At 53.2% G+C, this 69393-nt stretch overlaps 3 protein-coding genes across 3 annotated transcripts; 1 reads left to right on the top strand and 2 right to left on the bottom strand.

Annotated features, from left to right (window-relative positions):
• The first annotated feature begins 586 nt into the window (after positions 1–586).
• On the top strand, positions 587–16986 carry UBALD1 (UBA like domain containing 1). Its single transcript, XM_032781621.2, has 3 exons — positions 587–877; positions 9891–9950; positions 15736–16986. Exons 1-3 carry the CDS (start codon positions 758–760, stop codon positions 16057–16059), a joined length of 504 nt encoding a protein of 167 aa, XP_032637512.1. The 5' UTR covers positions 587–757; the 3' UTR covers positions 16060–16986.
• An 11849-nt stretch (positions 16987–28835) lies between these two features.
• LOC116825524 (uncharacterized protein C16orf96) lies at positions 28836–32506 on the bottom strand. The gene is made up of 4 exons (XM_032781623.2): positions 32379–32506; positions 31945–32044; positions 31218–31307; positions 28836–30027 (listed from the first exon to the last, which is right to left on the bottom strand). The coding sequence occupies exons 1-4, from the start codon at positions 32418–32420 to the stop codon at positions 29888–29890; spliced, it is 372 nt and encodes a 123-aa protein (XP_032637514.2). The 5' UTR covers positions 32421–32506; the 3' UTR covers positions 28836–29887.
• LOC142045746 (uncharacterized protein C16orf96-like) lies at positions 32435–62935 on the bottom strand. Its single transcript, XM_075069083.1, has 14 exons — positions 62320–62935; positions 53361–53465; positions 52081–52161; positions 50012–50098; positions 48844–48997; positions 46361–46446; positions 42956–43066; positions 41349–41423; positions 38722–38886; positions 34967–35085; positions 33799–33861; positions 33589–33684; positions 32485–32556; positions 32435–32438 (listed from the first exon to the last, which is right to left on the bottom strand). Exons 1-14 carry the CDS (start codon positions 62740–62742, stop codon positions 32435–32437), a joined length of 1641 nt encoding a protein of 546 aa, XP_074925184.1. The 5' UTR covers positions 62743–62935.
• Between the last annotated feature and the right edge of the window lie 6458 nt (positions 62936–69393).

Raw genomic sequence — 69393 nt, 5'->3', positions numbered from 1 at the left:
TGCCATTGGGTCTGAGAGCAGCTGGTACAGCAGCCGTGGGACAGAGGCATCCCTTGCCAGACAGGGCTGCTATGCTACTGCCCTGGTGCCCAGGCACATCTTCACGCGCTCCACGTGATGTCATAGTTCTCAGCTACAAGTGTGCGCAGGGTGAAGCCCCCATGGGTGTGGAATGGAGCCTACAGAGCAGCCCTGCGGGGCTCTCTGCTTTTAAAACTGGACCAAGCAAAGGAGACATGCTAGGAAGCAACGCTGCTATCACCTGGGTACCAGCGGTGGGCCTATCCCCACCTCCTTAGCCAACGTGAACAACTGCGGCCTTGACACAGCCTAGGAGAGCCTTGCATAGGCCCGGCTAGCCCATCAGTCCACGGTGCAGGGAGTTGAAGTCCTGCAAATAACCCATATTGCCTTGGGGTGCGCCGAGCGAGACTTGCTCTGCAAGCCTGTCTGGCTGCACTGGTGGGTACCTCCAAAGCTTCTCTCTCTCACCAACAGAGGCTGGTCCAATGTCAGCTGTTAACCCACCCGCCTGGCACCGTAGCTAGCCAGCCGAGCCTCTGGACTACAGCTCCCAGCCTGCCCGCCCAGCCCCGCCCTGGCTGTGCCGTCAGGGAGGCCAGGCTGGTTGAGTCAGTCCCCTGCCTCCAGTAAATATTTGTATTAGCAGGAGCCGGTTCTGTAATGGTGGCTGCGCTGTGAGCGCCACAGACCCAGGGACCCCAGGGCACAGCAGGCAGCGAGCGGCGGCGGCGGCATGTCGGTGAACATGGACGAGCTGAAGCACCAGGTCATGATCAACCAGTTCGTGCTGACCGCGGGCTGCGCCGCCGACCAGGCGAAGCAGCTGCTGCAGGCGGCGCACTGGCAGTTCGAGGTGAGCCCCCGGGGCGCGGCAGAGGTGGGCGGGGGGGCGTCCTGCCGGGGGCCCTGCGATCGCAGCCCATTTGCTGCACCGACGAGGTCACGGCTGGCCTGGCCCTGCAGCCAGGGGCGCCGTGGAAGGGATGGGGCGGCCCTGGGGCAGCTGGCGAGCAGACCCCGCCGAGCCGGAGGGCGCGGGTGGGGCCATGGGGGCTTCCTGGCGCTCTGCTACAGCCCACGACGGGGGAGGGGGGTCGCTCAGCCCGGCCAGTCCCGATCGGTGCCTCTGGCGCCCCAGTCTGGCACCTCGGGCGGGCCGGGGGCTCGAGCCTAAGGGGACGCTAGAGGCAGGAGCTCCTGGGCGTGGGGCTCCAGGGCCTGGGCAGTGCCGCTGGGGGGTCAGTCCAGGACAAGCCTTGTGCCCAGGGAATGAGCCTAGCCATCTGATCTGCCCGCCTGGCTGCTGTGTCCAGAGCAAGTTCACAGGGGTTCTCAGCAGGCTACCATGAAGTGAATCTGGGAAGCAGAGTGCCTCGGAGGCCCCAGTGCCATGTACCCCCATCCTGCCCATTAGGAGGCTAATCCCGGGCACATCCAACGGGCCTCAGCTTCCGCCCACTGCTGCAGGTGCCCCAGGGTATGGCAGAATGGCAGGCACCATGGCTGGGCGTTCCGCCACTGTTCAGGGAGCGGGTGGTGGAACTGGGAGTTGTTTGGAATACGGCTGCCTATGCCAGCATCTCTGTGCTACCCTGACAGACATACATGTGTGTGCTGTGTGCGTGTGCTCAGCACACCTACTGATGGGGAATGCTCCATGCTGTCATGGTGTTGCTGTTTGTCAGGCCCACACTGGTCAGCCGCCCTAGGCTGGGGGTGGCTTTTCTGTCTCTAACCCTTTTTGGGAATGGAGATGCCATCAGTACTGTCACTCCCGGTGCTGTTTTAGTGTTGGTGTGAATTGTGTGTGTGTGTGTGTGTGTGTGTGTGTATGTGGATGGGGTATATGTGTACAGCTCTGTGTGTATTAGATACGTGTGTAGGAGTGTATATATGTCGTGTGTGTTTGTATGGACAGCTGTCCATGCATGTGAGTACTATTTAGCAGGGGTGTATCCTGTATATGGGGTGTGCTTGTCTTCTGCCTGTGTTATTAAAGTGGGACTGGTTTTCATTGCTCTCCGATGGTCAAGGTTTCCCCGGGCTGGCTGTAGCAGATCCGCAGGGGCCACCACCCCTTTGTGGGCCCCGCTCAGGAGTGGATTTGCTTTTAAAGGGAGGTGGAAGGAACACAGGGCATACATGCAGTATTGGGGCGAGCTCTGGCACTGCTGGGGCGGTCTTTCCATGCTCACCTATACTTGGTGGGAGCATAGTAATAACTGACCTTATGTCACTCCCCCAACACCTTCCCATTCCCTGCAGGCAGAATGATGCCCCTTAGTGGCTATGGGTTGAAGAGCCTCAGTCTGGCCTTTCCTGTGTTCCTGTCTCCTGGGGTTTGATTCCTAAGGCAGCACCAGGAGAAGAGATTTTGTTGGTTAAAACTTAATTGGCTCCAGCTGCTTTTTCCTCTAGCCTGGAGTCAGGATCCTCTGTGACATCAGCAGTGATTGCTGGGGAAGTGACTGTGATGTCACACACGGGATTACAGCTTCAGGTGGGGAACATGCAGGCGGACTGTGCAGGCAGAGTAGTCCTGCAAAGCTCTCTGGTGGTAAAGAATGGGAGTGTGTGCATGCTCAGGGGATGTAGCAGGGAGGGCTGTGTCCAAACAAAATGTTTTCCATGTGGCACCAGCAGCTCTTTGCAGCTCAGTGTCATGGTTTTGTCACTAATGACACTGTTGTAATTAGCGTGTCTGTTCTGTGACGCAGAACGAGGTTTGAGTCAGTGTAGAGAGCAAGAGGTTTCTTTTACACACATTTGCGTGGCTGGGGCGTCCCTTGTTCCATATGCACTACAGCCCTGATGTATAAAAGAAACAATTCTGGGTGTATTTTATAGCATGGAGTCATTTGACTCCCTGCGCTGCTGGTTTGATTAGGTAGTTCAGACAGCCAGATACTGTAGTCACAGGTTTTCTGGGTGCAAAATCAGAGGCTGCTGGTCAAAATCAGACTGTATTTGTGTGTGTGCAAATCCAAACAAATGAATATCTCGCTCTCTCTCTGTGCACTGTCTATGCACACGGAGAGAGACACCCACAAGGCAAGCACACCTGCATATTTGCAGATTTTGCAAAAAGAAATATTGGCCACATTTACATGTGTAGCATGACCTTGATTCTGTTCACCAGTGTAAATCATGAGCAGCCCGACTGGACATTGTAAGACAGATGTGAGAGAAGGATCAGACCCTACCACCTTTTACAGGTGAAGCACCAGGAGTAGGAACTTGCGACAGAAAGTTATTGTTTCAATTACATTTTCCAGAAACTTGCCACTATTTGGCAAATTGCACAAGTGGAAACAGCAGTGTGCTGGCTGCGGGTCTCCCGTGCTGGTTTGGCACTCGCATGACTCAGAGGAAGCTTAGCTGTAAACAACCCAATGGGACAAGTTACCAGTCACTTTTGGTGCAAAATGGTCAGATAATTCCCTCTGCAAAATGGCTGCTGAGCATGCCCCCTTCTCAGAGCTCTGCTCTAGGAGTATTGTCTTCTGGGTACTCCAAATCCCCTCAATCTGCAGAGTATTGTTACTCCAGCCCCTTTCCCAGGTGCCCTTCTCCAGGCTGGACCAGCTCCTGGGCATGTATGACTCCGTGGAGTTCTGTGGAGCTGTGCTAATTTACACCTGCTGAGGACCTGGTCCACTGAGTGGTCTCCTTTGTTTCAGAAGCATTACTGCTGCAGCAAGGGATTGCTCAGTGTAAAGGTGGTAGAATCACACTCTGAGGGTATTGATGCATACAGGCTCTTTCACTTGGGGGACCACATTGCTCCTGTTACTCAGAACTCCGTAACCCATGATCCCATGAGCTGTGCGCCGAGAGCATTATTACCATGCCACTCCTACATCACACCATGGCCCAGGGACAGAGAGCGTGGCTCAGCCACCAGTGTTTCGCTGGCAGCTGATGCTCCCACTTTCTTTGGGCAGGATGGTCCATTCCCGTTTAACATTTCAACGTAATAAATTGCCTGACAACGAAGCTGAAATGAGCCGGAGGGTCTGGTGGCAAAGCAACAGGAGTTGGCTGTTCCTGCTGCATCTTTGGGCTTGTCTCGAGGAGAAATTTACCAGCATAACTCTACTCTTGTAATTCTACCAGTCTAGTTACAGCAGTATCACCTCTTGTGTGGACACTTTGATATCAGAATAAGGATATCCTTCTGGGGTTATATCGGTTTAACCAGAGTGGTATCATTACACTGGTAGAGTTATGCTGGTAAATTTCCCCACCTAGACAAAGCCCTTAAATACATACAATCTGCCCCATTTACAGCCCTTCCGGACTGCTCCATGCAGCAGGGTAGTGCTTTAACCTTTGAACACTGTGCTGTTTCCAAGCATGTGACACCTGGGCTGTGTTCATTTAAGGGCTGGAGGGAATGGATCTGGAGGTTGAGAAGTGTTTCCAGCTACTGGGAGGCAGATTGCACTGGATCACATGAACATACATTGCAAACTCTCTGGGGGCAAGGGCTGTCTGCATTTGTACAGTGCCTAGCACAATGGTGGTCCTGATCCGTGACTTGGTTTCTGGGCCCTGTGGTTAATGCACATCATACTAATGAGGGGGCATTTCCTTCTGCAGGGTTGGGGTGCACAGCAGGGAGGGGAACCAGCAGTGGTGGAGAGGCCAAGTTGGGCTGCTCTGCGGCAGGGAAACCGGAAGGTGATCTTGATGGGAGGGAGCAGGGATCAGCATTTGGGGGAGCTGTAGGAGGCATTTGTCTGAGGACAAGCACACTTATCTTTAGTTGCTTTGGGGTGAGCTTCACTTGTTCTCAGCATTGTAAGGGTTAGTAGTGAATTTCTGGGCTCCTGTCATTTTGCCACCCAGCCTCTCTGGGCTATTTGGGAATTTCCAAATCTGTGCATTCACATCAGAGGAGAATTCTGGTCCCATAAGAGCCCTGGTACCCGGTAACGCACGCAGGCTCACAGAAAAGCTGACAGACAAAACAAGGGGCTGGGTGCTCTTGATTCACTGGAGCTGGGGATTGTTGGTAATTTCCTCTGTAAAATGTTTGTTGACTTTGGCCTGATCAGAGGCTGGTCTCCGGAAGGGATTTATCCAGCATTTCCCAATGAGTGAAGCTTAATCTGTTGCCAGCAAAGATGATATTTCAGGGATCCCATGTGCTCAATCATAGTGGTGTACTTCAGGAGGAGACTCACTCAAGTCTATTGAATTGTTCCAGATTCATCCCAATGTACCTGAGAGTAGAACCTGGCCCTGCCTGTCGGTAACTGTTGGTAGGTGAAGCACGTTCAAACCGTGCATCCTCTGGGACAAACCCACCTGTTGACATCCTTGTGCAATGCAACATTACTGTGTTGTGATGCACTGCCATGGTGTCAGAACACTGCATGGTCCCCAGCCATATTACATGATGCTCTCAGTGTCCTGCAAGTCTCCATACAGCCCTGTCAGATCCAGCAGGCCAGGAGCTCCCAGTAGGTGTCTCATATCAGTGGGGAGGGAAACATCACCAAAGAGAACACACGCTTGTGGGGCGGGAGGTTGGGAAACAGTTAGATTGTATCCGTGTAAGAGGATCACAGCCTATAACACGTTAAAAAAGGCCTGAGAAGGAAACCATTCATTTTGAAGGAACATTTTTCTGTCTCTAGGGAATGGGGTGGTTCCGGGGAGTTGGGGGTATTTTGAGGATTCCATCACTGGCTCTTTCACTAGCCCTAAATTCGCTCCCATTTGAATACAGAAACCGGGGCAGATTTTTCTCTGTGTGCCTTTTTTTTCTTTTTTTTTTAAGTTTGCTGCTGTTGCAATGATGTCAACTTTGTTGCCACAGTTTAGGGGGTGGGATAGGGTGTGTGCCACCAGGGGATTGGCTGTTCCCAGTGCTCCTCCTCCTGGTGGAGGCCTTCTATCCTTGGATTAGACTGGTGGCTTTCCAGAGCTCAGGGAGGGGTACGTTCAGGAGCCGCTCTTGGTGGGTTACTCTCCTCATGGGCCAGGCTGTTGTCGAGGGGCCAGGATCAGTAACTCCACCCAGCCAGTGGAAGGACCAGAAAAAGGTTTTGCTGAGATATTTACAGAGCACACATGGGGCTGTTTGTGAAATATAAGAGCTCACAATAATTCCTAGGGCTCGATTCCCTTCTGCTGCTGTAAATTACCTGGGGGGAGAGGAAGAGGAGAGACACCGCTGAAGTCAGTGGGGCTGCACCAGGGTGAAACCAGAGTGAACGAGAAGAGGATTAGTTGCTTCATTTTGCATGTGTGCATGCACTTCTGTGTCGTGACTAGATTCATGTCTGGACCATCCACTTCACCCACTTACATTCCTTTGTTGCTGTAAGGCAGGGCAAACTGCAGTCCTGCCCAGTGGCCACATCCTGCTGCCCTTCTCCCCTAGACTCTGAAACTGCAGCCCGTGCTCGCCCTCCAACTGCTGAACTGACCTACTGCCTGTTCTGTTGCTGGGGAACACAGCTAACGAGCAATTATTAGGCCTCTCTGGTGAAAGGCAGGAAGACTAGTAACTCTGCCAGATGCATTTAGTAGCAGTGGGCACCAGGATCAAACAGTGCCTGGAGTCCTGTTTAAATTAACTAAAACCAGGGAGTCTCACCCTTCCAAGCTTCTGTGTCCGAGCTCCTTGCACACACCAGGCACTCCCTGTGGGCCACCCTCCCACCTCCCAAGTATTGCAGGGACTTGCTACAGACCCCCACCTCCTCCCTTATGCCAGGGCAACTGTGGCCCTCCATTGCCCCCATGGCCACATGCCAAGAGCTCTGGGCCCTCCAATCTCCCCATGCCAGGGACTGTCTCCTTTTTCTCTCCTGCTCCAAAGGATCTTTCATCCCCCTGGACAGAAGGGAGAGGTGGGCAGCTGGTGTCCGCTCCTCCCACCCCCAGCCTGGAGCAGACTTTAAGCAGGCTGTGAACGAAGCCTCCTTTACTCTCTTTGGCCCCGACTTCCCTGCTGGCTGAGCACTCACCCTGCTGCTGGGAGGCAGCTCAGCAGGGAGCACAAAGAGCCATTATTAACTGCTGAACACTTTTAGCCTTACTGGAGGGGTTTGGGGGGCCCCTCCACCCCACCAGGGGCTCTAGGGACTCCTCCTCATTCACTCTTCCCCCCATGCCAGGGTCTCTGGGAGCCTCTCCCCACTGACCCTTTCCACCGTGCCAGAGGCTCTTTGTGCCTTCCATTCTCCCCACCCCCCATTCTTATTTCCTTTCTGGGTGTCAGAATTTTAAAGTCCTTGGGAGGAGGGCAGAGATGAGATGGGTTATTGTTCTGCTAGAAGGTTTTAATGGCTCCATCCACCAGTTCTTTGATCCACTGACAATTTCAGACGTGATTACAGCTAAGAGGTCTGCCAACTAGATGCCAGGGGCTCCATATGTCTCCTATTTTCACCCTCTCAGTTTTCCACTTTTCCCCCAAATCAACAGGGTTCTACCCATTGAGGTCTAGAACGTTGCCTGGAATTTTGCAATTGATCAGATATAGCATTTAAAAATTGTCACTTTACATCCAAACAGCCAAATGCCAGCAACTTGAGTGTAGGGCCTCAGAAGCTCAGCCAACAGAGGGTGCCTGCCCTTAACGGAAACCATATTCCCCTCAAAGGTTTGGGACCAAAAAAACACCCTTAAACTCCCTAGTCTCCTTCAGCAGTAACTGCCTTTCCCTCTCTGAGTTTTGTTAACATTTACGAGAATGTAACAAGCCAGTTAAACGACTACTAGACCAACCAACTGGCTGGTAGCCAGCTCCCATAAAACCTGAGCTCCCAGCCTCACCTCAGCCGTCCACCCCAGCTCACGTGACTTCTCTCAACTGATAAGCTACCCTCTGCAGTTCCTCTTGACAGGGCCCCAGCCCCTGTTTTAAGGCATGTCTGCCATGTAATCACGGTATAATTACAGTTTGAATAGCCGTACCCAGACTAGGTGAGGTCCCAGCGCAACGAAACTGCAGCGATGTGTTCTCAGCATGGGCTGTACAAACCCACCTAGAACCTGCACAATTAGCCTTGGGCCGAGGCCATGCTAACACATTGCCACAACTTCACAGCCACAAAGACCTGAACTAGTGGGATTAAAGCTAGCTCAGGGCTATCATCACACCCAGTGATTACAGTATAGACAGACCCTCAGGCAAGCACCCAAAGCTTGGTCCTGGCTACCTACTTTGAGCCCATTTCCTCTATTAGGTAACCCCAGGTGTGTTCACATTCAGTTCCCCCTTCACATACCTGCCATCACACAATAAAGAGATCACAGTTGGGGAGTGTAGGGAAAGGCCAGACTGCTCAGTTTGGGGCATGCTATTGAACCCCCAGAGGTATAAGCAAACTATACCTGCCAGCAGGTATGGAGACCCTCAACTTTCCCAGTTTGCCTATAGGAGGAGCCAGAGAGCAGCATATGAATATTAGTCTGTTATCCGGTAGGAGCCCATCCTCTGTCCCCCCATATTACCTCTGGAGAGAGGCACACCTGTTACCCCACACCATGGGCTTAGACAAGCAGCTAGCCAAGCAGATGCCACTGTGGCCCTTAGTATTGCAAACATTGGCACCTCTGCACTAACTGGGCATGGCACACTGTTCACTTCTGTCCCTGAACTATTCTGCAGCGTTGCTGTCAACAGCTGCTGTGGTTTAGCCCAGAAGTGGCTGCATTTTGGAGGGTGGTTTAATTGATTCCTATAGGGATATTGTTTGAGACTCTGTAAAATGCTGCAAGGGTGGTAAAACTTGCTACAGAAATCAGTTAACAATACGATGAAAACACACTGCACCAGGGACATACAGTAAAACACCACAGACCTGATTCTTCTCTCATCTCTGTTTTTATACAGTGTGAACCACTGACGTACCTGGAGTTACTCCAGATTTACATAGTGGGAGAGGAGTGTCCAACCCCTTCCATCCAACCCTCTCCCTGGTCTGTTTGTTTAATTCTCCAGAGTCTCTCAAACTCCCAGCTAAATGGGGATTTCTACATCAGTGCCTCAGCCTGGTGTGAGGGGGTGCTGTGCTGCTGGAGGTGAGACTTAACAGCAAGGTCCTAACTGCTTGTGGTCATTATAAATCCCCTGGCACTTTCCGTGAGCGTAGGAGTGCTCACCCTGGTCTCCTTGTCTCATTCAAGCTTGGGTAATTACATTCCACTAATCTAAATTCTCCCTAGAGCCCCAGTTGGATTTGGTAGTCTTCTACACTTCTGTGCTAAACTGCTGCATAATTTAGTGCTGGGCTCCACCCCAGAAGTGGCTGCATTTCATCAGTGAGTGAAGTCTGTCCATATGTGCAGCATCTGTCTGTGAAACTAAACGGCAAACACTGTTTGCTCTGCAGGGGCCCTTGGAGCTGTTCCACATGCAGCGGTGTGCATGTGTTTTTAAGAAGAAGTGTCAGGCTGGTGGGGTTTCTCTGGAGCCATGGCATGTGCTGACTAAGGGGGCTGTGCGTGTGTTTGCACGGCATGGAGGCCAGTGCCCAAAGGGGCTATTTCAGGGTGGTTGCAGTGTTCTGATTGCATGAGTTGGGTTGGAAGTGAAGCAGAATCTGGAGTTTGGTGGCAAATGGAGGGATGATTTTGCTTTCACACACACCAGGTGGGCTTCTTCTCTGCTGCCCTGCTCACCCCCAGGAGCCCCACCCACCAACAGAGAGCAGGAGGCTGGCAGTCGAGAGCCACTCCTGCTGAGCCGAGAGTAGAGCTGTGCCCCAGGACCCCGATCCCAGAGCCCTACTCTGGGAATGAGGGAGCTAGACCAAAGCCTAGGCTTGCGCTCCAGAGGGCCAGGTGGGAGAGAGCGCCTTGTTCCCAGTCACATGATAAATCTCTTCCTTCCTCTTTTGCAGACTGCGCTCAGTGCTTTTTTCCAAGAAACAAACATCCCCTACAGCCATCACCATCAGATGGTAAGTGCTTCCCTGACCCTTCCCTCTGCTAAATCAGTGCAGCAGCAGCACCGGCATTGTACAGCTGGGCTGATGCTGCTAATGTCCAGGCCTCTGTTTCACCCCTCCGGGAGGGAGGGCAGAAATACACAGCAAAGCCCGGGGCAGGGGAAGCGGAGGGGCAGGACGCTTCCTGCCGAGAGAAGCTGGAGATGGGCTGTGTTCTGGAAACATCGCTTGGGGGGACCCAAAGGCCACAGGCAGTGTGGCTTATTTGGGGTAAGAGTAAACGAGGCCTGCAAGACAGGGTACATCAGCGTGCAGTGTGCCATGTAAGGTGGAGGGTGCTCTGTAGGGAAATGGGAGGAGAACAAAGCTGTAACTTTCACCTGTCGGATAATGCAAAGCAGAGACTGCAGTAGGAGGGAAGGATGGAGGGTGGGCAGGCGTAGCGGGTGGGAGGGAGCAGAGATGGGGGCAGGCATAGAGGAAGGGGCTGGGAGGGGGACACTCAGAGCAAAGCCAGGCTTGTCCAGAAGGCTGATCCTTGGTGGTCTGAGTGCAGGAGAAGCAGGCAGAGAAGCGATGGGAACAGGGCCTGCACCCAGCAGCTTGGAGCTGAACCAGAATCACTCCTGTTGGCCTCTCATCCCCATTAATGGGCTACCCTTCCCTTCCCCTCCTGGGTCTCCTGCTGTGAGAGCCTCCCTGAGAGCTAGAGAGCCGTGAGCTGGCTAGCTCCATCAAGTCCCCCAGCCCAGGAAGGTGCCTGACAGGAAACTGAACCCTGCTCTGCCCAGTGGGAAGCTTTCTCCCAAGAGTCCGTCTGTGGGTGGTGCTGGAGGTGAATGCATCCATGGAGTCCAGCATAGTTCAGTGCACTGGCCACAGGTGGGTGTTGGTGGCCCACTGCTGTTTGTGGTGGCACTGAATGTCCCATGAGCTACTGTGCTGGAATGAGCAGCCAGAGCAGGAATGTAGCTTTTTCCTGCCCCTCCTGCTGCGTGCTGGGGCTAATCCCATTGCCCTGCACTGCGGTTAACCAGCCAGGCCCTTTCTGCTGCTGGCTGGGGAAGTTTGGGTCCCAGGAGAGCCCACAGTGCAGCCCGCACCCCTGACACTAAAGTGGCTGCACAGAACCGCAGTATTACGGGAGCTCCCAGCGGTGCCTGGAAGAGCTGCCAGCTCCATGGAGGCAGCTGTGATGCTCTCTGGCCTGGAGACCCTGAAGGGGCCAGGTGGTCAAGGCTTCGCATCGCTCTGCTCTTTGCACTGCCGATGGCACCTGTCCTGTCTGCCCCACCACAGGAGGGCTCAGGTGAGTGGCCCAGCGGCAGGGACAGGGATTTGGGATGGCAAAGCCAGCTCAGCCATTTCCCCTGCTGGGTGCAAACAGTCCCGCCAGACAGCAGAGGCAGCTGCTGCCAAGTGGGCCCTGCTCCAGGCAGCACAGAGAGGGTGACTGGCTCTGGAGATGGGGCTGGAATGTATGTGGGCGGGGGGGCGGGAGGGCCTGTGAGAGCCCTGATGCCTTCAGCATCATCAGCTCCTCCCTTGGGCCAACGGCATGGGGACAGCAACTCCGCATGGGGACAGCAACTCGGGCGGCAACTCCTGGCCTGTCTCTTGGGTTGCTGCAGCAGAGCCGAGCCCCAATGAGCAGGCTCCAGGACAGGGGGAGGTTGCACTGCTCTTGGGTTCCGCCTGGAGGCCGATTGAGGAACAACAGAGCAGCCTGCAGGTGGTGGGGCTCTTGCAGCCTCCCACAGAACCCCGGGCCCTGACAGAGCCACCCCTGCCTCCCCTGCATGGGTCCAGCAGCACTTGGCCGCCATGTGCTGAGTGAGGTGAGGGGCAGGCAAGTGGCATCCCAGACAGAGGGGCAGTGGCTGGTTAATGCTCCCTGCCCCGCTGAGCAGGGCTCCTGGCTGCCTGGGCCTAACGTGCACCCAGCAGCGGGTCCGCACAACCCAGCAGTGCAAGATTGATGTCTTGGTTGGGCCACTCGGTTCCAGGGGAGCCCCTACCCCCAGCAGCGCCCCTGAGGCAGGTGGGCTGAATGGAGTCCAGGAGAAGGAACTGACCCCCCCGCCCCCGAGAGAAAAGGACCTTGTGGGTCCTGGCGTTGGTTCCACTGTGAGTCCACGGCAAACCAGTCTGCTCTGCACCTACCCTGCCCCTCCTTGGGAGCTGCAGCTGGGCTCTGCTGGCAGGACAGGCGAGAACAGAGGGACCCTGCACTTGTAACGTTGCAGATACATGGACATGTGCAAACACACAGAGACGTGCAGAAACGCATGTATGCTCTCCCAAATGCCTGCTTACACATGTGCTCACGGGCATAGACACACACTCACAGGCATACACACACACACTATTTCCCTTTAAATCTCTCTTCCCAGCAGCCCCTGGGCTGACCAGCACCCTGCCAATTTGCTTCTTAACAGCCTATGACCCCCCCCTTATCCTCTCCCCAATGCTTTTCCCTGTTAAATCTCCCCCCAGCAGCCCTTGGGGTCCCTGTGCTCTGCCCCTTTAACTCTCGTGCCTGGGCAGCCTGTAATCTGCCTTTGCAGATAGGTCCCTGGGATTTGCTGACTGCCGTGTCCTCATTTGACTCTGCCATTCTCTGGGGCAATCAGGGATTTGGAGCATGCAATGAGCATGCAGAGCGAGCACCCAGGAAGAGCCACGCTGCAAAGAGCCCCCAGTGCTGGCAGCCAAGGAGGTGGGGATGAGCTCACTGCTCCCTCCCATCCCCAGCAGGAAACAAAGCCCAGTCTTGCATGGGGCTGGACACCCTGGAGTTCGTTGAGCTGCAGACCATGAGCTCAGGGCAGGGGTGGCTGTGTGGAGATGGTGTCCTGGCCAGCTGATTTGTGGGGTGGCACAAGCTCGCAGGCTAGGGGGAGCCCTGGCTTTGGAGTCCAGTCCATCCCAGAGCAGGGACTCTCAGGCAGGGGGGCCACCTCCCCCGTCCTTCCCAAACTGAGTGATGTGTCCCCAGCTGGTTAGATGGGAGGGGGATCCTGCTATGAGCTGGGTGATAGGCAGCAGGGGCTGAGCATACGCCTGGGGGTCAGGGCATTTGGACTGGGGGAATGGAGTTGTATTGACAGTTCCTAAAGATCTTTCTGTGCAGCAGAAGGGCCCCTGGCATATGTCATAAACCACAGTGGGGCTGAGGCCCCAACTTACCCCTCATGGGCACCCCCGAAGGGTCTGTCCCCAGGAGGGATGAGGGTGCAGGGAGGGGCTGCATCTCAAGGGTACCATGTACAGCTCCTGTCTGGGACGTTTGACATAAGCTCTTGAAAGAGGATTAGTTCTTGGTGGCCTGAAATAACTGCTTCTTGCAGGGAGCAGCCTTGATAGGAACTGGCAGCCTGGTGGAGCCACCCAGATGTGCTGGCTCCATCACCCACCCCTGCCAAGCGCCTGCTCCAAGCCGCTTACCTGTCTGCACAAACCTGTGGGGAAGCTGCTGCCGTGGGCACTGCACCACCTGAGGAGGGGGCTGCAGGTGCAATCGCCCACCCCAGCCCCCACTACAGCCCCCGTGCCAGGACCTAGCAGAGTCTCAGCCCCTCCTGAGTGCAGCGTGTGGGGCACCTTGCAGCGCCTCGCCTGGCCACCCCCGGACACTGGTCAGAATGGCGAGTGATGTAATCTCTGCATTGGGGGCGTTCTGAGTCAGCACTGGCTCCTGTGCAGTGCTAGTGGACACTGTGCTGCTGGGACGGGGATGGGGGCTCAGTAGGGGGACTTCTCCTTATGCAGTCAGTGCTGTCCCAAGTGCAGAGCTAGGGGCCCTTTCCCTTCCTAGTGCGGATCCCAGGGCATTACAGGGTGCAGTGCTGCAGCAAGCAGCATGGTTCAGTAGGGGGCACTCTCTGCTGGCAGTGCTGAGTGCACTGCGGTGCTAGTGGGTGCTGTCCTGCATAGGGCTTTAGGATGAAACATAAAATGGCTGCCCTGCACCCTTGTGGAGTAAGGCTCTGAGACGGTTTTCTCAAATAATAACAGTGTAATGCTTAGTGCGAACCTAGCACAACTCACAAGCTGCGCACAGACGTGTGCGAGCTGCCATCTGGGTATTAATGTGAATGTTCATGTCAGCGTTTGGACAGAATTCCTCCCCAAATCCACCCCCTGCAGTTTCAATTAGGTACGGTGCTCTTCACTTCCCATCCCAGACTGTGGTGAGGTGCTGCTTTGCCGCTCAGGGCTATGCCCCAGGGGTGGATGCATTTGACTGCTGAGTGATGAGACCCCCGAATACCTCGACCTTGACAGGCTTTGTTAAAGCCCTGGAGGGGGAGGTGTTGTGGTAGCAATTACTGATTGCAGCTTGCCATGGAGTTCAGGGTTGGGTGCTGCCTGTGATGCCCAGGGGTTGGATGCTGGGATCCTCTCTGGCTCAGGTTGGGCTAACACAAATCAGTCGCACTCTTGCCCCAGTGGTAAGGGAAGACGACAGCTCCTGGCAAGTTTGTCAGGGACGCAGCGGCCCCAAGTTCTGCGAGTGCTCCTCGCACCCTGGACGGTCCCTGCCAGTGCCAGCTGTGGGGAGACAGAGGCCTGCAGTGTCTTCCCACTACTGCTGTGGATTGTGGAGGCCACATCTTCCCAAACGCAGTGACAGGGAAGCCACAGGGACCTGCCTGACCTTGCGGTGGCTCCTAGCCAGCTCCAGGTTCTGTCGAAGACCAGTGCTGCTGGGAAGGCAGAGCAGGAGAGGAGTGCAGAGCCTTGACTCCACAAGGCAGCAGTAGAGGCATAGCAGGCCTGTGTGACCTTGGCAGAGCTTTATGTGTGTCTGGGTGTGGGGGGAGCCCAGGACTGGAACTGCAGGGGGCTGTGGTAGGATAGAGCAGGGGTTCTCAAACTGGGGGTCGGGACCCCTCAGGGGTCATGAAGTTATTACATGGGGAGTCACGAGCTGTCAGCCTCCACCCCAAACCCCGCTTTGCCTCAGGGTTTATAATGTGTTAAATATATAAAAAAGTGTTTTGAATTTATAAGGGGGGTCGCACTCAGAGACTTGCTATGTGAAAGGGGGCACGAGTAATAAAGTTTGAGAGTCACTGGGATAGAGAGACCCCAGCAGAGCTTGCCCAGCAGAACCGTGCACCATGCCCAGCTCGAGCTAGGGCTACGAGCCCCTTGCTTCCACAGGCATCAAACTGACGCACAGATTCAGCAGTGGGCTGCACGAGGAATGCGCCAGCATGCCAGTACTGCCGTAGTTCTGCTAGCAGCACTCCCCGGGGGGCACTGTAGCTCCTGGAGTTACCCTGGTATAACTACTGGGGGCTCATTATGCTGATTAATTTCCCAGCATAGACAAGCCTCAGATAAATGTTCCATTCCTGGTGCCCTCTTCCAGCTGCTTGGCCTGCCCCAGCTCTCCCCCAGCCCTGCCTGCCTGGACCTGGCTAGCGCTTGGGTAGAGACCACCCAGGAAAGGCCCAGGTGTGGCAGGGAACTATTCTGGCAATCCAGCTGCTGGTGCTCTTGCCGAGTTAGCACTGATGCCCCTGTGTGGTGCTGGGGGTCCTGGGCTGCTGGCTTTTGGGGGAGACCCTGAGCCCTTGGGTCATTAACGGCCTCCTGCAGTCAGCCTCCCTAACCGCCTCTGCAGCCTCCCTTGGACGTAGTTCTCGCCCTCATGACTGTTGGGGTATTCCGTGCTGTTACACTGCGCCCACGCTCTGCTCCAGAACTGGCTGTGCACTGCACTGTCTGGCCCTGGGGGTGAAGGGCTGTGTCTCTGACTAGCTTCTGTCTCTTTGTTCCCCTGCAGATGTGCACTCCAGCCAACACGCCCGCCACGCCCCCCAACTTCCCCGACGCCCTCACCATGTTCTCCCGCCTCAAGGCCTCCGAGAGCTTCCACAGCAGCAGCCCTGTAGCATCTATGGCAACCTCCCCTCCTCCCCCACCCCCACCGCTCCCCCAGCCCGGAGGCTTCAACCCAGCCTGGCCTGCAGCTCTCCCCTCCAGCCAGCAACAGCAGAGCATGTGGACTTCGCCCCCGCCCTCGCAGCCATCGGGCTGGCCCGCCACAGTCTCCCAACAAGCCACGGCAGAACAGAAGGCCAATGTGACCATGGAGGCCGAGAGATGAGGGAGCGGGAACACAATGTGGGGAGGGCCCACATGGCCCCAGCATTCATTTCCCTTTCCCCTTTCTGAGGAGGAGAGGAACTTTGTTGCCTCGGAGACTGGCAACCACAGTCAGACAGTCAGACACATGAGCAAATAGCCACCTTGCATGGGTTTGGTTTGAAGTAGTTTTTACTTGTCCCAGAGCTGACCAGAGCTCCCCAGAGACCCCGGGGAGGCCACGCTGAATGCAAGAGCCATCTCTGGCTTCTGCTTCCTGGAGCCTGACTTTATAGGAATCTCTCAGTGAGGGGACCCTCCTCCGATCTTTCCTGCTGGGATTCTGGATTTTTGCATGCAAGTGACTTTTGGAGGGGAGTGGTAAATCCCTTCTTCATGATCCACTTCTCCCTCCTAACACCTGGAGGAGTCCCACTGGCAGGCAGAATGGGGCTGTGGGTAATACACATTTCCCCCTCCCTACACGGTTCCCCCAACCCCGCCGAAGGGAGTTTTTTTAAGGAAAAATTGAAAAAAACAATTTCTGCTCACTGTGGGCCTCGAACCCATGCACTGAGCTCGCATTGTACTGAGATGGAGGTAAACGGGGGCTCCTTTGGAGAAATATAGCCACTTGTTCTCTATGATCCCAGCTTTCTGCTTTCCCCAGGATGAGGACCTGCACCCCCTTTCAGAGCCTGGGGGATCAGATTCCCATTGAGATGTGTGGGTGAGGCTGGCTGGGCGCAACTGGGCAGTCTCCTCATGCTGCCGGGATGGGATCTGGCGCCCTTTGCATGACAGCGTATGCCCCACGGAGGCTGGGCTTGCTTTGACACCCTCTGTTCTTTGCTCCCTGTGGGGGGAAGGCCCTTCGGACGCGCTCTGGCGGCGCCAGGCCTGGGCATTCCGCAGTGGCTGCTTGCAATACATGCTCTTCTGCTTTGAACCCTAGTGTCTGTGCTTCGTTTTCAGCGACCTGGGGAGGTGGGAATGTCTTTTCTGGGATCAGGGACCTCACCTCAGCCGTGGCTCATGGCACATGCCCAGCCAGGCAGTCACACGCAGACAGGGCTCATGAGTTCTGCTTTATGATGCAGTGATGGGGGAGGGGAGTGGGGCTTCCTCCCACCTCACCCCCAGGCCTGGGCCATGGGGCAGCACTCACCTTGGCCTCACAACTGTATTGACTAAAGACCTGAGAGGGGAAGCTTGACAGGCCGGGAAACCCTGGGTCCCCAGAGGTGGTTGGGGGCTGCTGAACTCCTTACCTGGAGTCAGCAAGAGATTCCTCCCCCGCCCCACCCGACAGGGAGACCCAGGAGAGTTGGGATAAGGAGACATCTGCTGCCTCCATAAATCGCCCCTGCAGCTTGGCTGGAGTGCCCTTTCCCCTCGCTGCCTGTGTGGGCTTGCTGTAATGTTATACTGTGGCTGCGTTGTACCCCAGAGATGGCTGCATGGAGGGGTGTCTCTGGCCTGAGAGGCACTTCTGTTCAAGGGTGAGGTGCTATGTGTGGGGAATTGCACCAAGGGGGAGCAGGAAAGCAACTAGCCCTCAGGCTGCAGAGGTAACTGAAAGCGACATTTCCCAAGGACTTTGCTGCAACCATATCTGAGGAATCCAGAGTTGTGTGGCCCAGAGACAGACAGGCTCCATACAGGTGGCGGGAGAGGAGCCATCCAGAGGCCATGCCACTAAGAACTCCCCAAGCTCTCCTTAGCCTGAGTGACTGCTGGTGTCTAAGCAAAGCGTGCTAGGAAAGCTACCCCGCTCCTCACTATGGCAGGACCTCCCACTGGCATCAGGGGCAGCATCCTCTGCCTAGAGGCGGAGCATTAGCCAAAGCTGCTTGTGTGCCTCGAATGAGGGTGCTGCCCCGCCAGCGCTGAGCAGCACAGGCATTTGGCATCCCTCAATCAGTCAGTCAGGACATTGGCCGAGGCCCTGGATAGGAGCAATCAGTGGGGCGGAGAGGGGACAGGCTGGTGGTCAGAAGTGAAAGCTGGAGTGGCTGAAACAATGAACCCCATGGGATTGTGAGTGAGATGCAGATATCTGAGCTGCTTACTGCTCTGTCCTGTGGAAGCCAGGGGTGGTGGGTAACTGCTGGGACATAGCTTTGCATGGCCTGCTCAGTGCTGATGCCATGAGTCTGACGTGGGAGACAGGGTACGGGGTTGGGGGCAGCAGGACCTGGACTCTGGCTGTGGCAGTAGCCAGTGCACTGATCCTTCCAGGTGTCGTGGCTGCTGGAAGCCCAGGATAGGCTAAGCATATCCACAGGGACTGGAGCTGGCATGTTGGGGGGCTGATGGGCAAAAAAGCATGGCTGGGCTATGACACACCACAGCAGAGTGGGGCGTGCTGCTGGGTTTTCTCAGTGCTCCCCCCAGCAACAGGCTCAGCGTGAGGCATGTCCTGGCAGCAGGATGGGTTTCTGGGGAGCAGCCAGTGGCACAGACCAGCCTGGCACAGCTCCCTGGGCAGGACCAGAACTCCTCATGCCCAGCATGCCCCTTCCCCCCAACAATGGCCTGGAGTTAGCTCTCGAAACCAGGACTTCTCTACCCAAACTGCTGCAGCTTTCTTGGCCTGCCAGAGAGTCAAGGAACTTTAGCCCGTTCTAGCTGGCTGAGGGGCACTGCTGATTGGGGGCTCGGGGTCAGTGCTCTGGCCCAGAGGCTGCCCGTGTTACCTGGGTCGAGTGTATGGGAGGATCTGGAAAATGGCTTGGGAAGGAGAAGATGCTCTAGCCCAGACAGGCCTTGGGGCAGGGATGGGGAGAAGCCCAACCCAGCATCACCCATGGGACCGTTTGCAGGCTCCATACAGCCCTTGGGAGTTCAGTGCCTGTAGTCCAATGCATGGTTGTTTTGGTGGATCTCTGCACTGGCCCTTTGGCTGTGCCCATTGCTGTAGGGTCTGTCCTGCTGTGGACCCATGTGGCAGGGGATCTCAGAAGGGATTTCAGTAGATTTCACTCACAGGGCATTGGTGTGGGGAGGTGACAGTGTGTCTGCACATGGGCACAGAGGGCAGAGCCTGCAGTCAGCTCCGTGTGGGCCCTAGGGCTGGTAGTCAGGAGGAGAAGTGCTCATGTGCAGCAGGAGTGAGACGGTCCCTCATGCTGTCCCCTCATGTAAGGTCAGTCCGTGGCATGGGCCACATCTGTCCCGCCATCCTCTGGTGCTGCCCTGAGCAGCTGGCAGCTCTTCCAGGAAGGTCACCCTGCAGGATGCAGGGATGGGGAATCGACGGAGGGTCCGTGCTGGCATTTCCTACACAATCCTGGGACACGTCAGCAGGAGTGACCAACTTTGGTGTGTTGGGTGAGACCACCGCAAGTGCAGGCACATCCCTCTTCAATGCCTGATGCCTGGCACGAGCTGGCACTGCTAGCAGAGGAAGCTCTGTGCCCATGCAACATCTTTGAGCTCCATCCTTCCATGCCCAGCCCTTGGAAGAAGCTAGCTTTTCCCATGCCGTCCTTGTCTTTCTTCTGCTCCTAATGCCCTCAGAGCCCTGCTCCCTCTGTAGTGTGGCAGCTGGCTTGGGAAGCAGGTGCTTGTGCTCCCATTTTAGTTCTCTTAGTGACAGAAAATGGGCCCAGGCTAGGTGGGGCTTGCACAGTGCAGGAAACAGATGCCCAGCTGCACTGGAAACAGATTTGTAAGCTGGCAGCTCAATGCCAGCTGCTCTGAGCACCCCCAAGCCTCCTCTTTAGCCACTTTGTGGATCTCACTGGGTATCAGTGTATGTGGCGTAGCCCACTGGCTGGGCAGGACTGCCCATAGATCCATCCCACTGAGGGATGGTGTCCAGGCTCAGCAGCGGGCTGCCATATGCAGATGTGCTAGGATGGGACCTCTTTACATGCAGAGTCTCCAGGTTAGCAGGCTCCAGGTCCACCCTCATGGCCCAGGGCACGGTAATGCTTCCCAGGGCTGGCCACCAGAATGCCCCAACCCTCCCATGCTGGTCCCGCTGCCAGCAGCTGGCACAGTGAAACCCTAAGCCATGGCTTCTCTCGTGCTCAGGGGCAGCCGTGAGGTCTCCAAGGCAGAGGAGCAGTGTGAAAGGGACTGGCTTCCTGCCGGAGAAGGCACCTGCCCTGGGTGGCAGGGCATGGAGGAGGGCAAGAAAACAGGCTAGGGGGAGGGCCAGCTTCCTGCCCGTGCTGAACCCAACCTGCACCCCCCAGTTTCCATTTCCCCAGGGGAGGGCGCACAGCCAGGTCAGGGCCATGTTACTGGCGTGGGTAGTGCTGGGGTTCCCAGCACATCACCTATAGCACGGGGCTCCCTCTGAGCCAGGCCCAGGATGCACAGCTCCAGTCCAGCCTCCACTCCTGGCCGCAGAACCAGCGCTAGGCATGAGGAGACTTAGCAATGGCTTAGGGCCCCAAGCAGTTCAAGGGGGCCCCCTATTCTCTTTTTTAGTGTATGATGTGTGGGGGGAGGGACAAACATATTTCTTCTTGGGTTCTCCAATGAGCTAGCACTGTCTCTGCCCTGCCAGCAGCGCTAGGAGAATCTTCCGATTCCCCTTCTGTCTGGATTCACTTACTAGTTGCTTGCCCAGCCCCCTCCTTTCACACCTGTCCTGGGCCCTGGTTCTTCTGCTCCCAGGGGGTACTGTCACTCCAAGGGGCCCTGCCACGGCATCTCCCCGGGCTGTAACAATGCTGCTCCCACAATAGTTGTGGACTCTCATTAATAATTCAATCCCTTTTTTGTGTGTTGCTAAAATAAACGCCGGCCCTACCAACAATACCATCCATGCGGCCTACTGTCTTCCTTCTGCTGGTGAAAGGCCCTCCCCCCATAAGCCCATCAACTTTTAGGCTTAAAGCTCCCCAAAGCACTCTACAGATCAGAGTTGCTTCACCCACCACTGGGGGATGGCACAACAACTGTTAAAGAGAAACAGCAACACTGTCTTCTATCCAGTAGAGACTGCAGGGGAGTGTAGATAGCAGGATGCACTTGGAATCTGGGCAGAACCCAAGGGTTCCTGTTTCATTCATAACTTTGTGACACTGAATGCAGGTGAAGTTGAACAAGTGCAACTTTATTAATTCCAGGGGGAATTAATCTCTGGAATTCCATCCACCGAGATAGCCACTGACTGAAAACCGCAGGACACCTGGGAGGGGATCACATTCGTACAGGAACACATCTCTGTCCCCCCAGGACCTGCGAGAGTGGCGTTCTTCAACTGTGCCACAACTCCACCCTAGTGGGACACTTGGAGCAATATAAAACCCAACTGACATCCTGGTAGTTCTAGTGGCCCTAGATGAGCTCCACAATAGATACTTGTCACTTCCTGCCAGGTGTGTGCCCGCACCATAGCCCACACCAGAGACCCAGAATTTTCTTCCAACCTCTGGACACCCCCACCTTGGCCCTGGGAACCACTTCCTTGAATGTTGTGGTGGAACTACTGGAATCCAGTGGTTTCATGACCATCCTGGCAGCAGTAGATCACTTTTCTAAATGGCCCACTTCATTCCCTGCATGGGTTTACCCTCCACAGGAGAAACCCCCCGGCTCTGGCGAAACAATGTAGGCCGTCTTTATGACCTCCCAGATCATGTCACCTCTGAACAGGGGCCTCAGTTTACTAGGTGCTTCTGGCATGAGGCCATACATCTTTTAGGCATCTATGTACACCTGTCCTCTGCCTACCACCCTCAGTCTAATGGCCAAAGAGAAAGAAACAACCAGATCCTAGAGCAATGCATACAATGTTACACCAGCCATCATTAGAACTACTGGGCATCACTGTTACCATATGCCAAATTTTCATATAATAATGCAGACCATGCACCCACAGGCCACATACTCTTCTTTGTCAATTATCATTACCTCTCCCGATTTCACCCACAACAACCCACATCCTCCCACAACCCATTAGCCTCAGAGCTAGTACAACACATCCATCACATCCAAGAGGAGGTGAAGGGACACCTTGGGAGGGCAAAAGAGGGCTACAAAAAGCAAGCAGACAAGCAAAGACAACAAGGCCTTGCCTACTCTGTAAGACAAAAGTTATGGCTTTCTACAAAACACCCTCACATGGACACACCCTCTTATGAAATGAAACTGTCAATTTCTCAGCCTGTATCAGATTCGGCAACAAAACAACCCAATTAACTTCAAGCTCCAGCTCCCTCAGAGTCCACCTGTATTCCTCCTCTCACTTCTAAAGCCCTACACTGAGAACACATCCCTATAGAGTCCAACCACTGCAAGAACATGTTGTTCATGAAGTCCTTGATTCTAAGATCAGTCAAGGTACCTGATGTAAGGTCCTAGGGACTAGAACCCAGGTCTACAGAGCCTGGGACAACTGATGTTCCCACAGCGCTATCAGGGGTCCTTGTAAAGATACAACTGGGGCACTCTGGAGAGTAGACACTCCAGGACGTACCACTCAAGAAACCCAGAGTGATGGTACCCTGTGGCCCTCTGATTGGCCAACTGCCCTATTTAACCCCAGGGGATGCCCTGGGAAGTTGTCTGGGCAATCACAGACTAGAGTTTACTTGGTCTCCAACTCTGACCCTGATTCTAGGCTGGTACTGCCTCTGATCTCCAGTCTCCAATCCTGGCCTGACTCTGACCCTAACTCTTGCTTATGGGACCTGGCTCTTGCAATTCCTCCTACAACTACTATCCCTGGTGGGCAGATCTCACCCTAGCTGTGACCGCCAACTCAGACCGTCTATGCGCCAGTCCCTTACAGTTTGTCCAGACCCACTTTTCACCTACTCTGTGGGAGCCCCTTGACAGAGATATGGAAGGGGCAGGTCTGCCATCACCCACTGGATCCCATGGGGTACTGGATCCCCAGGAGTGGATTGTGCAACTCCAAACCAAGAACTATCTGCTGCAGTCCCAAATGACACATCTCCTAGCAGAAAATCAGACACTCTGCAAGCAGCTAGCATGGTTCCAGGAGGAAAATTCTGTGCTCCAGGCCCGGGTTGGGCCACTACCCTCTGACCCAAGCCCCATGTTATCACTACCTGATTGTTTTGATGGGAGCCATGTTGGGATTCTTGAACCAATGCAGTCTCCCTTTCCTGCTCCGCCCTCGAATGTATCCAACTGACCAGGCCAGGGTGGGACTAGTGATCAATTTGCTTAGTGAAGAAGTGCTGGATTGGGCCTCCTAACTGCTGGAGCAGGGCAGCCTGGTGTTAAGAGACTGGAATGCCTCCCTGGGAGCATTGTTCATCATCCATAAGGACCTTGAATATCTGTGGAAGGCATGAGCCTTGAACCAAAACAGCTCAATTTGGCATTATTCTTCTCTCGGTTTGATTTTTGTCATCATCTATTGCCCTGGGAACCAGGAATGGGAAAGTTGATGCCTTATCTCAAAAGGGGTAATATTACCAAGAGGGTGAGGATCCTAACCAAGAGCCACCCTGTCTCCTAAAACCTTGTAATGTTCTCAGTGCCACACTACATCAAGACTTGCTTGATCTAATCTGGTCCACTTCGCAGGGCAATCCATTAGTCCAGGAGGTGACAGAACAGTCTGAGCAAACAAAAGCCAGAACCCAGATGCAACACTCCACACAGGATGGGATAACCTACCTCGATGGGTGCATATACCTTCCACCAGGGCACCCCCAGCTAGAAGTGCTCCATCTCTGCCATGACCCTCCATTGGCAGGCCACTTTAGCTACCTTAAGACCTTCCACGTGGCTTCCCATTTCTTCTGATGGCCATGTATGCAAGCCAAAGTCAGTCCAGGACAGCTAACTCTTGTGAGCTGTGTGCATACACCAAGATGCCACGTGCTAAGCCCCTTGGCACCCTAGTACCTCTGGAGATCCTATCTAGACCCTGGGCCTAAATCACCCTGAACTTCATTGTGACTCTGATGGCCTCACAGTGTTCTTGACTGTTGTAGATGAACTGATCATGTGGTTTATCTTCATGGGTTCCCAGACTGTATCACCTCAAACTGAGGCCTGCAATTTGTCTCATGCTGAAGTGCTCTGGCTAATCGACATTCGTGCTTTTACCTCCTCCACATACCATCCCCAGACAGACAGGAAGCCAGAGAGGGTAAACCAAGTAGAAGAGCAATACCTGAAAAGCTTTGTCAACTACCATAAAGACAACTGGTTCTTCCTCCTTCTGTATGCTGAGTTCTCATACAACAATGCATTGTCCCTTCTTTGCCAATTATGGTTTCCACTCTCACTTCCACCCAGCCTTGCCAGCAGTCTCCCTGAACCCTGCAGCTGCCAACTGGATCCAGCAAATTCACCATATCCAGGAGGAGCTTAAGGACCACTTTGGAGATGTGTAAAGGGGCTATCCTTGACTCTAGAGGGAGAGACTGTACTATCTAAGCAACTGGAAGGCTACGGTCCTGTAAAGTGCTCCTGGGAACCTTCTGTCCATGCTCCTGACCTGGTAGAAAGGTTTAATCAAGACCACCCAGATAAACTGAGTCCAGCACCCACCCAGAGGAGGGTTATGTAAGGATCGGGGGACTAGAATCTGGGTCTGTACAACCTGGGACAGCTGATATTCCCACAGTGCCACCAGGAGACTGCATAGAAGCACAGCTGGGGACACTGTGGAGAGAAGGTGCCACAGGAAGTACCACCCAAGACACCCAGATTGATAGTACCCTGTAGCCTGCTGATTGGCTAACTGCCATATTAAACCGCAGGGTTGCCTGAAGTTGTCTGGGCAACCACACAAACTTTGGCCTGTTGCAACACTAGACTTTGCCTGATCTCTGGTCTCTGACTCCAGCCTGACTCTGACTTTGCCTCCTGATACTAGTCTCTGATCTCCAACCCTGGCCTGACTCTGAACCTTATTCTTGCTTATGGGACCTGGCTTTTGTGATTCTTCCAACTCCTTCTTGGCAACTGCATTCCCTGGTGGTCAGACCTCAGCTGTGACCACTAGCCCAGACCCCGGTCCCATACATTGGGAAGGTTATGTCCCAGAGGAACATACTTGGGAGCCAGCTGAAAATGTTCATGCTCTTGCCCTGGTTCAAGCCTTCCATAGGAGTGCCCCTGAGAAACCTGGACCAACATTGCCTGGTGAGGGATGCCCCTAGGGGAGGGGTTGATGTCATGACTCCGGGGTCTTGAAACCAAGTTTGTAGGAGCAGCCATGCTCAACCCTCCATCTAGCAGCCTGCTGACAACCACTTGCCTAGGACCCACGAAGCCAAGCCCCAGTTTGAGACTCTGCCCCCGAGATCCTATTGGAAGAATCCCAGAGCAGCTAATTGGCCTGCTGGCTCTACTTAAGCCAGCAGCAAGAACAGAAAGCTGTCCGAGCATCTGGGCTCCACCCTGCTCTGGACTGTGTGCTTTGTGTTTCCCATGCCTGCTCCCCTGGCCTGACTTCCAGGCACCCTGGCCCTACGTGACGTCTGGCATCTGATTGTGGTTCCTGACCTCCAGTTTGTCACCTACCTCTGACCCTCTGGCTCTTGACTTGTGGTTCTCATCTCCCGCTAGCCTGACCCACCTGACTCTTGGCTCCCATCTCGTGACTGTGGACTCTGACTACTGGATTGGCTGCCCATGACCTGGCCATGACATTAATCCAATTCCTTTTCATTTGACTGCCCAGGTGACTTTGAACTGACTGTAAACACACGGCTCATTTCCAGTGAACTCGACTGAAATGCCCACCTGATTTCCTACTGTAGGCAAGGCCCTAGGCTGCCCTGTGCTCCCCACATGGCTTAAGGGTTTCTCATTCTGGGCCATCTCTGCTTTCAGGGTCCCTGATTTCCCAGGGTGTGGGGGAAGCCCAACCCCAGGTAAAGTCAAGGAGGACAGCAGGTCCTTAGTGCCTCTGGGAACCAGCGTGCCATGTCTCAGGTTGGGCACTGGGGGGACAAGGCACCTAAAATCAGTGTCACTTGGCCTTCCCCTCCTCGCTGCTGGGCCCTACTCTGCTGGGCTGCTGGCCCTGCAGCAGGGCACCATGGGACAGTGCAGCAGGGCTGCTTTGCCCCACATGCCTGGCATATTAGGCAGCAATGAATATTTTTTTAAGGCATCTCGGTGTAATTTTTCCCCCTGTATATTAAAGATTCCCCATGACATAATGTGGAGGTGCAGGACTGTTGGGAAAGGGGATGCGTCACTATGCTGAGGGCTAGATTAGCAAGGGTACAAGTACTTAGCTGGACCTTCCAGGGCATCTCTGCCCCGTATGCTAGTGGTTTTCAAACTTTTTTTTCTGGCGACCCAGTTGAAGAAAATTGTAGATGCCCATGACCCAATGGAGCTGGGGATGAGGGGTTTGGGTGTGGGAGGGGCTCAGGGCTTAAGAAGAGGGTTGGGGTGCAGGGGTGAGGGCTGTGGGTGGGGCTGAGAATGAGGGGTTCAGGGTGTGGGAGGGGGCTCTGGGCTGGGGCAAGGGGTTGGGGTGCGGGAGGGGGTCAGGCTCTGGGCTGGGGGTGCAGGCTTTGGGGTGGGGCTGGGGATGAGGGGTTTGGGGTGCAGGAAGGGAATCCGGGTTTAGGGTGGGGCTCAGGGCTGGGGCAGAGGATTGGGTCACGGAGTTGGGTCTTGGGCTTACTGTGTGTAGCTCCCAGTTAGCGGTGCAGCGGGAGTTCCCAGCCAATGGGAATGCAGAGCTGGTGCTGAGGGCAGGGGCTTCCACGCCTAGGAGCTAGACCTGCTGCTGGCCACTTCCAGGGCGCAGCGTGGTGTCAGAACAGGTAGGGACTAGCCTGCCTTAGGCGGGCAGCACCGCCGACGGGATTTTTACCAGCAGGTCAGAGGTGCTCACCATAACTGTTGCGACCCAGTGCCTTCACCGGTGGCAAGTTATATGGGCCTGTGGTGCCCATGCTCCACCAATATTCAGGAATGTGGGCCCAGCTCCACCAATGTTTGGGCTTATATTTTCAGAGCCATCCCATCCATAGGACGGATCGAGGCAACCGCCCCGGGCCCTGCTCTTCAGGGGGACATGGGGGCCAGGGCAGCCTGGGGGATTAGCTGGGGGGAGGAGTCTGGCGCCCGCAGCAAGTGACCCGGCTCCAGTCTGCCCTGCTCTGCTCCACTCCACCTCTTCCTGCCTCTGGTCTCTCCTGGCCCCACTCTGCCCCTTCCCCCAAGGCGCCACCTCTTCCCACCCATTCCATAGTGCAGGGGCAGGACAGTTGCCCCGGTCCATCCTATGGACTGGACGGCTCTGCTGGACCTGTTCTGGACACCACCAAAAATTATATAAACCTGGCACCTCATTGGGCCAACCTCAACCTCTTGCTCTGTTGTGAAATGGGTCGGGATTGTGTTGAAATGTCCTGGAAGGCAGGAGGGGGGAGCCAGCTTCAAGGCCCTGCTCTGCCTGACTCAGAGCAGATTTTTTTTATCCCAGGCCACTCAGAACCAGGCAGTACAGGAACTTACACCCAGGGCTCCCCCAGGCTAGTGCCTGAGCCACCAGGCCATAGTGCCTGAGAGATGCTCTGGCTGAGCCAGAAGTGACACTGGTGGTGCCCACGCTTCGCACAACAGGCGCCACTTGCCAGGCTGAATTTTATAAATGCGATTTCCACTCTGTGCGGGTGTAGGCCTGACACGCTGCCAGTGGCTGGCAGGGACGCACTGCATGGCCGTCCTCTTGTCTTCTGCTCTCTGTGTTTGCTTGACAAGGACACTTGTTCCCAGAACAACATGTGCCTTGGCTCTGTCAGAGGGAGCCCAGAATTAAATATCAATGCTTCTGCACCTCAGCAATGCTGCTGCCACTGGTTGCATGCATTGGTGCTGGCATTGCTCCAGGACCAGATCTCACAGCCCAATGGACCATGACAGTAGCCACAGACTCTGCTCCATGGGGCTCTGTTATGTTGCTTTGGAGGACCCAGATCTCAGTTCCCTCTCAGGTACAACCCCTCCAGATTCAAGTGCTCTCAGTCTTTCCCAGCTAGCTTTCCCCAGCTACAAGCACCAACACTGCAGGCCTGACTGGTGGGCAAAAGCACGCCGTTCTCTCAGAAGTGCAGGGCTGTGCAGATGCCTGGGAGCCAGGATCGCCTGCATTCTAATCCCATTTCTCCCACCAACTCCTCCTTATAGCCCTGGGCAAGTCACTTCACCTGTCTCCACCTTTTCTCTCCCACCCGTAATGGGGGGACAATTGGGGTACATGAGTGTAAGCAAAGGCAGAACTCGTCCCAGATAGGAGAGACAGAGTCTAGTGATTTCAAACCATTGCAGCCAGAGAAATGCCTTCCTCAGTGTGTAGGGGGAACATGGCATTGGACTGACATGCTCCCCCTGAGGCCACAAAACAGGGACAGCACCAATGTGCCTCACTGCTCTGTCACCACAGCTCTCTTGTCCTTGGCCTCACTGGTCTGGTGTGACACTGAATACTACAAGATGGACCAAAGCTAGCACAAAGCTGCAAGGTGGGAACAGCTTTTCTCTTGCCATGCTTGGGCTGGATTAGAACCTCTGACCTTGAGACAAAGGGCTGGCTACTGATCTCATGCTGGTGTAACTCCTGTCACTTTGGGATTTACTCTGGTATAAACAAGGTCAGTGTTGGCCCCAATGGCTCTGCAGGCATAGGCCACAAGATGCTACTCTTGGTAAGAGAAGATGTCCCTAGCCATCCGTCATGCCCTCTGGCCCACCGCCCAGGCCTCAGTGAGCATGTGATCAGTAACCTGTCCCCACCCGCAGTGGGGCTCTCGCCTCGGTACCAGCAAGAAATGATCCCACCCAAAGCCACTTAGAAAAGTAAAAACTTTATGGAGTTCCTTAAGTTAGTCTGTCGTGAATGCACAGCTGCGAGGGCGGCCAGCAGCTCCGGGGCACCTGCTTTCCAAGCTCAGTGCTGGGAGGGAAAAGGGGAGTGTGTTTGCAGGCCAAACCAAAGGATCCCTGCTGGATCTGGCGAGCGGACAGGCCCAGGCGCAGCAAGCCAAGCTGGCGCTGTCTGGTGGAGGCCTGCACATGCCACGCTCGGGCTCTTGTTCAGAACCCCAGGCCTTGGCGCTTCGTGGATCCAGGTGAGCCATGTAGTGATGCACCCCGCTGGAGGTTCATATCCTCATGTGCCAGGACTGCTGCACTTGGTGGAGGGACCCAGTTTGTTGGAGCCGTATGGGGCCCTGGAAGTGACGTAGCAGGAGCCTGCTGGTCTAGTGGTGGCAGGACAGAGGGAGGGAATTCTCCTGGGAACCCAGTTAAGGGTGATGGAGGGATGCAAACCAGCTGTGTAAGGACCAGAGATCTCCCACTGCAGATCCAGAGGAGCTCCTGTGACTTCAATGCAACACATCTGGGCCTGAGTGATCATTATAATGATTCAACAGCCAAGCTAGCCACAGGCCCCTGAGCAGGGCAGCCTTTGGGACTCGTCACAAGCTCCCATGGCCTGGGGAATCCTGCTGGTAGGGCGGTTGGCTCAGCTCTGCCCCAGGGGTCCCACTGTGCCTCGTGGATCCTGGCTGAGATGCTGTGTTAATGCAGAGATTATAACGAGGTGACACATGCGGCCAGGGGCAGCCCTCCTAGCCCCCATCCTGGCCCCCGCATGGCTGCCCCCAGCAGAGCTCCTGGTGAAGCTGATGGCTGGTGAGTCCCTGCTGCATGGAGCGTGCCCTGCCCAGCAGAAACCCCTCTCGTTGGCCCGGTTGTAAGGGAGACGGTGGGTCTGGTCTGCTGGCGGTGCTGTCCAACGGCCATGTTCTGCAGGAACGCCTGGCGATGGCTGTCCTGCGTAGTGACGTAGCACAGTATTTACACAAGGAATGGTGGGTAAAGGAAGGGGTGGGGGCAGGGTCTGTGGAGCTGCCACAGTCCCTTGTGGCTCACAGGCCAGCCACCCCCCCCTCGCTTGGCAGCTGTCCCGGGGGGAGCTCGGTCTTCACCCGCACGGTGCAGGCTGGCAGCTCCTGGGCAAGCTGCGACTTGCTCCCTGCGGACGTGGCCCTCATCCGGATGACAGAGGCTGCAAAACATGGAGGGAAGAAAACACACTCAGCCCATGAGCTGGGTGACTCAAGGCACCCCCAGGCCCAGGGAGTCATGGCTACCAGCTGGCAAGGGGGTGCTTTATAGCCACCCCTGGAGTTCAAGGGGGTGAGACAGAGAAGACTGCCCACCCCCAAGTTCCCTGGCAGCCTGGGGTAGAGGGTGGAGCTTGTCCACAGGGGATGCTGTGTGGAGGCTCCAGGGATCTGCCTCCCCTCACTCAGCTATGACTCTGCCCAGGGGACAATGAGCTGAGTGGGCCAGAGCCAACAGTGATGTGACGGCTGTTGCGAGCTAGAGCCAGGGCCTGGTTCCTGCCCCCTCTTTAGCGCTGACTTCAGTGAGGTTCCTCTGGTGGCCTCGCGTGCAGCTGGTACAGCCACACCACTCTCACCACCAGAAGCTGCCTGGTACCACGGCAAGGCACTCACTGTGCATGTCATAGATGCTGGGTTGGCCAACCCCACCCTCTGACATCGACAAGGATGGCAGCCCCCAGGTCCACCTGAGAGACCCGCGTCCCCAGCGGGGTATGCCGGCCACTGGGCAAGGGCGGCTGGAGCTCTGTGCTGCTCCAGGGCAGCAAGCCGGCCGACTGGCCTAGCAGCTCGCTCTCCTCTCCACTGCCTGCAAGTCTCTGAAGCTCAGATCGACACTGCATAGTTGCAGACTCGCTCCTGGATTTGCTCCAGACTGTCTCCAGACCCTGCCCCTCCTCCCTTTAGTCTCCTCCCTGCTGCCTCTGCTCATCCAGAACACACTCACTCTGCGCTGCTGCACAACCCTCCCCACAATCCCCCACTCCCTTGGTGCGAGAGCCTTCTGCACTGCAGCCACTGCCACATCTCCAGAGAATGTCACGCCCCCATCCGTCAGGTCTTTCCTACTGCCCCTTGCCCATGCCCGGCTTCCTCCGCCTGCATTCCCCGACTCTACACAGCTTGTGTGCAGGCTAGTACACAAGAACGGTGTCGCACTGTGTGACTCTGGCTGTTCCCAATGTCATGAGCCTGCCAGATGCACTCCCCCTGCCATCACAGGCACGTATTTCACTGTGCACTCACAGAGCAGAGCTCTGGAGCCAGGAGCCACTCTAAATGCCAGCCAGGAGAGGCAGGCCCTGGCCAGCCCCTCGGAATGCCACCCTGCAGGGACACCAGCACTCACATGCATACGGTGACACATAGTGGCTGCCATAGGTGGCAGAGCGGGTCCTTTCCATCCCATGTTTGGAGGGTGGCCGGGGGGTCTTTGCTTCTGCAGAGTGAAGAATTGAAAGAGACCGGTTAGCGTGGCAAGAGGCCAAAGCCAGGTCCAAGCAGTACGGGGAGTGCAGGGAGGCCAGCCCAGCAGAGATATCCCCAGGACAGAGCAAGACTGGGGGTGCATGGCTACTAGGAGGAGATCTCACCTCTGAGCAGCCATCTTGTGCTCTGGCTCTGTGTGTATGGAGCAGGGTGAGGCCAGGGATTCATGTGAAGCCCCCATGGGAATGTCTGAGTTGCTGTCCACACAGCACTCCCCACAGCACCTTTCCGAGGCTCTGCTCATGCCTCATGGCCTCACTCAGCAGGGCTGGGCACACGGCGGATGTCCATCAGGTACCCCGCAGCGCCCAAACTGCCCAGTCCAGGGGGCTGCACTGGGAACCCACTAAGGCCACTTAGAATGTGTATACAATGGAGCTGATTGCAGCCCCCTTCATCTTCAGGGGCACCCATGCTGACTACAGATCCCAGCATGCAATGCTCCATTTTGGGCGGAGTAGTTTGAGTGTCTGGAGCTAGTGCGTTGAACGCTGGGGGTGGGGTCATCTGCGCATCTCCACTCTAAAAGTGCAAGTGGCCCCAGCTGTCCCACACCCTCTACCAGAGGAGCTGCCCCTCCAACCAACCTGATAACTCCCTCTCCAGAGAGACACTCCGGTTTGCCAGCTGTGAGCTCACCCTGCCCTTGTAGAGAACTCCGTTGATGCCCAGGATATCCACTTCACTCTGCAAGGAAGAACACAATGTGCATGGAGATCTGACCTGAACATTGCTCTCTTCACACCAGGCACCCCGACATCCTCCCTGCTGCTAATCTCTTCCTCTCCCCCCCCGCTCGCCACTGCCTGCCTTAACCCTCTCACCCACAGCCACTGCCCTTCCTGCCCCACTGCTAGATCAATCCCCTCCAGCAGGTTCTCCTGGTGGCTCCATCTCCCCATGTTGGCCCTCGACTTGATGCTCCAGTGGAGAAGTGGCCCCAAGCCAATTGGTCTAAGGGAAGTGCTGTGCTGAGGTTAGCATGGGAGGGGAACACACAGGGCAACACGGGCTGGCTTACGTTATCATAGGTGAGGACTGTTGGGTCTCCGTAGGGGTACATGGTGGTAAGAGCCTTCACCTTGGACAATCGCTTGATGGGGTAGGCAGCATGTGCCTGGCATTGCCAGCACTGCTCGGAGGAGAGCTGCCCATGCCTCGTCATTTCACGTCCATCATTGCTCTCTACAGCTTGCTCCCTGGGGAAGGAGAAAGCAGGCAGTTTGCTGCAGAACCCTGACCTTGCCCAGCCAAGAATCAGCCAGTCTCCTAGAGGAAAACAGATGAGCAGGGACCTGCATGGATCTTGGAATCTAGCCAGCCTGTGCTCCCGGGAACCTGGAGCTCCCTTGGACTGGCTCAGGGAGTTTCAGAGAGCTGGAAAGAAGCAGCTAGTGCTCTAAAGAGAGAGAGAAATTTCATGCTAAGCCAAGTGCTTCAGAGGTGACGTGTTGGTGTCCGTTCCCTCGGGCTGCAGATGGGTGTCAGCACCAGCAGGGGTCAGGCCTGCAGCAAGGCGACAGCTCTACAATCTGGTTAAAGTTCCCAGTGGGTGAGGAGTTTCTCCCCAGGTCAGAGCAGCAGGGGTGCGACAGCAGGTTTGGGCCCCGGTGAAAAAAATTTTCGGGTCCTCCAGCCTTCCGGACTGCCGAGCCCCGATAATTTGTTCCGGCTTCTCCCCTCTCTTGTCAGCCCTGCAGAGCAGTGCCCTGGGGTAGGGCATGCGAGAGCAAGGGTACGTAAACCTACTGCCCGTGGCAGGTGTCTTGCAGAAGTGACATCCACTGGCAGTGCAGGAGCCCTGTGGCAGGGACTGGGAACCCAGTTCCGCTCCTGCTCAAGTCACTCACAGGATTGAAATACAGGCCCTTGCCTCGCCTGACACAAGGGCTGAGCCAGGTGCCTGACCCCAGCAGGGCAGAGAGCATCTAGCACCCAGTGCTGGGGCACTGCTGAAAGGAGGCAAGTGGCTTAGCATGAGCCTGTAACGGGACTGCAAGTCTTCAGAGTGAGAGAGGGGCCGATTCAGGTGCCCTGGCGAGCCAGTTGGTGAGCCGGTCACCCAAATTAGAGGGCTGGGAAGTACATGGGCAGCATGTGAGGAGTCCGCCATGCAGGCCCAGGAGCAGCCAGGTACATGGCACGTCCCTCGTCAGACGCAACTGCACGAGAGGAGCCTCCTGGCTGGTTTAGCCGTGCTGGGACCTGCAGCTCCCTGGGGAATTGCTCACCTTGCTCGCTGCTGAAGTGCCAGGTACTCGTAACCGTTGGCACTAGCCGGACGGGGCCTGGAGAGCAGATTTGCTTTTCGGACCGTCACCAGGTGCCTGCACGAAAGTAATGGTATGAAAAAAAGTCAAACAGTGCCCTCTAGTGGAAACACCCTGTGCTCACTTGGCTCAGCCAGAACGGCAGGAAATGGGGCATTGCTTGATACTCACGGCCCAGTCATCATAGCCACGGGTCTGTCACAGGAAATGCACTTCACTCGTTCAAAGAGCTGCCTGAAACAGACACAGTGACTTGACTTATGCCATGGTTACGCTACGCTGTAGCCTATAGCAGAACTCACAGGTGGCACTGACTGTAGCTTATAAACACATTTATTTTGATTTGTATTACCGTAGCATCTGGAGATCCCAAATGAGATCAGGACCCTGGACATGAACAGTGAGAGCCAGTCCCTCCCCCAAAGAGCTTACACTGTACAAAGGGGAAGGAGGAACCAAAGTGGGGAAGTCACTTATTCAAGGTCCCTCAGCAGTTCAGGAGCAGAGCCAAGACCAGAAGCCAGGTCACCTGAGCACCAGCCCAGTGCTCTGTCAACTGGCCAGAGTGGCTTTCTAGAGCCCCCTCTATGAATCACCCCATGAGCTCAGGTTAGTGATTCTTGCCTTGGGCATGAGTAACAGAGGAAAGAGAAACATTAACTCCATTCTCCAAACAGTCTAGGTGAGACTGAGCATTTGCTGCAGGTGTTGAGGAGGCCAGTCTGTCCTTCTCTTTTGACACATGGGCCTTGTGTGGGGGAGCAACTGGAGGGGATGTGGAGCAGCTGCTCCAGTTTCACTGAGAACCTTGCAAGCTGCCAGGTTAAATCCTGAGCTTCAGGAGACAGCAGGACCTCCCATGACTAACGGTCTGTGACTGACTGCATGTGAAGCCAGAGTCTATCAAACATGATGCTGACAAGCCTGCTAGAATCCAGACCATTGGTCATGGCAGGGCTGGTGAAGTCCTGCCTGTACGCCCCTGTGTATACAATGCTCTCACAGCTGCCCTTGTCTTTAAAGGGAGGTGCCCAAAATTGATTACAGCTCCCAGCAGGCAATAGGGGCTCCATCATGGTGCAAGGATTTGGCAGCTAGCAGCAGGATGCAGCACTGCTTGCTGGGACTAGTGGTTCACTTGGCTGCATCTCTATGAATGTGCCTGCCTTTGGCTCCATTTTATCCAGCAAAGTGCAGCCCTTGACTCTGGGCTGCCTGCCCACACAGTCCTTGGCAGGGCACAGCCCACCTCCTCCTTTGTGATCTCTCCAGGGTAGAGCCAGAGGGAGGGCCCAATACTCCAGTCCCCTCCACAGGACCCTGCCTCTCACCCACTCACCTTTTAAAGCCAGCGGCACTGTCAGCATCAAAGTGGGGGCCCTCACTCAAATACTTCTTAATAAATTTCCACACTTCCTCCAGCTGCTTCCGCAGAGGGTCCAGGGCCATATGGTCCAACTGCATAGAGATGGGGGAGAGAGAAGCCTGGTGACCAAGAAAGGAGCCCTGCCAGCAGCAGCAGGCATCTGTCAGTCTGCACTTTACTCTCCCTGTAATGGAATGCTAAATTGTATTATACTGTTCAGCCATTAAATGGCACTGTCTGTAACAGATCTTATTTAAGCTAACCTCAGCCACACCTGGCAGAGCACTAAAGGATCTCATAGTGAACACATCTGATGTGTATCTCTCTGAGAAGTAAGCTCTGCAGTCAGTCCATATTTGATGCAGAAGCCTGACCTGCTAGTAGCATCCCTGCAATCTACCGCGTACAAGAAATACATGACATGGTGTCAGAAGTAAGCTAGTGCCAGAGGGGAACAAACAGAAGGAACAAAGCAACAAAGGTTGAAGGAGATCATCAACATGCCGCTCTTCAATGCCCCAGAGAACTTCAGTTTTGACAAACCCTCACAGTGGAAGCAGTATTTTGCAAGATTTCAAATTGCTACAAAGCCCCACCAGTTAACTGGAGATATACAGGTATCATTTTTAATTTATACTATGGGGAAGCAGGCAAAGCATATCTTTAAATCCTTTCAGTTTACTGAAGACAGGCACAAAGATGACTAGGAAAGGGTTCTGGCTATGTTTGATGCATACTTTATACCTCAGAGAAATGTGGTTTATGAAAGAGTATGTTTTCACCAGAGGATTCATTAACCATGGGAAAATATTGAATTTTTTATAAGAGTTCTGTGTACATTAGCTGAAAACTGATTTTGGGATTGCAGAACATGAAAATTGAACCCTAGCTACAGCTATACAGATAAAAAAGCAGTCTGAACTAGTCAGACAGCAGAATCAAAGGCAGGAGCAACTTGAAAAACCTGAAACTAGCTTAGAAGCTATAGACACACAGTTGATTGTTAAAAGTCATTATGAAACCCCTGAGGTAAGGAGAGAGAACTCCCAGGCTAAGAGGGTCAAATTCCAGCCTACGTACACACAGTGTAGAAAAAGTCATATCCCAAGAAATGAACCATGTCCAGCCAGAGACTCACAGACACAAAATAGGGACACTTTGCAGCTGTTTGCTGCACAAAAGCAGTCAGGGAGTTGACTCAAGTGTCATGGCTTCTGGGATCTATCACTTGTGATGATACAGAACCTGCCTGGAGAGTGAAACTGAATATTCATGGAAAGACTATTGACTTTAAAATTGACTCAGGAGCTGACAGTCATCTCAGAAGGGATTTACAATCACCTTGAACCCCTTCCAGAGCTGAAGTCATCTGACACCGCTCTGAATAGCCCTGGAGGTATTGTGAACTGCAAGGGCCAGTTCACCACAGAAACAACTTACAAAGACAAAAGCTGTGTATTCAGAATGTATGTGATCAAAGGACCGCAGAGTAAAAGCCTTCTCAGTTGCAGTGTGGCCCAGTGAGACAGGTGGAAGAACTCGATGGAATATTTTGTGATATTGGAATTTGAAAAGAGCTCCAGTACAAATCACCTGAATACACAATGCTAAACCCTACAACTGGCAGGCTTTCTATCCCATTACTTCATAAAGTGGAAAATGAGTTAAAGAGAACGGAGTGGATTGGAATATCAAGAAAATGTCTGAACCAACAGCATGGTGTGTCCCGCTGGTAGCGGTTACAAAGAAAAATGGAAAGATACAAATCTGTGTGGATCTGAAAAGACTTAATGAAGCAGTTGTCAGAGAAAAATATATCCTCCGAACATGGGATGACTTCCCCCCCAGAGTGAAAGGAGCTACAATATTCTCCAAAATGGATGTCTCAGATGGACTATGGCAAATTCCTTTAGCTAAAGAAAGTGCTAAACTGAGTATATTTATCACACCCTTTGGGGGATTTTGCATTTGAAGTTTACCTTTTGGGATTGCTAGTGCACCTGAATGTTTTCACAGAACGACAACAGAACTGTTAACGAACACACATGGAGCTGTAGTTTTCATGGACAATATTTTGGTATCTGGGTCTTCAATGGAAAGACAAGACAAAACCCTCAGCAAAGTCCTGAGCCTAATCAGTCAGTCCGGACTGAAGCTGAACAAGGAAAAGTGCAATTTCCACCTACCCCAAATAGGGGGTTTGGGACAGACAATAAGCAAAGATGGAAAAGTCCCTTCCTGCTGGTGGCAGAGCAGATAAGCCCATCAGTGCACAGTGCATCCAGCAGTGGTTAGAGAATGGAGCCCAGGCCTGTGCCCTTCCCTCTCCATCCCTGTGCCAGCTGAATGGATCCCTGTAGGGGTTCGGCCGGGACTCGTCCCCCTCATGTGTGGCTGGGAACCAGGCCGCCTCACTACTTAGGTCCGGTGAGTCGGGGAATTAGCCTGGCTGGGTGGCAAACAGTCAGCACCTCAGGCCCTCAGGCAGGGGCTGAGCGAAGAGTTTAATGTTAGCAAGCCCCGGCCCTGGGTCAGAATGGGGCAACGAACAGTCAGTGGCTCAGGACCTCAGGCAGGGCAGAGCAAACAGTTCAATAACAGGCCCAAGTCCTAGCTCCAAAGGACCAGGAAGGGGGGAGACGGCCACCCGCGAGTTGGGTGGCAGGGGGGACGCAGGCTCTCCCACTCCATTGTGTCCCAGCCCAGGGCCCTAGCAGCGGCAGAAGACCCACTGCTACATCAGTGGGGATCCTGGCCTGGGGATTGGCTCTAAATGTGCTGCAGCCAGACTCAGGTCGGCTGCCCCCGGGCTACTTCCTACCTCCCCCTCTAGAGGTACCTGCATCTGGATGGAGTCTTCCAAGGAGTCAAGTACCATGGGCTCCTCTGGGTACCCGGCGGGCGGTAGGCTTGGCAGCGCCTCTGGGTAACTTGCCAGCGGCAGGTTTACCAGCTTCTCCGGGGTCTGGTCAGCGTCTGGCCAGTCGTTGGGTTGGCCGCAAGCTGCAGGAGTCTCCCAACCGGGAGCTAGGCCACAGGTGTCTGGCTTCTCCGGCAGCCGGGCCTCTAGGGAGCTCTGGGGTTGGGCTTTTGTACTTCCTGTCCTGTGCCCTGACCTCTGGGGGGTGGGTGCAAGCTTCACCCACTTCGGCGTCCGGAGGGGGGCTCATCCCCCTTCGGGGCGGCTGGGAACCAGGCCGCCTCACTACAATCCCTCAGTGAGGTATCAGCACAGGACTTGAAAGCAGGGGCAGCACGCTCCCTCCGTAGGGAGACACCTGCCACATTAGTGCCCTGGGGCCAAGGCATCAGAGCTCGGAGCAGCCCTAGGGTAGAAGGGAGTATGTGGGCCAGATTCTGCTGCCATTGGGAGGGACTGCATTTACCCAAGTGGAACAGAGCCAGGCCTACCCTGCATGCTTCCTTGATCCCCTGCCCCTCACACAGAGGGGAGCTGGTTGGCCTGTCCCCATGCAGCATGCTGTTTATCCAGGGAGCGAGCTGCAGAGAAGGGGGGCAATAGGGAGAGTGATCCTGGTCTCACTCCAGTTTCACTCCAGCAGAGTCCGGTGTCTTTCCATTTACATGGTGTGAAAGGAAGATCAGGCTGATGGTGCTTTACACCCTGTTCAACTGCAGCTTGTACCTTAGGCCCCTCCCCCCACTTGCTCTGGAGTGCAGTGATTTCATGCGCTGGCCATTCCCTCCCTCCCCGGTGAAGCTGCTACCTTGGAATCCATGTCACTGAACAGCTTCTCCAGTGCCTTCTGCCAATCCTTGTCTTGCAGGGACATCTTCTGCAACAGATCCTGCATCATCTCGCTCAGCTGAGTGGTGGTGCTTTGCAGCTCCCCATGGTTCACCATGGCCTCCAGTGCACTCTTGTCTGCTTTCTAGTGGAGAGGCAGCATTTCAAAGGGCTCGTCCCATCCTAGGTGGCTGTGACGCAAGGACTCAGACCTGGTGGGTTTTGGGATTCCACTGCCCCTGCCCTATGGCTGCAGCCTACAAAGTGGATACCCTACAAGCTAGGATTTTCCCTCAGTTCAAGGGGTGGGGCCTGCAATTCTGGAGCAGAGGCTGCTGAGCTCTGTGTAGGCTGCCTGTGCAGCCTCACTAAGGACAGAGTTGGTTAACATGTGGGCAAAGGCACTGTAAGGGGTGTGAGCCAAGGGGCAGTTACTGTAAGGAAGCGGTTTCTAGAAGAATTCATAGAATCATAGAACTGGAAGGGACCTCGAGAGATCATCTAGTCCAGTCCCCTGCGCTCAAGGCAGGACTCAGTATTATCTAAACCATCCCTGGCAGATGTTTGTCCAACCTGCTCTAAAAAAATCCCCAATGATGGAGATTCCACAACCTCCCCAGGCAATTTATGCCAGTGCTTAACCACTCTGACAGTTAGGACATTTTTCCTAATGGCCAACCTAAACCATCCTTGCTGCAATTTAAGCCCATTGCCTCTTGTCCTATCCTCAGAAGTTAAGAAGAACAATTTTTTCCCCTCCTCCTTGTAACAACCTTTTATGTACTTGAAAACTGTTACGTCCCCTCTTAGTCTTCTCTTCTCCAGACTAAACAAATCCAATTTTTTCAATCTTCCGTCATAGGTCATGTTTTCTAGACCTTTAATCATTTTTGTTGCTCTTCTCTGGACTTTCTGCAGTTTGTCCACATCTTTCCTTAAATGTGGTGCCCAGAACTGGATACAATACTCCAGCTGAGGCCTAATCAGCGTGGAGAAGAGCAGAAGAATTACTTCTCGTGTCTTTCTTACAACACTCCTGCTAATACATCCCAGAATGATGTTTGCTTTTTTTGCAACAGTGTTACACTGTTGACTCATATTTAGCATGTGGTCCACTATGACCCCCAGATCCTTTTCTGCAGCGCTCCTTCCTAGGCAGTCATTTTTCATCTTGCATGTGTGCAACTGATTGTTCCTTCCTAAGTGGAGTACTTTGCATTTGTCTTTACTGAATTTTATCCTATTTACTTCAGACCATTTCTCCAGTTTATCCAGATCATTCTGAATTTTAATCCTATCCTCCAAAGCACTTGCAACCCCTCCCAGCTTGGTATTGTCCGCAAACTTATAAGTGTACTGTCTATGCCATTATCTAAATCATTGATGAAGATATTGAACAGAACCAGACTCAGAAATTTTAAGGCTGGTCCAGGTTCCTCAGGCCTCAGGGGCCAGACCAGTGGTGAGGAGCCAGGATTTATGTAATGAGAGACCTGGATTTTGTACCAACTTGCAGGGTCCCACCTCTCTTGCTTAGAGGGGATTAAGGGCCCAGTTCTACCAGGTGCTGCACAACCCCTGCACGGTGCTGCAAGCTTCCATCCAGGGCTGGCTCCAGGCCCCAGCACGCCAAGCGCGTGCTTGGGGCAGCATGCTGCAGGGGGCACTCTGCCGGTCACCAGGAGGGCAGCAGGTGGCTCTGGTGGACCTCCCGCAGGCGTGCCTGCAGAGGGTCCGCTGGTCCTGCGGCTCTGGTGGAGCATACGCAGGCATGCCTGCTGGAGGTCCACTGGAGCCACGGGACCGGCGACCGGCAGAGTGCCCCCCACAGTGTGCCGCCATGCTTGGGGCGGTGAAATGGCTAGAACTGCCCCTGCTCCCATCCTATCATGGAGGGAGAGGATGGAGACAGGCAGTGGTGACAGGGCATGGCTAGGGTCCAGAGCATGAAAAGAGGGGCAGATCCCTGGGGCTCAGTCAGAGACGGGTGGTGTCCCTGACCCAGGCAAGAACAGAAAAGGTTAAATGCCTAGCACTGATGCCCTGGTCCTAAAGCAACAGAGGTACCTATCTTCCTTCTTCTCCCTAGATGACTAGGCTACACTTCAAAAGAATGCCTGGACCCAGCTCCATTCACAGCAGGAGAGAGAGAGAAATAGAGATACTGAGAAATTCATCTCAGCTATAGTGGAGGGAACGCCTCCTGTTCAGAGACCAGGTGGTCGCAGCGCCCCCTGTGAGCCCACAAAGAGAGCAGCGACTGGGGCTAACTGAGATCCCCCAGGAAAGACTGGGCCACTCCACACACCATGGTCAGAATTTAAAGTCCAGGTACCAGGCTTGCAGCTGCTAGGATTTATTCCCTTTGCTGGATTCTTTCCTGTGCTCTTTCCTAAGCTTCAGGACCTGCCCGCATGGGGTGAGATAAGTGCCAGGCTGGTGCCCTGCAAGTTCAAGGGCACCATCGGGAGAAATGTGTTCTGTGCCTGGGCCATTTGTGCAGTGAACGCTGAGCTGGAAACCTGTACTGCAAGGCCAAACATATATGGGGGAGGAGGGAATAAACCCTTAGCCCTGAGATCGGTGCCGCAGGGTGTCTCCACTCACCACGTTCATCTCCTGCTCCAGCAGCGCTTTGTCTGCTTTATTCAGGTCCAGCTGCTGAACCATCGCCCGCAGGTTCTGTGGGCAGGCAAAACACACTGTTGTCGTCAAGCATTTCCTAGATGCTTAGGCCAGAAGGGACCACTACGATCCTCTAGTCTAGTCTGTATAATTCAGGGTAGAGAGCCTCACCTTCCTGTGTCCAGCCCAGGAACTCAGGGCTGAATGAGACAGCTGTTTTACAAAGAGATGTCCAATCATGATTTAAGCTTCAAGGGATGGAGAATCCACCAGGTCCCTGGGCAAGTTGTGTCAATAGTTAATTCCCTCATTTAAAAAAAAGTCTGAATTTGTCTAGCTTTAGCTTCAAGACACTGGGTCTCTCTCACTCTACCTGTATCTGCTGGATTAAATCAGAAACCCTCCTCCCCATGTAGACTCTTGGAAGCCATGATCAAGTTACTCTTTAACCATCTTTTTGATAAGCTAAACAGACTGTGCTTCTTTAGTCTCTCACTGGCCCTCAGCTCTGCCTCATTCTTCTCCTATAATGTCAAGCTGCCTGTATGTGTCAGTCCTGGCAGAGACAGTGAGCACAGAAATTCAGGGCCAACCAAACCACAGGGGGGTGGCGGATGCTAGGGTCACAAATCATCCCACAGTCTCTGACCATGAGTGGCAAGAACTGGCCATGCCATTTTCCCACCCATCTGGGCATCTCGTGCCCCATCTACCCCCTGGCACAGTGGGGTTTGTGGCATTCCCACAAGACACAGTGACAAGGAGCACGGGCTGAGCTGCATCTGCGCTGCTGCTTTTCTCACCACATGACCATACGCAGGGCCGGCTCCAGGGTTTTTGCCGCCTCAAACAAAAAAAAAAAAAGCCGCGATCGCGATCAGCTCTACCACCACTACTTCAGTCTTCAGCGGCAATTCGGCGGCTGGTCCTTCGCTCTGAGAGGAACTGAGGGATCTGCCACCAAATTGACGCCGAAAAGCCGGACGTGCCGCCCCTCACCGTTAGCCAACCCAAGCACCTGCTTGCTGGGCTGGTGCCTGGAGCCAGCCCAGACCATACATCAGCCATGTTTGTGCTGCAGCCCTACCAAGCTGCCTAACTGTGTTTGTCCCAGTGCCTTCTGGGAAATCTGGGCAGCTCTCCCTTCGTGCCTGGTGCATGCAGTACATGTGGCATTCCATGAGTCATGAAGGGCCCAAGGAAAAACCTCATTCAAACTATTTAACCCCCTCTCCCATCCCTATGAGGTCCCAAAGCAGCCAGAAGCCAGTTTCCTGAGCAAAAGTGCCTGGGATCAAGAACCCAGAATTTTCCCTGGTTAGGGCCAAATTGTTGCTCATGTGTGCACATGTGTGAGGAGGACAAAGGCACAAGAAGCCTTCTTCTCCCGCTTGCTTCCCCCACATGGGGGCAGGCCACAGGCTGTCCCTGCTGGAGCCCTGGTGGGCACTGGCCTCCCCTATGGTGGTGCGGGAGGCTCTGTGAACAGCAAGACTGGTCAGACACACACAAGGGGCCCTGTGCCTGGCTGCCTTCCCATGACCCCTCCTTGGGTGGTGCCTGGAAGGTCGCAGTGGGTTTGCTCTTACCTGGAAATCCCCCATGCTGCTCAGCAGCCTCTCCGAGCCTTTCTGCAGCTTCTCGTACTGCTCCTTCAGCTTCTGTACCTGGGCCAGCAAGTCCCTCTGAAACTCCCTCCCCTGAAGAGAGCAAGGCACAGTGCCATCTCAGACACCCAGCACAGCGATCGCCACCTCATGGCCTCTAAAGTTAAGGCTGCCACGCAGCTTCCCTCCAACGCCCGGCTTTCAGATGCTCTAACTTCAGGAATTCCCCACACGCCTAGATGGGTCAAATGTGAAACATGAAGCCTTGCAAGGATGAGACCTCACTGGGGGCCAGTGGATGGATTTCATAGAGTAAAGCTGACATAGGCTGGATGGGACCCTTTAGGAGATAATGGTCCAGCCTACCTGTGCCTCATTAACAGCCTTTCAAATAGGGCCTGGTAGAGGGCAGCTGGTCTCTATAAAGAGCCAGAGAGGAACAAGAAAGTGTGCAGATGGGAATAGGTACATCCCTTTTTGCAGATGACTGTGCTCTAGGGACTAAGCATAAAAGACTTAAAGTAACCACAGAAAGACAAATGAGAAACTCCAGAGCATTTCCAAGTGGGGAAATGATTAGGGATTGACATTCTCACTTACAAAAACCAGGGGAATGATTTTAACGAGGAAGAAAATTTGGGAAGAATGGGACTTATTTTTTTATGGTGAAAAAATTCAGATAGTTCAAAAGTTGATGTTCCTAGGAGGAGTGTTTGATAATAAATTAACTTGGAAAGGTCCCATAGATAATCTCATACAGAAGTGTAAAAGTTGGATGAAGTTAATTAAAAGTGTAGCTGGAAACCAATGAAGTACAGATAAGAAGGTACTGGTGATGACATATAGAGCTTTATGGATGCCAGTTTTAGACTACAGTTGACAAGCTTTTGATTCAGCCTCAAAAATAGTTCTTAGAAATTTGGAACTGCTCAGGCTCAACTCTGCTTGGCATGTGGTGTAATGATAATCCCACCCGTGTATGCGCTGCCAGTAGCCACTGGAGAAACACCTACAAATTTAAGGATGAAACGATTAGATCTAACCTTTTGGGCAAAGGTAAAAGGAGTCATGAAAATAGAAGTACAGATTTATGAGGATTGCTGGGAGCTTAGTAGACAAAATAATATGGAATCCCACAGACTTCCTCATATTATCAGGGACAAACACCAGGAAAAGGTGACGTGCAAAAGACAAATGGAAAGAATGAAAATTTTTTAGTCATGGGAAGTCCAATTATAGCTGGACAATCATACCCCCATTTGTGGATTTGGAACTGTATGAAAAAGAAAAAAGAGGGAAGAAAAAAACCCCAAACATTTTATGACCAATGACATTTCTGCATTTACATATGGAAAATGGGGACAGCTTTGCCAAGTCTATATAGACAGATCAAAACATGACAACGTGGATACTGTGGGAACAATCTTCTGTGTTCCTAGCCTTGGAACCCAGACATCTAAAAGGCTATTGAATTATGTGCCATTTTGACAGCTGAACTAATGGGGTAATGTTGGCACTAACTTGAATAAGAGCTGAGTAACTGGCTGCAGTTGTAATTTTATCAGAATACTTGTCAGGCATAATGACAACCAGAACAGGAACATCAGAAAGATGAAATGACCTAATAAGTGAAGTAATGTTCCTAACTACAGAAGTAATGTGTGCCATCTGTAAGGCCCGGTAAATCTGAGGATATCCACTTTATATCTGCGGATATTCTATGATTCTATGATATCCGCGGATCATGAGTGTGGATTGGATCTGGATACAAATTTTGTATCTGTGCAGGGCTTTAGCTATCTGTGTAACAATAGCATGGAGTCCCGTGCACATGGGAATACCAGGAAATGAGATGGCTGACAAAACAACAAAGCATGTTCTAAAAAACGAGGAGATGGATATTAAAATACTCTTACGTAGACAAGAGTGTGGTCCTGAAGGTACTCACAAAGGAATGGCAAGACTTATGGACTAAAGAAACAAAAGGATGAAGGTTTGATGTATGCTCAAAAATCGAAGCTAATACTACAGTAGAACCTCAGAGTTCCAAACACCTCAGGAACGGCAGCTGTTCATAACTCTGAAATGTTCGTAACTCTGAACAAAACATTACGGTTGTTCTTTCAAAAGATTACAACTGAACATTGACTTAATACAGCTTTGAAACTTTACTATGCAGAAGAAAAATGCTGCTTTCCCTTTAGTTTTTTCATTGTTTATATTTAACACAATACTATGCAATTTTGCTTTTTTGTGTGTGTCTCTGCTGCTGCCTGATTGTGTACTTCTGGTTCCAAATGAGGTGTGTGGTTGACTCTGCTGTTTGTAACTCTGAAGTTCTACTGTATGCGCCTCAGTCATGCCAGAAAAAGTGGAGTAGTCATTTTTAGAGGGTAAACATGTCATTGCGTCTTAAATAATAAGTTAAACGTATTAAAAAGACAGAAAGACAGGCTGTGTAATGTTGCAAATCCAAAGAAATTGTTGATTGTATCCTATGGTACTGTGGGCAATAGTCCATGGAAAATAAATTTCTTTATGAAAAATTGAGTTGGCTTGAAATCAAAGGGACTAGTGAGAATGTCAGGGAAATGGAATAGTGCAACAAAAGCCTTACTGCATTTTCTACAGGATACTAGACTGAGTGCAAAGGCACAAAAAAAAACCCTGGCAAAAAAAGAATGAAGAAAGTGGCGGTCCTAGACTTGTATGACTGCTGCATCAAAACCAAACAAAAGACAAAAAGAAACAGGGAGAGGAAGCTGTGACAGAGGCATGAGAAAGCAGAAGGCGCCTGTAGGAGACCCTTGACCAGGGTGAACGGTTCGGGCCTGGAAGCCAGAGCTACAGGACTGAAGAAGGCTGAGGGCCAGGGAGAGCTGACTCAAGCCAGAGTGGTCAGCAAAGGCAAGGAAAAGCTGCCCAGAGCAGACTCCAGGGGAAAAGGGGGAGAAGGAAAGCCCCCAGGCCTGAGTTTTGTTTTCAGTTTTATGTCAATAAACTGGCTCCAGTGGAAGAGCATTACTGGATAAAAAATGTATGTGAAGTTTAATACAGAGCCCTGAAGAGGGGAAACTGAGGGCAGCTGCACAGCCATCCCAGGCCACGAGGGGGTGCACAGGAGGCATGGGAGCATTAGCAAATCACACCCTGTGCCCATACAATAGAGAATGTCCTTACACGGGGCACTTGGCATGCATACACACTTAGGCAAGGGAACACAACTACCATTGCAATCGCTCTATTTCTGCATCTAAGTCCCATTCTGCTCCTGTTCCCTCCCCACTCTCATTGTAGCCATTGCAAGAGACCATGAGAGAAATAAGATGTGCTCTGAGCTACAGCGCTATCTTGGAACAAACATGCACAGCCCTGGACCCAGATCACCTTGTCTTCTTTGCTTTGCAGGCTGCTTATTTCGTCTTTCATTCTCTCCAGATCTGCGGCTACGTCATCTGAGATCCCAACTTTGGCTGGAACCAAATGAAAGACACCAAAGCTGTGTCTGCACGGAGAGCTCTAGGGAATCCCCCCACCACTGTCACATTACAGGTGCAGCTCCATCCCTGCCAGCAATGGTCTTGTAGTCCACTGCTAGTGGTTCTACCACTGGCTCACCCAGTCCTGCTCTGGGCACATCCAGGGATGAAGATGCCGGAGCTCTGTCTACACTAGTGCTCCCAATATTGCCAGTCCCAGGTGAGCTGCACCAGTGTGCTAGAGCTGAGGTGAGAGAATGTCCCATAATTATAGCATGTACATGGTTCTCCATAGGGGCAGGGTCCTGAATGGATCAAGCAGTAAAGGAACCACAGAAGGAAGGTTTGCTTGAAATCCGGAGCAGCCTGTGGAGGCTCCTCAGACTTGGATTCATAGTAGGAGCCCATCATTAAAGCTAACTCAAGACCAGACAATGCCTCACAGAGCTGCTGGAGAGAAGTCAACGTCTTGTGGGATAAAGGGTGATGGTGCTAGTGAGGCCAGCAGTGGTAGCTGGAGGAACTTCTCAAGGCTTTAGCACTCTGCCCTCCTGCCCTCGGGCTTCCCTGCGAGAGCCCCCATCCAAGGCGGGTTGTTCCTGCTGAGAGCAGCCTCATCACAAGAACAATGTTTCCCTGGCAAGTCAGCTCTAGGGAAGGTCATCAAAGGCAACTCAGCTCTGCAGACAGACTATAGACCTGGTGTCAGGGTTTCCTACTAGGTTTGCCAACTTTCTAATTTCTGAAAACTAGACCCGTCCCCACACTGCCTCTTCCCCTGAGGCCTCACCCCTGCCCCCTTCTTTCCAAAGGTCCTGCCCCTTCTCTTCCCCCAAGCAGGGCCGGCTCCAGGTTTTTTGCCACCCCAAGGAAAAAAAAGGAGCCAGAGTGCTGCCCCTTCAAAAGTGCCACCCCAAGCACATGCTTGGAACGTTGGTGCCTAGAGCCGGCCCTGTCCCCAAGGCTCCTGCTCCCCAACTCCTCTTCTCCCCACTCCTCATTGCTCACTTCTCTCCCCCATCCCCCTAGCTCGATCCTCTCCTCCTCCCTCTCCACTAGCTGGGCTCCCTCTACTCCAGGGCTGGGATGGGAGCTGCAGCCTGACATGGCACCTGCTGCCTGGCTGCCCATGAGATGCAGGTAGGAGGTGGCCCTGGCTGAGCAGGGGCTGGTGTGGGTTGATGACCTAGCACTTCCCTCCCCACCTCCCCACTCCGCTGCCCTTGGTAACCAGACTTTTGGTGTCCGGTCAGATGTATTGCCCGGATACTGTACAGGTTCCCTTTCAATCGGACATGCTGGTTGAAAACTGGGCATCCGGCAAGCCTAGCTCCCACACTTACTGCATCTCTGATTCCTAGATCTCCTCACTTTTCAGGAGGCAAGCCTAGCTATTCTGGGGCCCTACGCAGTCCCCCCGTGGGGGTGAGGGGTGCAGGCCTCTGCAGGGCAGAGTGGGGGGCTGGCCACAGGCCTCCATGAGAGGGGAACGGGGGGGCTGGCCCCAGACCTCTGTGGGGGGGGCAGGGCAGGGCTGACTTGGGGGGCAGGATGGAGCCACTCCCCAGAACTCACGGGTGGTGTGGCTGAAGCCAGGTTGCTGCACTTCCTGCCACTGGTGAGTGCAGCCCTGGCCCTGCTGCAGAGGTCAGGGGAGTGGGGCCAGGGTGGGGCGGGGGCCCTGGGGAAAGGCCGGAGCAGGAGCTGGAGCAGCACACAATTGCACAGGGCATCAGGAAATTTGGTGCCCAAAATTTCCTGGTGCCTGTGCAGCTGCGTACTTTGCGTATGGGTAAGGATGGCCCTGGCAAGATGCTTTTCCCAGCTCCCAGCCCTACAAGCTCCCCCTGGGCTGGGCTCCCTCTGCTTTCAACATCACCAACAGGAAGAAAGATGCTGCATTCGGGACAGTGCCCAGGCCCCAAGCCAGGATAGTCCCCTGCTCCATCTCCCTGAGAGCTCCACCTCCCTGAGAGCCAGCTTCTCCTCCCCCAGAACCAGGCTGGGCCCTGAAATGACAAACCCCAGTTCCCCTCCCCCAGAACCGGGCTGGGCCCTGCAGAGACAAACCCCAGTTCCCCTCCCCTGGAGCTGGGCTGGGCCCTGCCATACAGACATCCTCCCCCTGGGTCCCCTCTCCCAGAGCTGGGCTGGGCCCCGACTAGACACTGACTCCCCTCCCGAAGAGCCAGGCTGGGCTCTGCAGTACTGGCAAGCCGTCCAATCTCATTTGTGTCCCTCTCTCCAGGCAGAGGCTCTGACTGCCCAGTAGGAAGGAGCTGGCTGCACCCAGTCAGGTCTGGGTCCTTGCTGCCTTCTAAGGCCCCGGGTTTCTCCTGGAAGACAGGCCCAGCCCAGGGGTGGGAGCCAAGCTCAATGCTGGGGCCTCACCTAGGTGATCTGCTTGCTGCTTGAGCTCATTCTCCAGCAGGCTGATGCGAGTCCCCAAGGCTTCATGCTTGTCCGGCAGCTGGCACAGCTTGCCAAAAACCTCCTTGACCGTTTCCCGTTTCGAGTCGAGGCTGGGCACTGGGTCTGAGGGGCTCTGAAAGAAAACACCCCCGCGCTGGCTTTATGGCAGGCTGGTTCCTGCAGAGAGCTCAGAAAGGGGGTGCTGATCAGAGGCAGGTGGTGGTGGTGGTGGTGCAGGGGACTGGTCGGGGCAGCTGGGTCATATTCACAGATTTCAAGTTCTCGCTATTGGAAGAACAAAGCAGCAACAGGTGTCCAGCTACCTCCTTCTGCCTTTGAGGAGAACTGTGCCCACACCGGAGCCATTCATTGGCCTCCCCAAACCATAGGGGTCGGCTAATACAGACACTGAACTCACTCCTCCCTTTACGGCATCAATCATGACACCACCATGCATTACGGAGCTCAGATCAGCCAGGTATCCAGGCTAACCTTGTTAGTGTGAGGGCTCAGGGGTGTCTTGAGTGAGGATGCAGGCTGGTGCCAGTTGCTGTACTCAGGGTGCAGGGCTGTGGCTCTAGAGGTCCCCCATAGATTTCGAAGGCCCAGTAGCACAAGGAGTAGAGCGACTGGCTGGGGACTATAACCAATCCCTGCAATAATCCTTAGGGGGCATTACTGGATGCTGAAGAGTAGTCATGAAGGGGTGAGCCGATCACAGCAGAGGGCATGGACTGCTGGGTTACAGGACAAGTGTGTGTGATGGCAGAAGAGTTTAGTGTGACCTAGCACACTCTCAGAGTCCAGAGGCTTCAAATTTGCAGCATTTTCTTCCCTCTCTGAGAGAGACACCAGCTCTCATGTGCCCTGGATTGGAGCTGATCAGTGATGAGACCCATGTGATCTTGATCTCAGCATGAGTCAGAACAGTAGCCCTGCCTCACCCTGCCAGCTCTTAAAATCTGATCAAATGGTGAACAATAACCCACAGCAAATCCAGAGGGAGCTGGCTTGCCCCATTCAAAGAGTCGTGATGGACACAGGAACACAATTCTCATTGCTCCCAAAATGCTTCTGCTCAACTCTCCCTTGAGTGACCCCTCAGTGCGAGATAAGGTCCCACAGGCAGGCAGGAATCTGCACCTACCTTGTCAGTGAGCGAATCGAAGAGAGAGCTCCACTGCACTATGTCCACCTGTTCGGGGAAAGAATTCAGCTGTGCCTGCATCTTGTCCTGCATGCAGAGGAAGAGAAAAGGAGCTGCACATCAGAGGGGAATGGCCTTGCTCTTTATACTGGAGCGAGGGATGGGCAATCTGGGACAGGACGTGCAGGAACAAACCCAATCCTGCCTCCTGCCAGACCCAAACCTCTCATCAGATTTAGCAATGGTATCATGCCCGCAGTATCTTTCCCTTGCACGTGGCCATGGAGTTCAGGTTCCACCTGGGACTGGAAGTGCAGAAGTACCATGATAGAGCCTGTCTCTGGGGGATCTCCAGCCCCAGGAATTTGGAGAGAGGACCGGCCCTAGGAACTGGTGGCCTTCTAAGGTGCCTGAGGGCAGTCCATTGGGGGCACGCAGGCAGGGAGAGGCCAACGTGCATGTCACTGCTCAGGGATGTGGCTGGAGGCGATTCTCTGCAAAGGGGATCAGAGAGAACTGGGAGGGAAACCTGAGACTCTTTCATGGTGTGTGTAGGGGTCATCACTGCTGGTAAGCACAAGGGTGGGGGTCACACCAGAGAGGCATGCTGGGACACTGCACCCACACAGCAGGGCACACCCTGCGCAGTGACACCCTTTGCCTGCTCTAGAGCCAGCCTCCCTTGCATAGTTCTCCAGGCACTCCCCCAGCCGGCACCTCCCCAACGGGCAGGCCGATCGCCCACCACCCACTACCGTGCAGGGTGCTCTGCTGAGCCGAATGCAACTCCTCCTGCGTGAGCCCCAGGCAAAGCGAGAGCTGATCCGAGCTGCCAAATTCAGAGCAGAATGCGAGGCCCAGAAAAGGTGCGTGTGGCTCATGGGCCATGGACTGAGTACGGCTGCTATGCCCTGTGAGCAGCAGGGGATGTTACAGCAGATAATCAGGGGCCAGTGGCCCAGGCCAATACCGTTCTCAGGAGCAGAGGGTGGGGCCAGGACAGGATACACTCCGGATTCCACACAGTCACCCACTGAGTGCAAAGGCAGCAGAAGCGTCTGTCACCCTTCCTGTGGGCACCCTACTTACAGCTCCCTGCACTGGACGGGCAGAGTGCCCCAGTACTACAGGCTGCCCTCTTCTCTGGCTGCACAGCGCAGCAGCGGGACACAGGCCAGTGCTGGCAGATCCAACCACCTTGAAGACAAGTCGGTTCCCCCACTGCCAGTGGACGGTGTGAAGCAGCTGCATAAATGTTGACTGCGCAGCCTTTGGTGTAGAGGCCTGGCCATGCTGTTGGCTGCTCACCCACACAGAGCCCGGTTTCCAATCCAACGAGCACACAGGTAACATGGCTACTGAGCTGGAGACATCTATGCATCTGGATTGACCAGGCGTAAAGACTGCCGCAGGGACTGTGTATATTATACACTGCATCTGGCTTGCCCTTTGGCGGAGCTGTTTGTTACAGATGCTATCACAAATACAGCCACGCAGCTGGTTAGGGAATGGAGATGGATTTCACCAGGGGAGGTGAACCTGTGGGTCCAGATCCTCCACTGGCATAAATCATCCTCGTTCTGCCAAAGTCAGTGGAACCCTTTTACACCAGCTGAGGATTTGGCCCATTGTTCCTAAAGATTGCTTTGGATTGCCTTTGCAGCCCGGGGTTGTTTGTGAGCTGCTCCCTTGCGCTGAGCACGGATAGTGCCGTGGGACTGGTCACCTGCACCAAGTGGTATGGAACTTAGAGGCGTAATTAACCCTTCAGAAAGGCCACACTCTGAGGTCTATGTGAAGGGCACTGAAAATGTGGCATCACTAAGCTCTGTGCTCTGCAGGGCTGAGCGGAGTGGCCAGGGGAGTTGGGCAGCTCACACCCTGCACAAGGCTCTGAAAAGCTATCTCTTGCGGTTCCCAAACGAAGGGGCCAATGCCCACAGTCGGGCTGGAGCAGGCTCTGCGGCAGCCCTGCCTGGCTCCTCTTAGCTGCACTCCCGGAGTGTGCAGGCCTTCTCCAGAGCCCTTTGCCACCAGGTTCTCTCTACTCCCAGAATCTCCCCACTCACCAGCCTGTCCAGGATGACTTGGATGAGCTGGCTCTGCTGATCCAGCTGTGCAAGCCGCTCTCTCATTTCATCCATGCTGACCTATTAAACAAACCACATCGGCGTGACGTGCAGAGGGAATGAATGGCCGGCGGCGTCCTGCCAGCTCCACACTCCAGCCTGTGCCCTGGCTCTGGAGCGGCCAGGGAATACCTGACTAACTGCACAGTTGAGAGCCAGGGCTAGCCGAGACTCACTGATCTCTGTGGTTACACACAGCACACACCACAGCACAAGAGGGCTGGAGAAAGGCTGCACTGGGGCTGAGCCATGCAGGGAGCCCAGTCTTGTGCTCCTCACATTAGCAGCTCAGCTCCTCTGATGGTGAGGCAATGTTCTCTGAGACTCAGCGGGGCCCCCTCCGGGTAATTCAGGAATGCCCTTGGCCAAGGACACTGTGTCCTGGCTTCGCTGGTTGGATGGACTGGAGCTGGGGGACAGGACCTTGGAGGGAAGGGTCCCGCAGGAAACAAAGCAGAGGCGCTTAGGCAGGAAAGGGAACTGGCTCACTTGAAAGACAATAAGCATGTAAAATAATCCCCAGCAGGGGGCAGCCTCCAGCTACATGTCAGCACCCAACTCTGTCAAGGGGGACCAGGCCTCATGCCTTAGCTCCTCAAGGAAGAGCATGGACCAAAGTGTGAAAGGAGCCCCGTGAAGCAGCCCTGGAAGGATGTCAGCAGCACTGCAGCAAGAGTGTGCGCACGCCATGATCTAGGGCTGTGCTTGGACTCAGGATTTCATGGCTACTTAATTTTGTCTAGGGGGAGGCATCAGCGCAGGAAGCAGGTGCTTGAGGCGGCCAAGGGAAAGGTGCAGCATGTCCGGGTCTTCAGTGGCAATTCGGCAGCAGGTCCCTCAGTCCCTCTCAGAGGGAAGGACTGGCCACCGAATTGCTGCCGAAGAATGAAGCGGTGCGGCTCGGCACGGCTGCCGCAAAGTGCCGCCGATCGCAGCTTTATCTTTTTTTTTTTTTTTCCTTCGCTGCTTAGGGCAGCAAAAAAGCTGGAGCTGGCCCTGCTTGTTGTTCCTCTGTCCCCCCATCAGAGCACCCAGGTCTCATTCCAACCCCACCCCCCTCATTTTGCTTTGCTATGGCGAGCAGGAGACCAAAGGCAGGGAAGCCAGATTCCCTGAAGGCCAGTGCAGTGCTACTGAGTCACCAGGGCGCCCCGTTGCCAAGAAAGCTCTCCAGGGGCAGCCCCCACAGCCGCCCCTTTGCCATGGGCAGACGTACATACTTGTTGGAAGTTATCCTTCAAGACCCCCAGCTCTTCCTGCAAGGTGTTGACAGTGCTTTGAAGGGAGTAGATGTTGGTGAGCAGCTCCTGCAGCGTGTTCATGGCCTGAGGACAGGGAAATGAAGGAGTCAGCACCAGCTCGAAGCAGACTGGGCAGGACTGGAAACAAGCCAAGAGTGTTCTGCATGGACAGTCAGCCTGGCGTGACGTAGGAGCCCACACTCTGCCCACCCTGGTGCCAGAGGGCCATACCCAACTTGCTGCAGACGGAGCCAACTACAGCCAACCAACCTCTTCTTTAACCCAGATCGCAGCCATGGAGACTCCAGGGGCCCAGAAAACAATGTTCTATCTGGAGCCAAGTAGCCTGTCCTGGGATCAAGATGCACCATTGGATGCTGGGATCTGTAGTTTCCATGGATTATGCCTCTGTGTTAAAGAGCAGCTGGTGCAAACTCCGTGAGAGACTCGCAGGTCACATTGTCCATCCTGCAGAAATTAATGAGTGGCCACAGATGAACTGGGGCAGAATACACCCTCAGGGGCCTCTGGGAATGGTCCGCTTCCTTACCTGCCATCACATGCTTATTACAAACAGCACCTGAGCGTTCCCATTGACCTGTCAGGTGGTGACAACTACTGGAGAGTGATGGAGAGTGATTCAATGAGCCGAAGGCTCTCCTGACTCTGTCACAGCCTATTCTCTCCTAAGGTACAGCTGGAATAGCCATGCCTCCCTGCTGGAAATCTGGCTTCCAGTTTTATCCTGGGGGTGCCGGGTTGTGATCAGTCGAGCATCCATGCCATTGCTCAGGTGGATTCAGTTCAGCCTTATGAGCCCAGTTCCCAGTTCCTCTCTAGTCATTGGTTTCCTCCCACTGTAAGGGTCCTTACCATGAACAGAGCAGTGTGAAGTGTTCTTTGTGCAAATGAGAATCAGACCCTACATCTTCTGCCAGGACACCCAGGAGAGCAGTGCCATGCCCTAAGAGGTGTTAGCCATCTCTGGCAGTGGTGATATTGATTCTATGCACGAGGCAGCCTGTTGGCTGTTTTCCCTGGGGAGTCCCTCAGGACTCAATCCATGCAGAGCAGTCTCTCATGTACAGAATACCCAGCAGAAGGCTCTGCCTAAAAACAATCCCCAAATCTGGTTTCCAGAAGGGATTTGCTCTCTTCCGTTGGCCTGCTGGAGCCAGACAGAGAGGGCTGAGCCTTGCTGAGGATCTGTGATGTCATTTACACTTGTGCAATGTGGTTCTAAAATGCTACCAAGCGAGACCCCCGCATGCGGTCATGCCTGCTTGGCATGGATGTAAATGGCTCCATGGGGGAGAGTCCAGCCCCGTACATCACGGTGAGCATGAACTGCTGTAGGTCGGAAGAGAATCAGGTCCTGGATACTTTACAACGGAGCTGTGAGGGGGATGCAGAGACCCATGCAGAGGAGAAAGGGGCCAGAGAGGTCCTGGGGGCAAGGCTCCTCCACCCCTCTGGCCCTGTCAATCACGCAGGACAGGGAGAAGAGGAAACCTTTAAAAGGAAGGAAGCTGTAGTCAGTGAGGGGAAGGAGTGGGATTGCCCTAGGAGTGACTCCTGAAGCTGTGGAGGGAACTGCCAGGCAGGAAACCTTCACCCTGCCCCGAGAAGAGTACAGTGGACTCCCTGGTAAGACAGACAGGCTGAGCCTGACTCCCAGTCTCAGCCAGAGCCATTGCACGGGCGCTGGTTTGTTGGCAGCCCTGTAGATTTGCCACCCCCGGAGTGTGTGGGGGGTTTATGACTTTCCTTGTGATCCCCCAGCTGGAGAGACTTAAGGAGGCCCACAAAGGGCAGAGCCCCCCCTGCAAGGAGTGGGGAACTGGAGCCTGGATTGTGACCACCCAGTGGATGTTGCTTGGGAAGGGATTAAAGCGAAACTGAAAAAGCTGCTCGTATAAGAGCAGCCACATGTAAGATCAGACTGGTATAACTGTGACTGATTCATTGGTAAAACCTCCCATGCAGACAAGCCCTCTCAGTGCCCAGAGGCAGGGATCTGATTCTTCTCTCACGCTGGTGTAAATCAGGAGTAACTCCCCCAGAGTAACCCAGTGCGAAACCAGTGCCCATCAGATCAGAATCAGGCCCAGGCAATCCAAAGGCAAGGCTGAGTCTCTGGCCCCAATCCTTGGCTATGGCCAAAGACTGTGCAGCGCAGCTCAGTCCAGGGCTGGCTGGACATCAAGCTGGTCTCCAGCCTAATTTAGAGCAACCTGGAGGCTGTGTAAAATTGTGCAAGCTAGCAACCGCACCAAGGGATTGACCCAGTGGCAGCACTCAGCAGAGTGTGGGGCTGCCCTGATTTCAGGGCAAGGGTGGCCTAGAGCCTTCACTTCCAGTTGCAGTTCAAGGCTCTGACTCTGACCTGTCAGACCCCATAGCAGGCTGAGTGGCTCCTGCATTGTAGATGTAAACATCAGGAGCAGGGGGAACTGAGTCCCCCCCCCCGCCCCGGGAGTCCACTGCTTTGCTGCCCTACCAGGCCCAGAAGGCCCAGTGCCAGGTCCACTGCAGTGCTCACACCCAGGGCTATTAACTCTGGGGGATGCCCATCTCTCCAAGAGGCAGACACTGCCCACTGCATTCCAGTGCTTCCTACACAACAGAGCATGTCGGACTTGGGCTCAGCTGGGGTGCCTGGGAGATTGTTGCTGTTAACAGAGCCCCCACAGCGGAACTCGCATGCTGAGCACGAGTCAATCTTGACGTGTCCAGGCTTGTGCTCAAACTAGCACTTGACACAGTGTCTCTCAGGCCCTGACAGGAATGCCCCAGGGAGAGGTAGGGTTGCCAACCCTCCAGAATTGTCCTGGAGTCACTAGGAATTAAAGATTAATCTTTAATTACAAATGATGTCATGTGATGAAAAGTCCAGGAATATGTCCAGTGAAAATTGGCAACCCTAGGGAGGGGGCAGGTGTGTGCGCACAAGGAGGTCTGACACTGCTTGGCAATCCTCCTTCCCCACCTCCTGCCCCAGGACGGGTGTGCAATGCAGAGCAGTCCCATCCTATGGAGAGCTCTGGGAGCCAGGGATTGTGCTTCCCCACAGCACAATGAGGGTGAGGGGGATAATCCCTCCTAGAACTCCCTGCATGCTGGGGACTCCCCCCACCCTCTAGGAGTGTGCAGCTCCCCTCTGCAGGCTGCCAGCTGTCCTGTGAATTGGGGAATGCCCCTTTGGGGTGGATATGCCCCATGGCACCACGAGGGGACAGGCCTCGGGCTCCCTCACTGGCCCTTGCAACATCCCAGCAAGTTGCAGTTAGAAGGCTTTGCAGGGCCCTTTAAGGCCACATCCAGACTAAGAAAACAGGCCATGTTTTAAAACACGCCCCCTGCTCAGGTCAACCCTGGGAGGAGCCTGGATTGGCCCTGGCCAGCTGTCACAGTGCTGAGACCATTGCCTCATGGTCTTCTCATTTCCTTGTGCTCTCCTGTCTTCCCCACTTGTTACGTCTTGTCTTTCTCTTCTGTGTCTGTACAGCGCCTAGCACATTGAGGCCCCAGCCCATGATAAGGGGTCCTAGGTGCTAGCATAGTACAAATAAATAATAATTAAACTCAATTTGCCCTGCCTAGGCCAGGTGCAAAGTTCTGTGCCAGTATTGATTGCTCAAACAGGCGAGCTAGCACATTTCCAAACAACAGCCAGCCTGCCCCGAGAGACTGTGGGAAGAGTTGGCTGCGAATGATGCTTCATGAGAACATTTTAAAGAAGATTTTAATACTATTGTTGGAAGGGAAAATCACGCTGTTATTTTTTTAATCTCTCCTCCCCCCCTTCTTTTTTCCTTCCTTCCACTGGAAAAAAGTTTTAAAAAGAGAGAGAGAGAGAGAGAGAAAAAAAAAAAGAGAAATGGGATTTTTCATTATTTCAACCCAAAACATTTATAAAAATTTTGATTTTTTTTCAGTTATAAATTTTTCCTTTTGAAATTTCATTGGAAAACAAAGAGCTGTTGATTAAAATTGACATTTTTCTGCAGGTTTCAGAGTAGCAGCCGTGTTAGTCTGTATCCGCAACAAGAACAGGAGTAGTTGTGGCACCTTAGAGTTTTGTCATCCTCAAACCCCCATTTTTTGGTTAAAAAAAACAAAACATTTTTAATCGGCTCCTGTCCCAAGCCTGACCAGAGGGGCTGCCAGGGAAGGGCGGGGCCAGGCATCACCATGATAACAACATGATAAACATGGAGCATGCTAGTTACTTCTCGAGTCCATGCCCCATTGGTTCCGTTGAGGTGAGAGGTTACCAGGGCCAGACCTTGCACCACAACTCCCATTGATTCTGTGGGCACTGTGGGCATTCAGCATCTTTGAATCAAGCCACGGGTTGCCTGGACTCACGGGTAACAAGGGCAGCTGGCCCAGCCCATGTTAGGAGCCAGATTATAGCAGCAGAAAGAGATCCGACTGTGCCTGGTAGCTTTCAGCAACAGCAGCCCCTGTGCCATAATGCATTTACAGCCTACAAGCAAGCAGGTTCCACCCCAACACACAGCAGCTGATTGCCCCACACAGTCGGTGTTCACACAGAGAGCTTTCCTCCCAAATGTCCCCTCTGGCCATGCAAGGGGAAGCTAGAAACATATCCCTCTCCTCTAGGTCTGATTCAAACAAATTAAATAAGAAATCTGGGCAATTGCTTGCCCCAAGCCAGCACTGAATCTGTTGCATTAACCCCTCCTAAGGGCTTGCTAACCTTCTCTGCCCTGATGCTGCTTATCCCCTGCTGCCACACGCAGGCAAGCAACAGGAGCAGGCTGGCACACCAACAGAAGGGGGGCAGCGAGCCCAGCTGGCTGGTTGCACATGTGTTGGTGTATCAGCAAGCAGAATTGTCCCAAATAAGGAGCTGACACAACAGCAATCCCCGTGCACCTGTGCCAATCCCTGGGCAGCAGGGCTGGGTAATCTCTTTGTTTACACAGAAACAACTTTCTCATATTCCTAACTTGGGAGGGAGAAGCACCAAACAACAGGAGGCTAGCTAAGAACTGCAACAGGTCACCTGGGGAGGTCATGGCATCCTTGCCTTGTCACTGAAGGTTTTTAAGAACAGGTTGGACAAAAATGTGTCAAAGATAGGCTTGGTTTACTTGATCGTGCCTTAGCATGAGGGATAGATGAGAGAACACTCAAGTTCCCTCCTAGCCCTACATTTCTATGATTCCATGACCTACTGCTGCTATCAAAAACGCTTCCATTTTGTCCTTGAAATGTTTATTTAAAAACATAATAACACCAGCTGTTTCTAGACTAGAGTGCCCTAAAGTAGACTGTTACAGTGATATGCAATCTCTAGTATGGTGCACGTGTGAATCACTGCATCTACCACTGAAATGCAGCCACTTCTGGGAAGAAACCCAGCTGCATCGCCACACAACAATTGATGAGAAGATGTGAATGGGAATGCTACCTCTGACTGAGATGACAGGAAATTTAGTGAAACAAAATGTCAAGTCCCAGGAAGTGGGTTTCTAACTGGCTAGAGCTTGACAGACACAGCTTAACATTTGTCAGTCAGCAAGGTCAGTACACCAGTAATTCAACACGGGCTTATGCTGGGATAATAATCTTAAAAGGCAAGATGATTAAATATGGCAATTACATTCTGGCCTCCATAAATTCCCCCTGCAGGTTCAAATGAATCTCATTTCCTGTCCATCCTAAAATAGTGTGTGATGTTGCTGTGTGCTGTTAAGCAGCTGCCACATTCCACCCCAGAGATGGTTACATTTCAATGGTGGGTAAAGTCCTTGCTCTACGTCCTTCATGTGCTGCACAAGTGTGTTGTCAGTTGTAGTCAGTCAGCATTTGTGAAGCGTAGCAAGGCCCTCAGGTGAAAGGTGCTATGGAAGTGCAGAGTATTACTAGTGTTGTGACTTGCAGCATGTTTAGCGCCACGCTGTGTGGTTGCTGGTGGTACTGGCTGTGTGCCCCTTCGGGGGGCAAACTTACTGATATGATTTACTGTGTGGCATTTGCCTGTACAAGAGAGTTCTGCCAGCTGCCCAGACTGCGATGCTGGCCCTTTGGTACCGTATGCAGGGGGAGTGCAGGTCTGCACTATTTCTTCTCCTACTGCCCCATTGTTTTACTTCTTTCTCTCACTCCACCTGGCACAGTAGCACCACCTGTCCGTCATGGGGAGGAAGTGTGCTCTCTGCCAAGGTGGCTTTCCCAGGTGATAGGGCTCGGTGCCCCCTGCTCAGGGCACGTCACATTCACCTGTGTGCTCCTGCTCACGCTGTTTCTGAACCCTCATAGCTGAGTTAGATTCATGGAAATGCTGCTGCACACAGAGAAGAAGTGGACAGAAGTGACTTTCTGTCCACAGTGGAGAAAGGAGGCAGGAGAATGACCCTGAAACAGCACATGGGACCCATGTGGGGAAACTTCAGAACAGCCCATTACAGCCAGCCTGTCCCTCCTGCTAGGGGCATGGCAGGCCATGAGTCATGGTACTGGTGGGGAATACAGGGCAATTCTTATGCATTTCTTCTGGGACAGCACAGATTCATCCCCTGGGTGACCCCCCCACACCCTTTCCCAAAAGGGAAATGAATGATACTCAAGGGGAACTGCAGGACATATCAAGGATTACATCAAGGGCTGTAGGTGGGATGAGTGTCACAACTCACCAGGCTCAGGGGGCACCGGCGACCCCTTCCCCGCTAACCTGGCCCAGAGGCACTGGCATTGCCACCACTGCTAACCTGGCTGCTAATCTGACAAGATCATGTGCAGACGGCTAAGGAAAGCCCCTCCCCATCTGACCAGGAGCAGGACAAGGAGATGGTACTTAGAGAACTCACAATTTTCCCTTGTTTCACATCCTCAACTACACTCTAACCAGGCAACTGGACTGGACCTAGACTGAACACCTCTGTTCAGGCAAACACTCCTGGAACAACAGTGCTGGTCAGGGGTAAACTGCCTGCCCAGACGGTGAGAGAACACCAGCACTTGCTACCTGGATGGAAAGCCAAGAGGACCATTGGAGGATGGGGAATGGAGGATCCTAACTGGGAAGCAACAGCTGAGCTAGTTGTGCTGCTTTCTGTGTGTGAAGCTCTGAGAGAAGGGGCTTTCTCTGACTATACTAGAAAGGGGTTAGAGTCCTGTGTTTCCAAACTCCCTTCCTGAGCAAGTAAATGAAGAATTTAGCATGTGTTTCTGCTCTGGAGAGGGGCTTGGTGACAATCATGGGGTCCCAACTGCCAGATCAAGTGGGCTCTGTTTACAACTACAAAGATTTTTTTTCTGTCAGTCCTGTGTCCTCCCCATGGACTCCAAGAGTCACACTGGGCTCCTTCCTTCTACACATCAGTAGCAACAGTAGTGAGGACTTTGCAGGTAAATTATGTCCTCACAGGGACTTCTGATGATGCAGGAGGAGGTGTGGATTCCAACCCCTCCCAGAGCCAAGCAGAGCAGAGGGGAGAGTAAAGCACTAAGCCATCATGGCTAGAAAATAATGCTGTTTTTACATAGTCACATATAAGGGTGACAAACTGCACTTTAACAACAAAATAAGCTGCATTCTGAGCAAACTGAAATTCCCTGTGCAATTGCAACGCGTTTTCTAGGTACAATATGGCCTTTTAACATGAATGAAGTCTCCAAGAGTTAAGTCCATCGATTTAACATGAGAGAACAGAATAAAAAAGGATCAGGTTTTAGATACTGCAGAATGTCCCTCCTTGCCTGGAGAATGATAGATAAGCTCCCAGGGTCACGGTCTGACTCCATCTACATCTGTGAAGGACAGGACAAACTGATAGTACTTAATAATGAAATAACACAGTAGTAATGGATAAAGAGGAGGTACCAGAAGGACCATCTTTCTCCTAGTTCTTTTCCAGCTGTGCCATCAGTAATGTCACTCAAAGCACGGAGGGGCTGCCAATTAACTACATGCTCAAGTCTCCTCTTTGGCCTGTCACTCAAGACCAAATGCACTGCTTTTCCGCAGTGGGTGGACTACCACTTCCCGGGAAAGTTAACACCACACTCTTACCCTTGAACCCATGTCTCCAGAATGGCTGTGTGTATCTTTAGCTCAGGCCAGGAGATGATGTATCTCAGGGCCTGCTTCCCCATTGCCTTGCACCTTGTGCAGTCATTCCCACTAGTGCAGAGCGGATGTGAGACCATTCTGATTCGGTGGCGTTTTATACCCACCTTGCCCTGCTGTCAATGATAACACAAGATGTGGGGCAGCAGAGAAGTGGGCCCTCTGGTTTCCTTGTCCAGTGCAGAGTCTTACCAGGGGCATGGTGTGTCAATGGGTAGAGGATCTTGGATCGCAGTAATGACCTATCAATACTGAAATGTCCTGTGGGAAAGGTCTAGGCGAGACCTTTCTCAGGTGTTGCAGGCCTGCTAAGGACTTGAGCCCGCTCCCAGTGGAGTCAAAAGCAAAACGGAAATAGACTTCTTGGGACTCCAGACGGGCCCCCAAGTGAGTTATTGCTAGGGACAGGCATAGCGAAAGCCTATTCCAGGGGATCAGGGACTGAAACCCAGTTCTGGGTGTCCCATCTCTTCCCGGAGTGGATTAACAGCAGTCTGAGGGAGTCCTCTCCATACTATGGAACAGACCACATCAAACCAGTGCTCTTCAACTCAGTTTGATCCTTCCTCTATGAACTGGACCAAACTGGCCTGTAACCTGCTCAGATAAACCTGCATTAGTGCTGATCAGATTCCTAGGAGACATTTCCCTACAGAGTCTCTTTCTGGATTCCTGTGGACCAGACTCCCCTTCTAGCTGGCTTTGGCAGGACACTGCCCTGGGTATGTCAGTGGCAGGAGCTGTAGGCAGTACAATTTACACCCAGTGAGGATCTGGCCTTGACAGACCGGAGGGAAGGGAAGCAGGTGCTTTCCCAAAGCAGGTCTGTCTCACCTTAGTCATTCCTTCCTCATTCATTTCCATCTTCTTCTTCAACTGCATCATTTGCCACATTTCCTCGGCAGGCTTGCTGTGGGGCTGGCTCCGAGAAAGCAGCTGTTCTGTGGTAGGGGGACTATTCAGAAGAAGCAGCTGACTTTCGATCCTTGTCAGCCTCTCCTGAAGCTGGTGAAAGAGCGAGCTGGATTTCCTCTCCAGGGAGACCTGTTCCTGGACCTGGTCTTCCGCTGTAAAGCTAGGGGCAGGCTGGAGAAAATCCCTCTCCTCCTGGGAGATCTCCTTTTTGACACCTTGGAGCTGGAGGTGCTCCAACAGGCCGTGCAGCAGGACATGAAGGGCATTGAAGTTGACATTGCCGATCTCAGGCGTGCCAATCGCAATGTTCACTAGCTCTGCGAATGTAATGGAGAAGCTCATTTTTCGTTCAGTCTCTAGCCTTGGGAGACCAGCAGCTGCAAGCACTGAGGCGGCCTCGATACAGTGAGGTTACTTCCCAGGACCAGTCGTCCTAGGGATCCACAATAACATACCCTGATAGGCTCAAAGTTAATAAGTCACGCTCTGGTCTGTGCTCTCCTCGCAAAGTTTCTGCTGGTTGCTAGGATACCAAGGAATGTGCTGAGATCTGAAAGGAGATGGACAACTTAAGAAACGTGGCGAGATGGTGATGAATGGGGTGAGTCACTGTGCTGTTTGGCTGCGGACCAGGGACAATCACAAGCACGGTGATATCTGGTACAGGAATAAAGGAAAGTGCTCTTGGAAACAGGAAAGCCTGATTGGTGAGAGCATGAGGTAACTGTGGCCGGTTACCTAGGGATTCTTCTTGAGATTCCGTGCTCGTCTCTCTCACATCCAGGATTTTACTCAGCTCCTGGGGATAAAATACAAACCGCTGGCAAAGGCAAAGCCCCCCACTCTGGTGGGAGAGTTAGACTGTGTAAAACACCCCAGCCCGGGACGTCCTCCACCAGAGAATGAGTGCTCGCCCCAGCAGCCTGACCAGATTCCAGTGGGAAGGATTATATGGCACCTGCTGAAGCTGACCCTCATCATGTTGTCTGGAAAAAGATGCCCCTTGCTTTTCTGTCGTTGGCACGTCAGGGTAATTCCACCTCCCTGGTAGCTAGGAAAGTCTGTGTTCTCAGGGCCTGCCCAGTATCCCGGTCACTTCTATAGAAACAGCTGGCTGCTCCTGGTTTTTTGCAGCCCTCATCAGACTCTGGCAACTTGAGGCAGCTTCTGGCCAGCTGAGCCAGCAAAATGCCACAAGCTGGCTGAGAATGGGGGGTCCCCTGGGCCATGCCTCTCTGGGCTCGCAGGATGACCCCCGACCCAAACAGGGAATTGCCAAGCCCCAGCATTTTTCCTTGGGTTATTATTTTGTAGCATCTAGGAGCCACAGGAATGTCCCAGGGCCCCGTTGTGCTAGGTACTGTACAGACACAGGACAAGAAAGACAGTCGCTGCCCCAGAGAGCTTAGGCAGTTTGTAAGTCTGCTCCCAGCCCTGATATATGGCTGTAGGAAGGGGAGAGCGAGATCGTAAGGCCGTTTGGACAAGAGACTGTGTCTACCTCTCTGTTTATACGGCTCCTAACTCAATAGGATCCTGATACCATCAGATCTCTTAGGTGGCATAATAATAATTAATTGGCAGGCACCCTTTCCCCCTCCCCCCAAGCTCCCACGTCCCTCCCCAATGCACCTTCTTGGCTCCTACCTAGACCACCTCCTTCCTGCACTCTCCTGTCCCCACCTTCCTGTTATAATTGCTTTGAAAAGCTGATCACCCCCAGAGGTGGCTGCATTACAAAGATGGGTGAAAGGGTCCCTCTCTGGCATGGCATGTTCAGGGATTCTCCTGGATGACAGCCACTACAAGCAACACGTCTGGGCCAGATTCTGCCAGCAGTTAGCCTAGGGTAAATCTCAAGTCACTCAATGGACTTGACTGGAGTTGCCCAGGGTAGAGTAACTCCAGTGGAGTCAGTAGAGTTACTCAGATTTAGGCAGGTGCAACTGACAGTAAGGTCTGCCCCATGATCTTTATGTAAAACCCAGGACTTCCTAACTTGTATTTCTAGCCTCAGGCAACACTAACTCCAAAATACAAACACTAATATAATAAAGACAGCACCTGATTGACCGGTAAACTCTGTCTGCTTTGCAAAGCAGCTTTACACCCAGTGCAAATGGTTGGCTGCACTGGAGTTATGGCTGCCCTGTTTCACCCGGCTCCTATCAGCAAATCTGCTGGCCCACTGTCCGTAGCTCTTTGCAAAACCACAGGTTTTAAAAGAGCTCAGTGGGCTGCACTGTTATTTTGCAAAAAACAGTCACATTCCAATTCTTCCCCTTAGGCTGTATCAAGATGGCACCATGGTAAAAACACCTCTGTCCTGGATATATCACCGTTGCTGGAGATTTCCTGACAAACAGAGTGAAGTCGAGAGCTAAGAGATCACATGTGCTTAATCCACGGAGTGTATGTCACAGCAGTCTGGGAATTCAGCATGGAAGAGAGCTAATGCCTATGTGTTGCCATCATACCCTCCCCACTCCCTTCCCACTTGTTTGTCTCTGCCATGTGTTATGAATGTCTGGTCTTTAGATCGTCAGTTCTTTGAGCAGGGACTCTCATTTGTCACCTGTAGGTACAATGGAGTCCTGATCAGCTGGGCCTATAGGTGTTAAGCTGTCTACAGTGGCCCAAGAAGGTGAGTGCCAACCTCAGGGCAGTCTGTTAGAAACCAAGGCACAAATCCCAAATTGGCTGTGAGTTCTTGTGACACAGTGCACCTGCCCTTTGAGGCCCCCTGCTGGAGGCCCTACAGTTCTACCACACCCCAACCCAGGAAGGAGCAGTGAAGGTGGATCCTCCAGGCTTGCCAAGAAAGGCTGCACAGACCACAGCCAATCAGAGCACAGCAGGCTCAGATAAAAGGAGCTATAGGGGCTAAGTAGGGCAGTCATTGGCTGGGACCAGAGGAGCAGGGGCATGGTGTGGCTCAGCTCTCCTGTTGCATGTCACAGGAACTCAAAGGTGTCCAAGAGGATGGATTGTGGTGGTATTTTGCACGTAGCAGGAAGGAAGAGGATCTGAGAACTTCAGCCCTGAGGTCAGGGCGAAGAGAAGGGGGCTATGGAGGAAAATGCCCAGGGAATAGCAGCAGTAAACTGGAGGCAGTGATACACAACTTCTGCGTGTAGTGTCCCTGGATTGGGACCTAGAGTAGTGGGTGGGCCTGGGTTCCCCCACTGTTAATTGGGAAAGTGGCCTAAGCCCTGAGAATGGGACAAGGCTTGTTTAGAAACTTGAGTAAAGAGTGGGAATTAAAGGGCCACAGATGGGGCTGGAGACCCTCGTGAGGGCAAAGAGTTTTGCTAGACTTTTGCTATCCCAGAAGGAGATCATGACACTCTGCACCTCATATTTACCATAATGATATGATTATGACATAATTATGTTGCATTTTCTACAAAATGTCATGTGAGGAGTCAATGGAAAAGTAATGGTTTGCTGAATATTATTATCCTATCTGTATGCATGTAGCATTTTTGTACCTGGAGTTATGAATATTGACTATATATCTGTATTTAAAATGTGCTCACTCCTGGGTAAGGTAGTTTATATCCAGTCTAGCCAGCATGTTGTGAAGAGAGTATTCAAGGTAATGGCCCATCAAGGAAAACAATGGGCATGGGGAACAACTTATCCTCACCTGATGACTTTCCTGGGGATGCTTCAGCCAGTATATGGGTAATGGCTGCTATGACTCATCAAAGCATGCAAGTGCATGTGACTAGATCATGTGATACTAGACTCCATGCCTGTACTTTTCCAGAAACTGTTCTGGGGCTTTGGGACAATGAAGTTCCCTCCATATCGAAGAAGCTATAAAAAGGGGAAGTAGCATAATCACCTTACAACTCAACACCTGGAAACACCTTAGGAACATAGACTAAACTGGGGAAGGGGGTCCCAGGTGGGAAAGAAGAAAGCCCTGCCTCTGTACAGAAGATTGGTGGACTGTTTGTACCATCAGTGTGAGACACTGCTTATTTCTAAGGCTGCGAGTCTGTCATTGAAGTCACAGATTCCATGACTTTCCAGGACCTCTGTGACTTCTACAGCAGCTGGTGTGGCTGACCTCAGGGCCGGGCCAGCCCAGCCCCTGGGACCAGCTGCTCAGGCAGCCTAGGGCCAGCCACACTGCCTGCTGCTGGAGCAGCCCCAGGCAGTTGGCCTCAGGGGCTGCCAGAGCAGCAGCAATCCTAGGCTTGGCCCTGGAGCAGCAATGTTGCCCCAGGCTGCCCCCACATCTGGAGCAGCAGTGGAGCCCCGGGCTGCCCTGGAGGAGCAGCAGCAACAGTGTCCCATAGCCCCCCAAAGCACCTAAGATTTAGTCAGGGGTATTTCTAGTACAAGTCATGGACAGGTTATGGCCTGTGACCTTTGCTTATTACCCATGACCTGTCCATGACTTTCACTAGAAATACCCATGACTAAATCTTAGCCTTACTTATTTAAAATCCAGTCCAGTTTATAGAATTTAGATTGTGATTTTGTTTTTCTGATGTAACCAACTGTGATCTGTACACTTATAATCACTTAAAATCTATCTTTTTGTAGTTAATAAATCTGTTTATTTTTTCCCTAAAACAGTGTGTTGTGCTTGCAGAATCTGCTTAGGAACAAAAAACTGGCGCATTGTCCTCTCCACAGTGAGGGATGAACTGGGTAATAAACTTACATTGTTCAGGTTTTTGACCAGGACAGGACAGCTCTGAGATTTTGGGGGTGGGGGTGGGGGAGGGAGCTGGCTGGAATCTCTCTACAGTTAGTTCATGAGTGGCTAGGAGAAGCCTTCATGTAACTGCAGTTGGGTGTGTCCCTGCTTGTATATGGTAGTGTAAGACCTGGAGAGGATTGCAGCTTGTCACAGCCTGACAGCTTCAGAGGAGACCCAGATTGGTATGCCAGAGGGCCCAGTGGTACCCCAGTCCCAGGTTGCACCCTGGGGAAGTCTGTCACAGACATTGTCCTTTATTGATTGTGTGACTCACCTGGATGGCTGAGCTGCTGAAGGTCACTTAGCAAGGTTGGCAACCTACAGGGAGTGCCTGGAGCAGGAGAAAAAAAAGATTACAGCTGAGAGGAGGCTCTCAGGTGAGGTTCCCCCTGTTACAATTCTGTACTTAAATTTCACCAATCAGTTATCAAGTGTAAATTCTTAAGGAACTGTAACAGCCTAAACATGGAGTCACAGATAGTCCCCATGGAAACTCCCAATAGTCTCTTTTGCCACCCAGGTAAGCTTGCCTGGCCTATGTGATAGATGGTTCCATACACACAGAATCACAGCAATATTCAGGTTACTCCCAGTTCCAAAGGACCAGTCACTTACTCCAGATCAGTTGCCCCACAGACAACACTTGTAGCCAATCCTATAATAAGCTACATGAAGATTTTAATAAGAGGAAAAGAAAATGAGAGCTATTCACGAAGTTAAACAGATGAACCGACACACACACAAATGAGTTACAAGCTTAAGTTTGAGAAAGTTATAAAAGCTTCTGTAATAAGCAAGTATCAGAGGGGTAGCCGTGTTAGTCTGGATCTGTAAAAGCAGCTAAAAATCCCGTGGCACCTTATAGACTAACAGACATTTTGGAGCATGAGCTTTCGTGGGTGAAAACCCATTTTGTCAGATGCATGTAGTGGAAATTTCCAGGGGCAGGTATATATATGCTAGCAAGCAAGCTAGAGATAACGAGGTTAGTTCAGTCAGGCAGGATGAGGCCCTGTTCTAGCAGTTGAGGTGTGAAAACCAAGGGAGGAGAAACTGGTTTTGTAGTTGGCAAGCCATTCACAGTCTTTGTTTAATCCTGAGCTGATGGTGTCAAATTTGCAGATGAACTGAAGCTCAGCAGTTTCTCTTTGAAGTCTGGTCCTGAAGTTTTTTTTGCTGCAGGATGGCCACCTTAAGATCTGCTATAGTGTGGCCAGTCTCCAAACCTGTAGGAGAACACTTCAACCTCCCTGGCCACACTATAGCAGACCTTAAGGTGGCCATCCTGCAGCAAAAAAACTTCAGGACCAGACTTCAAAGAGAAACTGCTGAGCTTCAGTTCATCTGCAAATTTGACACCATCAGCTCAGGATTAAACAAAGACTGTGAATGGCTTACCAACTACAGAACCATGAAAGTTTATGCTCCAAAACGTCTGTTAGTCTATAACGTGCCACAGGATTCTTTGCTGTAATAAGCAAGGTCTACGTAGCCGTTAGGGCTAACCCAGTCTAAGCATGGGGATTTAGCATCATTATCTCTATTTTACAAATGGGGAAACTGAGGCACAGTGAAGGATATGACTGGCCTAACAGCAGCTCAGTGACAGAGCCAGGAACAGAACCTCGATCTCCTGAATCCCAGTCCAGGGTGCTAGCTACCAAGAATACATCTATGCAATAGCTGTGTAGGGTCTTCCCAGGCCAGGTAGAAATACCTGCACTAGCTCTGCTCTAGTTAGCATGTTCAAAACAGCAGTGTGGCTGTGGGAGCATGGGTGGCAGCTCAGGCTAGCCATCGGTGTACAGTCCTGCCATCCAGCCACCTGGGTACTTATTTAGGCAGCTGGTGGAAGCCGCAGCTGCACTTCTATTTTTAGTATGCTGGCTCAAGCAGAGGTAGCACATGTACCTCTAACCATGCTGGGAAGCACCGTCGCAGATGCTGTGCAGACATACCCTTGGTCACACGGCACTAAGGCCTAAAGATTTAAAAGCGCCTTCTGATTATTGGGGGATTCCATTTTTTTGTGCCCAATTCAAGTCACTTTATGTGAGGCTACCCCACAGTCAGACCAGGACTGCTCATGCAGTTGCCATGACTCACTCCCACCCCCCATGACTCCCTGCTTGTGGCCCTGTGACCCTCACTCTCATTTCTGTTTAATCATTTGTTATCTCCTGAATGTATTTGAGCAATGTGTCCAGTAGCTCCTCCCCATAGGCTGCGGGAGGGGCCTTTTGGCCCCAGGAACTCAAAAGGTACCATGACTC

This window comes from Chelonoidis abingdonii, chromosome 9, assembly GCF_003597395.2.
Source record: "Chelonoidis abingdonii isolate Lonesome George chromosome 9, CheloAbing_2.0, whole genome shotgun sequence".
Classification (NCBI taxonomy): domain Eukaryota; kingdom Metazoa; phylum Chordata; order Testudines; family Testudinidae; genus Chelonoidis; species Chelonoidis abingdonii.
This window is presented reverse-complemented; position numbering and strand designations above follow the sequence as displayed.

Excerpts from the sequence above, each read along its gene's own strand:
- LOC116825524 (XM_032781623.2), bottom strand. The coding sequence starts at position 32,420 with ATGTACCCCTACGGAGACCCAACAGTCCTCACCTATGATAAC. Across the intron at positions 32,045-32,378 it reads CAGTCCTCACCTATGATAAC|AGTGAAGTGGATATCCTGGG; the intron begins GTAAGCCAGCCC and ends TCTTCCTTGCAG. Across the intron at positions 31,308-31,944 it reads TCTGGAGAGGGAGTTATCAG|AAGCAAAGACCCCCCGGCCA; the intron begins GTTGGTTGGAGG and ends TTCACTCTGCAG.
- LOC142045746 (XM_075069083.1), bottom strand. The coding sequence starts at position 62,742 with ATGAGCTTCTCCATTACATTCGCAGAGCTAGTGAACATTGCGATTGGC. Across the intron at positions 43,067-46,360 it reads TGCAAAGCAAAGAAGACAAG|GGGAGGGAGTTTCAGAGGGA; the intron begins GTGATCTGGGTC and ends TGCTCTCTTCAG. Across the intron at positions 41,424-42,955 it reads GCAGCATGGGGGATTTCCAG|AACCTGCGGGCGATGGTTCA; the intron begins GTAAGAGCAAAC and ends GCCTGCCCACAG.
- UBALD1 (XM_032781621.2), top strand. The coding sequence starts at position 758 with ATGTCGGTGAACATGGACGAGCTGAAGCACCAGGTCATGATCAACCAG. Across the intron at positions 878-9,890 it reads CGGCGCACTGGCAGTTCGAG|ACTGCGCTCAGTGCTTTTTT; the intron begins GTGAGCCCCCGG and ends CCTCTTTTGCAG. Across the intron at positions 9,951-15,735 it reads ACAGCCATCACCATCAGATG|ATGTGCACTCCAGCCAACAC; the intron begins GTAAGTGCTTCC and ends GTTCCCCTGCAG.